Source organism: Corylus avellana, chromosome 10, assembly GCF_965113065.1.
Source record: "Corylus avellana chromosome 10, dhCorAvel1.hap1.2, whole genome shotgun sequence".
NCBI lineage: Eukaryota > Viridiplantae > Streptophyta > Magnoliopsida > Fagales > Betulaceae > Corylus > Corylus avellana.
Window position 1 is genome coordinate 15,717,151 of NC_142499.1, and position 71,313 is coordinate 15,788,463.

Here is a 71,313-nt window from a genome sequence, read left to right on the forward strand (position 1 = left end):
TCATTGCTGTATTCTTTAAGCTTATATAATAATATGTTTGAGGTAGGCTACGTAAGAGAATACGAGCCTCCTTTCTTTCTTTCTCCTTCTTCATGCAAACCTAACAACACTAACCATAAGCTTCTTCCTCTAAGTAGATACGTTTTCACCCAAGCTACCCAAAGCGAACCAGCATTGGCAAAAATGTTCCAAATATGTCTAAGAATTGATGTTTTATTCCAATCTTCAATCCTCTTCAAACCTAAGCCTCCTTCTCTTTTAGGATGACAAATAGCTTTCCAACAGACTTTAGCATAAGCTCTGTTCAAATCAGATCCTGACCATAGAAAACGATTAAATTTTTGCTCAAGCTTTATGATAATCATCTTTGGCAAGATAAAGATGAGGCATCAATACATTTGGATACTATATTGGACTAAACCATTTTGGTAGGGTTACTAGCAATTCCTCCAGTACAGTTAACCAGTAACTGATTAAGGGAATCGTCTCTTAACAATTCAGAGTAAATATAATCGGAAGGTGAAAATGTGAGATATGAGACATCTAAAAACCAAAAAGTATGCTAGTATTGTCATCATTCATAGACTTGGACCTTCTAACCAAAATAGTCATTCTAATCAAACCTGGAACTGTGAAACTATCTCCTGGCTTCTTCATCCTAGATAATCCTCTTAAAATAGACGACTTGACAAACCGCAAATACTGCATAAGTGTAAGACTTAGTAACAGTTGAGTATGAAATAAGCTCCCATTATAAAAGCAGAAGTAAACATATGTTTTTGCAATCATATTAGGTGATGTCACTGTCATTATACCATAAAAGTATAGTTTTGGTTTTTTATGAGTATAGGTGTAATCCCAACAACAATCACCCATAGGTTTTAATGCAGGAAAACTAGTGTTGTATTTAGGTCATAACTGTCTTATATAGTCTACCCAAGATATTACTTATTCTCAGTAGGGTTGGCACTATCCCGTGCGGCCTATAATACAATACTAGTGTCCCGGATATTGTATACTACCATCCATAACACTAGCAGTCCGACATCGGGTGGCTCATGCTACTAATGATATTGAATCTAAGGCCTGTATAAACATATATACACATTGACCATAGAATCAAGTCCATATAGTAAGTCCATGGCCATTATACCGCACGTACCGTGTACCATGCCATACGATGTATCTCATTAATCAATTATTAAAGCATTTACCCAATTACATGAAAAGTAAATATGCGTATAACATACTCATGCTCATTCAGCATGACTCTATGTAGTTGTCGTTATGTATTGTCTTTTGAAATGTTTATTTGCTCATGTAAGAGTGTGGATGGAAGTGTTCACATGATTGCCAATGATTTTATGTGTTTATTGCGTACTTTGGTGTTATTAGTTTGATATGATGTTGAATTAATTTTAAAGGAATGATTCACGTCAATATTTTTCCCATCTCATTTTACAAATTTAGTAGTGAATTCTTCTATTCACTATGAAGATGATTAAAAATAAAATGAATTCTATCATTTCTCTTAATTTTATGGGCACAATGACCCCGAACAAGCAATTGAACACAACCTGATCTTCGCAGCATGTTGAGGCCCTTACATAGCCTGATTCCATAGGCGATGACCTTCACTCCAAGGAGCTATTAGCAACGATGATTTATCGGCTTTTCTCCCTAATGAGGATCCGAAGTAGACAAACTACACCCCCTGGAGGTAGACACTATCAGTATATGTAACATATGGTTGCATTCTATTTTTATTAGTGAAAACATATTTTTCAAACTCTAACATTAATTTTCTTCTCTACATATACTGCAGGAAAGAAGAGAAAGTAGAGTGTTACCTGCATGGCATACATATGAAATTTATAGGATGATGAACAAGTAATCCTTGAATTTAATGAATTGGGTCAGCCAATTGGCAATCAGGGCGGGAAGTTCAATAGTTTCGCTTGCACACATGTCAACGATAAGAATAATATTTCTATAGATTTTGTGAATTAAGGAAAGTTCCTTGGAGACGTAAGGAGGACGCGTGGAACGTACTACTAGTACTAAACTTTCATTTTATGTTAATTTCTTTTATATATTTTATAATCATTTTTAAAATTGCAACAATAACATCGTTGTTGATGTTTTAATTTGATTACAAAAAAAGTTCTTAATACCAGAACACCAAGCAATGAAAATCAAAAAGTTGGCACTGCAAAACATGGCAAAGTAATTACGAGACCACAAGACTGAATTGAAGAGTACTTACTTCAGCAATTCTTTAACTGCAGCAGAAATAGTGGCGAGGGCTAACCCACTATTTTGGTTGATTAGGTCAATTTTGGTGGGATCAGCCTTCGCCACTACTTCAGTGGCAGTTAAAGAATTGTTGGAGTAAGTTCTCTTCAATTTAGTTTGGTAACCTCGTTATTGCTTTGCCATGTTTTGCACAAACCACTTTTTAATTTTCGCAGATTAGTATTCTCCTATCAATAACTTTATCTACAATCAACTTAAAACATCATCGATGTTATTGTTGCAATTTTAAAACTAATTACAAAATATATAGAAGATGTTAACATAAAACAAAAATTTAGTACTTGTAATACATTCCATGCGCCCTCCTTGTGTCTTCAAGGAACTTTCCTCCAATTCACAAAGTCTATAGGCATAATGTTCTTATCCCTAACAAGAGTGCATGTGAAACCACTAAATTTCCCACCCTAATCGCTAGTTGGTTGACTCAATTCATTAAATTCAAGAATAACATGTTCATCCTCTTGTAATTTCCATATGTATGCCATGCGAGTGCCTCCTTTATACTTAGAAAAGAAAATTAATGTTAGATTTAGGAAAATATATTTCGACTCCAAAAAAAAAAATGCAACAGTGTCTGTATGTGTAACATATGGTTGCATTCTATTTTTATGAGTCAAAATATATTTTTCAAACTCTAACATTAATTTTCTTTTCTACATATACTAGAGGCAAGAAGAGAAAGTTGGGTGTTACCCGCATGGCAGACATATGAAATTTATAGGAGGATGAACAAGTAATCATTAAATTTAATGAATTTGGTCAGCCAATTGGCGATCAAGGAGAAAATTTCAATAGTTTTGCTTGCACAACTGTTAGCAGTAAGAACAATATTTCTATAGATTTTGTGAATCTGAGGAAAGTTCCTTGGAGACGTAAGGAGGACGCGTGGAACGTACTACAAGTACTAAACTTTTGTTTTACGTGAACTTCTTCAATATATTTTGTAATTATTTTTAAAATTGCAACAATAATATCGTTGTTGATTTTTAATTTGATTGTAGAAAAAGTTCTTGATACCAGAACACCAAGTTGCGAAAATCAAAAGGACTGAATTAAAGTGTACTTACTTCAGCAATTCTTTAACTACAGCGAAAATAGTGGCAAAGGCTAACCCACTATTTTGGTTGATGAGGTCAATTTTGGTTGGATCTGCCATCACCACTACTTCAGTGGCAGTTAAAGAATTGCTAAAAAGGGTTTTCTTCAATTTAGTTTTATAACTCCGTAATTGCTTTGACATTATCAATAACAATAACTTTTTCTACAATCAACTTAAAACATTATCAATGTTATTTTTGCAATTTTAAAAGTAATTACAATACATACATATATATATATATATATAGAGAGAGAGAGAGAGAGAGAGAGAGAGAAGATGTTATCATAAAACGAAAGTTTAGAACCTGTAATACGTTCCATGCGTCCTCCTTGTGTCTTTTAGGAACTTTCCTCCAATTCACAAAATCTATAAGCCTAATGTTCTTATCCCTAACAAGAGTGCATGCAAAATCACTAAATTTTCCACCCTAATCGCAAGTTGGCGGACTCAATTCATTAAATTCAAGGATAACTTGTTCATCCTCCTGTAATTTCAATATGTATGTCATGCGATGCCTAAGGTATATTTAGAAAAGAAAATTAATGTTAGAGTTAGGAAAATATATTTCGACTCCAAAAAAAAGGGCAACGATAATTTAGGGCATTTTCTCCCTAATGAGGATCCTAAGTAAACAAGGTAAACACTATGGTTGTATTCTATTTTTGAGTCAAAATATATTTTTCAAACTCTAACATTAATTTTCTTTTCTACATATACCACAAGCAACAAGAGAAAGTTGGGTGTTACCTGCATAACAGACATATGAAATTTATAGTTGGATGGACAAGTAATCCTTAAATTTAATGAATTGGGCCAGCCAAGTGGCGATCAGGGTGGGAAGTTCAATAGTTTCGCTTGCACAGTTGTTAGCGATAAGAACATTATTTCTATAAATTTTGTGAATTGTAGGAAAGTTTCTGGGAGACGCAAGGAGGACACGTGGAATGTACTACAAGTACTAAACTTTCGTTTTACATTAACTTCTTCTATATATTTTGTAATTATTTTTAAAATTGCAATAATAACATCGTTGTTGATGTTTTTTATTTGATTGTAGGAAAAGTTCTTGATACCAGAACACCAAACTGCAAAAATCAAAAAGTTTAGTACTGCAAAACATGGCAAAGTAATTATGGGGCTACGAGACTGAATTGAAGAGTACTTACTTCAGCAATTCTTTAACTGTAGCGGAAATAGTGGGGAAGACTTAGTGGCTAAAGAATTGCTAAAGTAAGCTCTCTTCAATTTAGTTTGGTAACCTCGTAATTGCTTTGCCATGTTTTGCATTAACCACTTTTTAATTTTCGCGGCTTGGTCTTCTTGTATCTATAACTTTTTCTACAATCAACTTAAAATATGATCAATGTTATTGTTGCAATTTTAAAAGTAATTACAAAATATATCGAAGATGTTAACATAAAATGAAAGTTTAGTACCGGTAATACATTCCATGCATCCTCCTTGTGTCTTCTAGGAACTTTCCTTCAATTCACAAAATCTATATGCGTAATGTTCTTATCCCTAAGAAGGATATATTCGAAATCACTAAATTTCTCAGTTAACTTACTCAATTCATTAAATTCAAGGATAACTTGTTCATCCTCCTATAATTTCAATATGTATATGTAGAAAAGAAAATTAATGTTAGAGTTTGAAAATATATTTCGATTCAAATAAAAAAAAAAAAAAAAAAAATGCAACCATAGTGGCTTGGGGAGATTGTTTTCCCCAACATTTTAAAATACCCTTACAATTTTTTAAAAATTAGAATTTTACTCTCTCCTCCCCACTCTCCTCCTCCCCCAATTTTTTTTTTTTTGTCCCCCTATGACCGAAATTTTAGTTTCGGCCCATTTTCAGCATATAATTGACCCTAAGAAAAAAGGAGATATGCATTTGTATTCATGGGTGAAAATTTTAGATTTATGTATTCATTAAATATAAAGTGAAAACAAGGTCTAAAATCAAGCTATACTTCAAATATCAAATTCTATATTATCTTATTAAGTGCAAGGACAATGCCAGACTTTATTGTTTAAATGCATAGGAATTAATTTTTACTTTTTAAATTTAAACAAAAATTAATATTTTATAGACTTTTATCCCCAACATCAAATATTTATGGCCCATAATTTTATACGGTGGGGAGACGTCACATCAAAGTACACTATAAAATTATAATCTCCTAGTTCTTCTACAAATACAAACGTGTTATTCGAGAAAGGTACAAACGTTTTATAAGTTTAAACAATTGATTTAATTATTTTTAACACTTTATTTTGATTGCAAATTTAAATTCTCCTTTAATAGCCGGGTAAAACCTAACATATATAATATTTAATTAAAAATAAATGTGAGCGACGAAGACATGATTTGAACTTAGAATAACATATCGAATCATTACTTATTATAAAAGCTTATGTTAATAAAAATAGATGAACTTAATAATTTAATTTTTATTTTAATAATTATGAGCGATGACATATGTATGAAGATGACTATCCAAACAAAAAATTCACAACAAAACTCCTTACCAAACACACTTGAAATACAGTAATTGTTTTTTGGAAAAATAAAACATTATTTTTTCTAGATAATAAGGATATTATTTGTCTTAACCAATCATTTCGGAGCATGAAATTCAAAGTACAATATTGTACTATTTCTAGTAAATAATTTTATGCAACTAATTAATATAGTAAATATAAAAAATGCAGGAATAGAACAAGTTAACTAGCTTGGTATATATATAGTAAAGACAATTTTGTTGTTAACTTGGTTTGCTAGCCTTTTATCAACATATAGACATCACTCTTATGCGTATCAAAAATAGATGTGATTTTTAAAATTACCATTAGATTTGTGATAATATAGATTATTATTAGATCGCTTCAATTATTTGTTGGGCAATAAATTAATATAATGGAAGTCTCAATTTATAAATGGACAGGAATATGATGTTAAAGTGTTGTTCTACCGGAATGCCAAAATACTCAATCAATTATTGGATCAGTTATTGTAGAAAATAAGTAATGTTAGAAACCACATTTTTATCTCACAATCATCATACAATGATGACGTGATAGTTCTAATAGATCAATCTTTGTTAAAAATAAAAATAAAAGTTCAAAGATTGGATGAGATTCTACGTAAACATTTTGTAATAATTGTGGAATAAAAATATGGTATATAACATTTATGGTAGAAAGTCATCTCTTTTGAATTCTTTGACTATTTATCTTTCGACACCCCAAAAAGTTATTCATACATCGGATGAGTAGTACTGCTCATGAGTGACTAATATTTTTAAAGTAATAGTGAATAACTAGTGCATTTTTTGGGTTATAAATAATACCAAAATAACCTAATAATACCATGTGATGCTCTGCTAGCACTTTTGTGGGATATGTTACATGTCTATTTTAAATTTTTAATCAAAAGCTAATAATGAGAGAACCATTACACTAGGAGTGATGTTATATACTACATATTCATCTCATTGGATTGTTATGTTACATACCAGTCAAATGTCACACAAAACTAAAATGGCAATGTCTAATAACTACTGATTTTTTTTTTTTTTTTTTTAAATTGTTGATTCAATGGCTACAAGACCCTGCGAAGTCAGCTTAATAAAATATATTTGTGAGATGTTTGAGTAACATATAAATGCGGAAGACTTTGATTATATTTATGGATAATGTCGTGAGAAGGAATACGTACCGTTGTTGAGAATTGGCTTTGCACTTGCATGTACTTCATCTCTCTATTGCTAGAGATCATTCTTTTCAATCTCTTCTTGTGGTGGCCGGAGATCCTCCGCCGGAAGTCACTAGCTGATTTTTACCATTGCTCATTTTCTATACAAGTCAAATACTAAAAAATGATTTTGTTTAGTCAAAACATACAGAACTTTAGTTTACTATTAAATTAAAATATGTTATTAGAATGCATGATTTTCATATGTATTTTTAGTGGGATTAACATATTTATTTTTAGAACATTTGATTCTCAGTATTTTAAAATATGTATGAGAATTACGTGTTTTAAGAACAAATATCAATTTAATAAACTGAATTAGAGATATTTTCCTGAAGCCAATTTAAAGAAAAACTTTGTTACATCTTAAATGCCATGAAAGTCAACAGACAATGGATCAAGAAAAAAGGTATCGGAGGAGTATCCATTTGATTAAGAATGGAGAGTGACCAATTTTGAGAATACATTTTAGGGGAACTTTTTATTTTTTTAGCAAAAAAAAAAAAAAAAAAAAAAGAAGCAAAACCATTAACAAAATAACTCCAACATAAAATACTCACAAAGCACTCTTTTTTTTTTTCTTTTCTTTTTTTTTTTAATGAATGAATTATTTTCATTAATCACAACAAATAATACAACCACACTTTTAGCAAACGAGCTAGAACACCATTTATCAATTATTAGATCAGTTATTGTATAAAATAAATAAGTAAATTATTAAGTTCATGTATATTTAGTCAAAACTGATCGAGAGAAGATTTTAAAAAGTACCTATTTATTAAACTCTTTAATTATAATTTCTTGAAATTAATTCTTGTCATAATCTCTTTTCATATATATTTTATGTTAGGTTTTCTTTAACCATTCATTATTTTATTCCTTTTATTATTTTCTCTCTCTATATGTGAACTTGAAACTCTTTTTTTTTCTTTTTTCTGGTTAGTTTCAACCAACGAACAATTAATAAAAAAAATAATATTTAGTTAAAATAGAAAAATATTCAGAGAGCTTCATATTTATTGCTTGTCAAAAGTAGTTCGATAAAATAATAAAAGTAAATTTTTTATCTAAAATTTGACAAAACTTTAAAGAGGTCATCGATGATATATGCTCTCAATTAGCTCCCGGCTAATAAAGAAGGAAAGAGACTTTTAATTTGTCATATCTAAGAAATAAAAAATAAACTACAATAAGCACAAGAATAATTTAATCAAAGAAATCCCGACCAATATTCTGAAACAAGCAAATAAAATAAATGGAACAAAAAGAGAAAGAGGAAGATAAAGAAAAAAAGAAGAGAACCTTAATGAATCATGATAGCCATGTAAACCTGGGTTTCTCTCTCCTTATCGGTTGACATTTTCTCAGAGAGAGATCAACCAAATCACGCACAATCAAACCAAATGAGAGACAGAAAATTAGAAAAATAATACACAAAATTAGAACCGTAAATGGGAAGGGAAGGGGGTTTATATGGCTGTGGGTTTTTCTCAGTGGAAACTGAAGAGCACATAGAAATTATTCCATCTCTATATATACACATATATTGTTGGAGAAGATCAGAGCAAGATATTGAATTGATTTAGGAGTGTTGATTTGCTGAGATTTTTGAAAGTTTAGTTGAACTTGGTTTTCGGGATATACTGGTTTGCATAGATATTCAAAAAATAATTTTTTTTTTTTCTTTTTAACAACATAGATATTCAATTTGAAAATACCTTTCCGGATTTGGTGTAAAACCCATATTTTACAAATAAATTTAATTACATCAAATTAATCTGATTTGATTGCCATCAAATCTAATTATAGAAAATTACAATTAATTATAACAAATCTTAAAATCAAATCTTTTAATTTATTCTACCATTATCTTTGAAAAGTTCTAAACAATATATAGTTTATCTGAAATTATCCAATTTTCCCTCGAAGATAAATGAGAGTGAAAGTCTTTTAGGTTGTTATAGTTTCATTGAAATCGCTATCGAAAGACAGGTAAAAGAAAAGATATGATAGAGTCAGAAAGATCATATTGGCAGAGATCCAAACAAAATGTCAGTCATGTTTGGTACGTTCAATCGAAAGAGAATAAATACAGCAATTGGCATTATTAAAGAATCAGTATCATTAGGAAGAGAAAGGCTGGAGACCAAATTTTTTATTAAATATGTGTATTAAATTGATGTGAAATTTATTTTTGGTACTGATAATATTTTTCTTGATTAATTATTTTGATTCTCTATAAATACCAATTTATTTTTTTTAATAATATTTCTCCTGTCACCCTTTGGTTGCAAGAATAAAAGAAATTTAGAATAAATAGATTGTGTCTAATATTTAAAATTCTATATTTTCATATACAATTCATGAAATTATATATAGCATCATAACATCATAAAAATATTGATTTTAATATTATACATTATTAAGTAATAACATATAATATTGTGTGGACATATCAAAAAATTAATAATAACATATAATAAATATTTGAGAAAAATACACTTTTCAACCCCATGCTACCAGTCCTCTAACGCTTAGACCACCAAACATTAAAACATGACACTTACCCCCTCTAATTACGACTTCATTACAAAATCACACTCTCCATTAGCATTTGATATTAAAATAGATGAAAAATCCCTTGTGTAGTTTGACCATTTATAACCGAATGGATGGCTAAACCATTCCTCAGCCATCGGCGGTAGTAGTTGGTCACCCTTTTGATCGGGTTGGGGGTGGCCGAACCACTTAGCAACCCCTAAAAATGGAGGTGATCGAATCAATTTCATAGCTTGTGGGAATTGTTCAACCACTTTCACATAGAGGGCACATTGGGTTGGCTATCAGTTTACGGTGATGGAGATTTTACCTTGTTGGCAATATGTTGTGACAAGCTTTCCAAAGAAAAACCTGAACCACTTTGGGACCCCGGATTCGCCATATCTTCCCCCATAAAGCATCAGCCAGTGGACCTGTCGACCCAGAACTGCATCCTCGTTCCATGATTTCCTTACTTAAGTGATAGGCACTCCGAACAGAGAATATTCCGTTACGTGTCCCATTCCAAATAAGGGAGTCAAGTTGTCTTCCATTGCAGTGAATGATACTGCATATCTGAGCTACCTCCTCACTACTGAATAGTTCTTGGAGAAGTGGAATATTCCACCCGTGAGTCTCTGCATCAAACAGGCTGCTAACCTTTGCATCAAGAGGGAGTATTCGATTGGGGGAGTGAATGGCATAGGTAGTTGGTGATGGAATCCAACGATTCCCCCCCAAATGTTTATTGATTGGCCATCTCCCACCCTCCAAATGAGTCCCTCCTTCAATAACTCCTTTGCCTTAAAAGATACTCCTCCATGCATAGGATGGGTGTGAGCCCAAGTTGGCATCCATAAAACTGCCGTGGGGGTAGTATTTTGCCTTCAAAACCTGTGCCGTCAAAGAGGAAGGAAATTTGAGTAATCGCCAACCTTGCTTTGCTAACATTGCTTGGTTGAAGCACTCAATATCCCTAAATCCCATTCCACCCCTACCCTTTGCCAGCCCCAATCTCTTCTAGCCCATCCAAGGAATTCGGGATAAATTATCTTTATGGCCCCACCAAAACCGTGTCATCATGGAATTAATTTTTTTGCAAAGAGTCTTTGGTAAGAGAAAGACACTCATTGCATAAGTGGGGATAGCCTGAATGACAGCATTTAGTAAGACCTCTTTCCCTCATTGAGAGAGAAATTTTTTCTTCCACCCATTTAGCCGGTCCCAAATTCTCCCCTCAATACTCTTGAAAGAACGGATTCTAGACCGGCCAATCAAAGACGGAAGGCCTAGGTACTTCTCATAACATTGGGTGGAGTTGACCCCTACCACTGATTTGATAGCATCCCGAAGTTCCCAAGGGGTGTTTTTGCTAAAGAATAGAGACGTCTTCTCCATATTGAGTCTCTGTCCTGAAGCTTTCGCGTACACATCTAGAATCCCTTACATTCTTGACCATTCCTCCAGGGTTGCCCTGCAAAATAGCAAACTATCATCTGCCAAAAAGAGATGACTTAGTTTCACCCCGCTCCTTGTGATTGGAAACCCCGAAATCTCCTTATTAGCCTCAACCTTACTTAGTAGATTACTAAGCCCTTCAGCACACAATATGAATAAATAGGGTGACAGAGGATCTCCTTGACGGAGTCCCCTCGTGGGTTAAATATGCCCATGAGGTTGTCCATTAATCAAAACAAAGTATGAGACCGTACGCACACAAGTCATGACCATATCCACCTATCGTAGGGTGAAACCCCCCCTCTTAAATGGGAGTAATATTAGAGACCATCTTTTTATTTTATTTTTATCATTTTAAAGCTGATGTGGCTTTTAAAATCACTATTAAATTTTAGATGAATTATACTTAAATTTTGATCTAATGGTGATTTGAAAGTCACATCAATTTTAGAAAGATAAAAAGATGGTTCCTAACATTTCTCTTTAAAAAATAAAATAAAATAAAAACTTTGTTCTTGTGCGCATCTAGCCACGTCTGCATAATAGGGGGATGGCATACGTTTGACCTTCCGAGTTCTTTAGATACAAGAAATTCCGAAAGAATCTTATATACTTTTTTCCTTCTTGATTTTCAAATCACTCCCTTGTGCATTTGCAAAATTCTCGAATCTTCAAAAAAGATCGTCTTTCTTTTTCGAGTTCAACCCAAAACGCTTCCTTCACAGACAGTCCACATGGTTCAGACTTGAACTCCGAAAGGTATGCCCTCCTTCCCATCCTTCTCTTTATAGCCTTTAAATTTCTTTTATTTTTCTTATTTTATTTCCTTTTTTTATTGTCTCTTTGAATTATATTCTGCATAATTTGATGTGGGTTTCATTGTTTGTCGATGGAGATTTCGTGATTTTTTTTTTTTTTAATTTTTAATTGCATTTTTAATGCTATGAAGTTGTGGGTTCCTTTGGTTTTTGCTTGTACTAGGTCTATTGTCAGTTGGTATATCGAGCTTGTTTGTGATAGTTGATGAATATGCTTGTAGATATCCTATCGAATAGGGAAAAGTGAGCCACATAAAAATCTTATGCTCAATTGATGTGTATGTGTGTTGCTATCTTACCTTAATTAATAGATGATAGTAAGGCACGTTTATCTGTGCATTACCAATACAAGAAGTGAACATAATCTAATAATAGGTGAAAAGAATGCGCTCACAAAAACTTTTCCGAGTCTTTATTTGAAAATGTTGAAGTGGGATGTGGAAAGGACTGAAAAATTACGGGCTTTTCACTTTGTTTAGAGGTCTTTTAATTACCACTTAAGAAATTGTTTCTTGGATGTTGGAATTTTAGGAGTTAGTGATGGTAAACAATATAGGCTCGAGATGCATGATTGAAGGAAGATTTTGGCTAGCAAGAATGAACTTCTATTTTCTGCTTGCCCATCTGATGCGGGACAAACAATGATCACAACAATACATGGTGAAATTAGGGAAAAGTGAGGAGAAAGAAGCTAAAAGAAGAGAGAGAGAAGAAGCTAGAAAGAGAGAAGCCGGTAAGCCGGGAAAGAGAGAGAAGATAGAAGAAGCTAGGGCAAAGAGAGAAAGAAGAGGGCAAAGGGAGAAGAATCAACTCTTCATTTTTAATTCTATCAAATCTGCCTCCATTGGTGTACAAAGCATGCTTAAATTGACTCACGGCTAAACCCTAGGGCAATGCCAATTTATTGACTTACTCACGTCCTGTGTTCTTGGGTTGCGCCCCTCTGCGCTTTTTGGTATATACAACATTACTTATAAAAAAAAAGCATAGGCAACACCATTTATTGAATTACCTAAAATAATATCGGTCGACGCCCATTTATTGAATTGTCTTAATTTATATTTATTTTAATTTTCAAGAGTCAATGTATTAAGTGTTGCCCTAAATTATTTTGGATAATTTAATAATGGGTATTGCCAAGTTAGGTAAGTTAATAAATGGGCGTTTCCCTAGAGTTCAATCAAAGTCTATTTAAGCATGCATTGTACTCCAATGGAAGGGGACTGATAGAATAAAATTATGAGAAAATGATTTTCTCTCTCCTTCTCTTCTCTTCTCTTCTCCCCAACTTCTTCTCTCTTCTCTCTCTTTCCTTGCTTCTCTCTTTCTAGCTTCTTTCTTTTTTTTCTCTCTCTCCTCTCTTAGCTCCTTTCTTCTCACTTTGTTCTAAATTACTGTGTAAATTTTGTTATTATTTTGTTGCGCGTCACCATGACCATTGACAGGTTTTCTTCTCATTTCATGTGATAAGAATGTTTTAGTTGTCTTTCCAAATTCGAAAGTCTCTTTCCATTCAATAATGTCCTAAGTGATCAAACGAAGTGGGGAGCGATTTTAATAGAAATATCGTTGTCTTTCTCTTCAATTTTCACCCTAAAGTTTAACAATTGTCTATTCAACATGTTAAACTTGTTAAGATGCTCAAACATATCTATATCTTCCTCCATCAGTAAACTATATAATTGTTTTCTTATGTATAGATTTTTGTCATCTGTTCTTCAATTTTTGCCATATTTTCTTAGGTTTTTCTTTATCAATAATATGATGTATGTCTTCATCTGATAGGTTGAGATGAATTGCCCCAGTAGCTACCATCCATCTCCTTCTACTCATCATTGTTGATCTTCTGTCATATCTTTGCCTTTCTCAATAACATCTTATAGACTCTTTTAAACTCTTTGTTGAATAAGGATATTGAGAAAGAGAGAGAGAGAGAGAGAGAGAGAGAGAAGTTGTGTTTGCCATTGCACTTTTATACTTCAAATTTTGTACTCGCCATAATTACCTTAATTGTTGATCTAAACATTGAACCTTAGCTCTGATCACATATCGTGGGGAAATTCACACTTTTGAGAGAGAGAGAGAAGTTGTGTTTGCCATTGGACTTTTATATTTCAAATTTTGTACTCACCATAATTACCTTAATTGTTGATCTAAACATTGAACCTTAGCTCTAATTACATATCCTGGGGAAATTCACACTTTTGAGAGTTTTTTAATGAGACCATAAATATTGTACAGTGGGATAACTCAACCAAAAACTTAAATTTTATATGTTTGAGCCAATTTATATTATATTTAAGTGTAACGACACTGGAAAAAGCGCTAGCCATATCTGCGATATGAATCCAAAAGGACTAGTCAATTTGGACTTGCCGTAGAATTCATTATAAAGCCCAGTTTCACTTAGTAACTAGGCAATGTGAGACTTAACACTCATGATTATCTTTATAAACTATCTAGTCTATGTGGGCTACTCTTCATCTTCCTCCTATGGGATCGGAGTGTTACAACTATCAGTCTTGAATTTGACATCTAGAAGCTGCAAATTAGTTGGTTAGATATTCCTAGTTACAAGAATGAGCAAGCTCGAGGCAGATTTATATCTCATTGTGATATTTCAGGTCAATCTCCAGTTTTTGAACTTCTTTCACCTCACTGCATGACATGCTTGTCCCTTCTGGTCAATATCCAGTACAATGGATTTCTTTCTTGTAAGCTGATGAATTCTTTCTCCATCCTTTAACTTTTTGTGCAGTGTAGTGGTTTTGAAGGCAATGTTTGTTGAGACTTGAGTTTGGAGACAATGGAAACTAATGGTAGCAATTCTAGTTCCCATGAAAATCGACCTTCGGGAGGATCAAATAATTCTAGCACAGAGAAGCCCAGCGAGAAAGAGATATTTGTTAACCATGGTATGTCTATTAAGGGAAAGCTTGTCTTTGTTGTATATACCGTATAATCTGCTTTCAAGGACTGTGATAGTAGTTATCAGTCTACCACTAGAAAAGGTTCTTTTGGGACATCGTCGAACTTATACTAAAACTGACCTTTTCAATGTGCATGGTTAGGTGAAGACTTTAGCGGGGTGACCTGAATCATAGATAATAATCATAAAGTGATAAATTGTTGGAATTAGTATGCTAGAAATCCATTTCCATGTTCTTTTGTTCCTCTGTAATTATATTTAAGACTGGAGAACATGCTGATTGAAAGTCTATAATTATGTTCATGATGCTATTTGGTATATTGCAAAATTGACGAAGTAATCCTGAGTATGTTTGAACACTATTCAGCAGCAAGCATTTGACGGTGTTAAATACACACCAAGGGTCTGTTTGTTTTGACTGAATATGAACTTTGTATGATGGAACCACTGCATTTTAGGATGAGGTGAGAATAAAAGTTTGTGTGGGAGTGTTATGGGCTGTTAGTAATGGTGAGTATGAGATGACCGTAGCACTCTATATACGAACTTTCCCCAAGACTTGTAAGATGTCTATCTGGCTACTTATAGAACTTCTTGTTTGCTGGAGGTTTGCTGATGCACTTTCTTGTTACTACTTAATGCACTTAGTGCTGTTGAAAAGTCCCTTCTTCCCCCTCGTTAGAAGTTTTGAAGTAAAAGCCTTTGCTTCTGATGGGTGAACTTACTGTGCAGCTGAGATATCTTGGCATGAGAGAAGAAAAGAATGGGTTGGTGACCAGTCTAAAAAATCACGAAGAGCACGAAGAGAACCGATTATGAGGTATATACATCTTTTAAATTTTTTTCAAAATTTTACTGGATGTTGATGATTAAAACACTTTGGCAGGTGCCAGTTTTGTAGTCCACTGCCACAATTTACTTTCTCTGACCTGCTTGGTGATCTATGTCGATATACTTTTCGTTTCTTTCAATTATAGCAACATCAGGAAAATGTAGCACGCATATGCATGTGCACACGTCTACTTGCATAAAACCATTAAACTAACCATTAATTTTCATGTATATTTGCTTTCCCGGTTGTTGGGTTGGGGATTCATTATCCTCTCAAGTTCTGACGTGAACTTAATAGTTCTGCCAACCTTGGTTGGAACTTTACTTGTGAGTTCCCTTTGCAATTCTGAGATGAAGATGGATTTATATACATCCAAAAGCTGGAAGCCTTACTTTATTAACTTTTTAGAAAGGATAAAAAAGGTTACCACCATATCCTTGATCCATATAGTGAAGGAATTTGGAGTCAAAAAATTAGAAAGGATAAATCGGAGAACATATAAATTTTAACGAAATTTTATTACTTATCAAAAAATAATTGGGGAGAGAAATGGGACAAAAGCCATGCCGATGTTGAATGGAAAGTGCTTGAAATGAGATGTGTTCGTCAGTAGGGTACTCCATGGGTGGTCTAAAACGGAATGGCCTCTTGTGAAACATCAGAAACCCAACCATAAAATTTAATTTAATCAAAATCTGGCATGGGATGGGATTCATGCATCCTTGTTTCTATGTGCTTTGTGAGAAATAAATATGAAATCCCTGCTTAAATGTATGTGACAAAATAAATTATTGTACCATCATGACAAGAATTCTTTAAGATGTAACTTTTAGTACAAGGAAAATAATGCTCCCAACTTCTCACTCACATTTATCAGGCTTTGTTTGTACCTTTCTGTTCACCAAAGTTTTCCGTCAATCCTTGATTCTAGGTTTCTTTTAATGGAAAACTGGGTCTGGACTTTCTGACATGTTTAGTGTTTAAGAAAGGGGATCTTGAGAGAGAGATTTCTGCGCTTCTCAGTAGCATATTGATTGACTAACCTTTTGTTTTTCACCTTAAACATATGAAATCTATTAATATTTGAAGTAGGGTCAAAAGCCTTTTTTTCTTAGTTGCTTGAGAGGTGGGGTTTTTTGGGTAAAAGGGAGACACAAGAATCAGCATCATAATCGTGTATGTAGAATTTTATGAGGAGGTTCATATAGATAACCATGTAATGTTGTGTATGATCTTTTGCAGCTGGACCACTACTTACGAAGATTTGCTTTTATCTACTGAACCTTTTCAGCAGCCAATTCCCTTAGCGGTGAGTTCCGTAGATACTCTCGATCTTTTTCCTTCTTCGCATTCTCACTTTTGGAACAATGTTGATAAGGACATTATATTACTTCATGGATTCTTCAGGAGATGGTTGATTTTTTAGTTGACACCTGGAATGAAGAAGGCCTGTATGACTAGCTAATTGGAATTGTCTAGTGGTCCGAAGAATTTTGCACAGTTTTGTTTGTGCAGATTGATGATGAAGCAGCCATAGGTTATAAGAATTTAGAGTTTTCTTTGTAGAAGTCATTGCACAGGAAATTTGGGTTAAGAGTTCAGAGACATCTAGAGGACTGCTAATCTTATCCCCAGCTAAGCATTTGTGTATTTTAACTAACCAGTTTTAGAGTAAGGTTGCTTCAGATTTTGGGCAAATTTACTTCTTGCTCCATGTGAAATTCTGTCATGCAATTGTAATTGGAGGTGTCGAGATTATTCATTTATATAGTTAGTCTATTATTATTCTAAAAGTAGCAGCATGCATATAATTGCTATCTTCGATTGATCAGCTAAGGGCCAAAATCATAGGAGTTTCTAAAATATAATTCGAGTCAAAGTAGGGATTTAATCTTGTCGAGTGGAGTATTGAATGTTTGAATTCGATTCATCAAATACTTACACGGGGTTGAGCTCGAGTCGAGCTTGACTGACCTGCTCGTATGAAATTAATTAAGCTCAAACTCAGCTCAAGTAAGTTGAGTTTGATCACGAGTCCATTAGTTTATTTATAAAATAACTTCAATAGGGAGTTTGCATAAATTAGGTATTTTGTGCTCTTTAATAATAACTAGCCAAGTCACCTTATAGTACCAAAACTCACTAAGACAAAAACACTAGAAGCTCGTTTGGTTCGCGGAATGCGTAGTTCATTAGGAAATGGGGAATAGAAGAGGTTAGAATTGAATAATTATTCAAATTTTCTAGTTTGGTAGTAACACATATTTCGTAATTGGAATTGAACTAAAATTATTAAAAAGCCCATTTGATTTCTATTTTTTCCAAATCTCAAATTTAACAAAAAAAAAAAAAAGACAAAAATGGTTAAACATGTGGTGGCCAAGTCCCGACCACCCTCCCAATGGGCCTTCTGTGGGTGGCTGGCAGCCACATGATTATTATTATTATTTTTTAATATTATTATTATTATTATTTTAAGTTTGAAAAAAAAAAAAAAAAAAAAAAAAAAAAAAGGGTTTTTTTCGGAAAACCTTGTCATTCCCATAAAAAATAGCTATTTCTCTTATTTTTAATAGAAATAGCTATACTTGTGTAGATGAGATTAGTCATTTCCATAGGAATAACTATTTACTGGAATAGACTTCTATCAAACAAAAGAATGATTATTCCATGGGAATAGCAATTCCATTCTAGTGGTCTATTCCGCAAATCAAACGGGCCCTAAATGATTTCTTCTTATACCCATCTTTAGTGTAGTTGATTCTCTTGAAAAATTATCACAATAAAAATGGAGCCCTAATGATAGCAAAAACCATATAGTTTCACAATATTGCGATGCCTAATCTTCCCAAGAGTTGGAGCTTGTTTGTTTACCTGTTTTGGAAACAGTTTTCTGTTTCCAAAATAGCAAAACATGTTTCTTTTGTTCATTCTTAAAAACTTACATCATCACATTGAAAATTTACAAATAACACGTCTATGACTATAACATGTCCAAAAGGGACAAAATTATGAACAAAAAATTTTAATTAATACGTACGTGTCCATAACATATCCAATAAAGATAAAATAGCAGGTTACAAATTTATTAGAAAAAATAAAATAAAATAAAATGTCCATATGCTGGCCAACGTATTACACTACTACAGTCTAAAGAAACTGCTCCACTACATGAGGAATCCAGGCTAAAGCATATCATAGATAGTGCTCCATAGAATAAAAAGGCATGGTTTAATGATGAAAACACATGGGAGAAATTCTGTCAACATTAGCTTAAAAGATTTTAAGATTGGGATCCAGCTGCACCAGTTCCAATACATTTTATTTGGATAGTTCCTTTTAAATGAATGGTTTAGATTGTGACAATAAATTTTTTAATTTTTTTTAAAATGAATGGCTGTTGAGGTGGCCAAACCATTCCCTTAACTACAGGAGTGGTTCAACCACTTACAAAAGCCGATTGAGAGTGGTCGAACCACTCCCTTGACGGTTCGGCCACCTACATGTCATCCTAGATTGCTTCTTACCTTCCCACATAGAACTCTCTCTTTCTCTCTCTCTCATTTTCTGTTCTCATGTATATGCAATGATTGAACATATAACAGAAGTAGACATTATCAATGTGCTTACGTGCTCTAGTTATTATTTTATATAAGAAGGAAAATATCTAAATGAGAAGAAACAAATATGAATAATGTCATTTGACAATAAAAAATTATGGATATTGTTCTCATCATCATGTAGAAATATATAAAATGTGAGAGATCAAAAGCAAAAAAGAGAAATAGAGAGCACAAGAATCAGGGCTAAATCTTCATCAAACTCTTAACTAACTTAGGCATCGAAAGTATCTTTCGCAAGCTAACTTTGGTAAGCTTATAAGCCATTTGTTTCATTGATTTCATGTCCTCTTTGGTGTGGAATTGGCCATGAAAATTTAAGTCAGACGAGAGGTGAGGGTCGACTTTTCACCATAGTTTCTTGAATTCGCATGGAGCGAGCGTTTTACACGGATTTGAAGTTTGCCTGATAGGTGACAAGAGTGAATACACAAATGGTCATGCTTTAAAGAGGTTTCCTGTCATTAAAAATTAAAAAAAGAATAAATAAAGAAATAATCATGTGCTTATCTCTTATTGCTTGTTACTATATAAACATTATGTTTCAAGGGAGTTTGTAAATACAATATCCACGAATATAATAAGTTGACTAAGTTAATTGGATAGAGAATATGAAGAGGACTAACAAAAAAGGTGATTGATGTTGAAATGTTCCAAGTGAAGTGCTTATGTTTTCTTTACTTGTATTAATTCTTTTGTTGCTGCTTGGTGGGCAAAAGGAAGGGGACAACTAAGGCTGCTGGTCCAACTTAGACTTTCATTCAAATGGAAATGGAACAAGAATTCCTGAATTTTCTTCCTCTTTCATTGGAAGTTTCTTGAACCGTTAATGACGGAACAAATGGTAGTACCCCATACTCCTTGCTAACTTTGACAAACAAGAAAATACATTAAAAAAAACAAATTATCAATCCAACTGCGTTACGGATATTATAACTTTTACTAATTCATTTTCCTTTGCATAGTATTTTTGCATAAGTTTCTCAAAAGAAAGAAGAAAAAAAAAAAAGTCCAATAATACTTGTCAAAGAAGAAGAAAAAAAAAAAGAAAATTCCAACAACTAAAGTCTACTCCACATGGGTGTGTTGTTAGCAATAGAATTGAGGCTCTTTTAGGAAGTTTCAAAGAAATGGGCAATCACGAGTGACTCTTTTCATTTATAGCCTTAGTGATGATGGTTACAATGTGAAAAGCGGTATATGAATCTTTCTTCTAGAAAATTTTTAAGCTTAAGATTTAGATATTTTAAAATTTTAAAATTATATCAAAAGCATCATATTAAACCCAAAGAAGAGAAGTTTGAATTTTTTAAATTACAACTTTAAGAATAAGTCCACCTTAAAATCTCTTGCATATTACTCACAACCTCCAGAAATGCAAAAACTTTAAATGACTCTTTGGAGACCTCCTATTTGCTCATATTGAGCTCACCATCTTTTCAACTTGTGCACCATTTTAACTGCTCCTTAATCTTTAACAATGCTTTGTTTTTTTTTTGTTTTTTTAAAAAAAAAAAAAAAATTAGGTATCTCTCATTAGCATAATTATATAGCCAATAAAAAAAAGGTAATAAATATTTTTTAAAAACAAAAATGGTAATAAAGTTGTTAAAGAACAAGAATGACAGATTTTGTACTCCCATTTGCATTTGGACATAAATTTCCTTCAAACCGGTGTAGAGGAAATATCCTCAAACGGTCAAACCCATGTAAAATAGTGCTAAATGTTTATAAACATTTAGAAGGCACATTAAATTTAGTCTAAATTTGTAAACTGCTATTAATAAAGTTAAAAATTTAAAGTGTATTTTAAATGTTTATAGACACTTTGCATTATTTTACATCGGTTGAATAATATTTTCTCCATACCGGTTTGGAGGAAATTTCTATCATTTGCATTTTAACTGCTCCATCTTTAACAATACTTTGTTTTTCTGTTTTTGTTTTTTTTTTTTGTTTTTTTGTTTTTAATTAGATATCTCTCATTAGCATAATTATATAGCCAATAAAAAAAAGGTAATAAATACTTTTTTAAAGCAAAAATGGTAATAAAGTTGTCAAAGAACAAGAATGACATATTTTGTGCTTTCCATTTGTAAAACATGTGGAGTATATTCCGTTCCCTTTTTAATTAAAGAAGAAGAAATATATTCGGAAAATGAAAAATCATGGGAATAATTCCCGAATATTGCCATTGCCATTAGAATTTACGACACCATCGGGATCCAAGTTCCGTTTCAATTTTCAACTTGGCCGCGTGCGGAGCTTTTGTGTGAAATAAAGAGTAGAAGACGAAGAGAAACTACTTTCAGTTTCAGAGATAAAGAACCTGTGGCATCTAAACAACACGTAATGCAAAGTCCAAGACATCTGCCTCAGCAATTTGTTTCGATTCTGAGAAAACAACCAAGAACCCATTAGAAATATCTCATTCACTAGGCCTATTTATTCACAGCTTTCTCTTCCAAGCTTTACATCTAACTCAGTCCACTCAGAGGTGCGTGAAAAGTGAGTTTCACGTCATAGCTTGCCAGAAACTGCAACATCTCTTCGAGTTTTGAAGCCCCATTTGCCTAATTTTCCGACAGTTTTTTTGAATTTTTTTATGGATTTAGGAAGACCCATTTGCTTTTCTTTCCGAGAAACAGCAATATATGTTCAATTTGGAATACCCCATTTCCTTTACTTTCACGTTTGATGATTTTATACAAATTTGTGTGTCAGGGCACATGGAGATCGATAAGGCAATCAGAGAGAGTGGTGACCGGCGGCTCAAGACCAAGTACGAACACGCCATCTATGTTATTCAGAGAGCTCTGGCTTTGTACTCGTAAGTTCTTTCTTTTTCCCCTCTTTACTTTTTGGGTTTTGTTTCAAATTTTGTAATTTGCATTTTTTTTTTTTTTTGTGGTGCAAAACATTTGTTATGAATTGGTTTGTGGATTTTAGGCGTCAAGGTTTGGAGTTTACACTCCATTTGGTTGCTTAGAAAACTGGGAAAAGGAAAAAAAAAATGTTAACATTTTGAATCTTATACTTTATGCATGCTGATTGATATTATGAAGAATGCACTAATGCTTGTATTAGGGATGAAACAGTTGAACTTGAAACAAATATATTGAATACTGTTACATCTATGCTTTTGTTTCTTTAAATGTCCATCACAGCCAGTTTGGTTTGCCTTTTGTGCCCAGCATTTAATTGAATAGGGTATACTCAATCCATTGTCTCAGATTCACACTATTGGCGCATGCTTTTTACTGTCAAGATTTTATTAGTTTTTCTTACATTGTTGATTTGTATTCAGAAATGTTCTCATTGCGAAGTGATTCAACTCATAATATTATTGAAAAATAAAATTAGATATGTGGATTAATTGATGATTTAGTTATAATCTGCCAAATAGCTATTTTTATTTTACTTGTTTGGGACCAAGTCAATGGTGCTTATGTCAAGCTATTAGTTAAAGTTTCAGCTTAATGAGTGGAGGACATATTAAAATTTTAGATACGGATGTGTGGAAGTTTACCTATTAATGTGTATGCTTACTCAATCCAGAGGGTACTTCGGCCATTCTTTTCTTGAGTATTGTCTGGATGTTTGCTATCCCTTAATCTCTTTTAAGATATTCAAATGTTTTTTCATGCATGTGACTACTGTTTTGGGTGTTAATGATACTAAGTTCTTTATTATTTCCTTGACTATTTTTTGGGGAGTGGCGTTAGGGTAGATGCCACAAAGATTACTAGATTATTGCTGCTTGTCATTCCCCTACGAGGATCTCAGATGTTTTTGCCATTTGTCAATAGTGTTTTGGTTGTCGATGAGAAATTCGTGGTGGTCGGGATAGACGCGACAAATTCTCCTTCTGTGTTTTTGGGCACTTCAAAGATACGACAAATATTACTAGATCATTTCTGTCTTTTATTACGTTATGAGATTCTTCAGATGTTTACGCTGTACATCTATTGGACATTGATGAGACTAAGGTTTGGTTTTTTTTTTTTTTTTTTTTGTTCTTGTTGGGGATGAGAGGGGGGGCATTAGTATAAATACAACAAATGTTGCTGACTTGCTGCTTAATAGAAGAAATTTTGCTTTATATGAAAAATTTTCTTGCAGTTTGAGTAAGCACTGTTAAGGTTTTTGATTTTCTGGTCTCCATTTTTGGAACAGAATCTTCTTAGCTTATCAAATGGGTTAATTTGATGTTAGCATTATTGGGTACTTAATTGAATGATTAAAGTTAGTAATTTTAGATGACATAGTGGAAGGAAGAAAATTCTTCCTAAGTATGACTTATATTCCCATTTAGAAAGAATTATACTTCATTGCTCTGTGGAAATGTAGTCGCCTTCTATACACACTTGCCCCTCTCTTCACCCATACACTGACTTAAATGTATGCACGTGTTATACTTCATAACCCCACCTAATACCATCAGTGGAAGGAGCATATCACTTTCAATGTATTGTTTACATTGCATAAATCTGGACCATACATGTGCGTGGCTTCATGTGGGATCCAAGTGGGTCTCATATGTGTCTCACATAGACTCTATGTGATGGATGCTTCAGATAGTAAGTGTCCAGACAAACAATAGTGGGGACATGATCCATACTGGAGTCATGTCATATGAATTTATCATTATGATCTCCTAAGCATTCTTTTCTTTATGTTGCATAGCTACGATGTATAATTTGTATACCACTTTCTCTTGTTAGTTTGAAGGAATTAGAGATACGAATTTAGAAGGCTAGAGTATTATTCCTGGGGCCTCATTTCTTTTCCTTACTAAAACTCAAGGAATGATGAGCAAAGAGTTTTCATGTGGTGTATTTGGCTTTAATTTTCAAAATTTTCCCGTTTATGTATTCAATATGCATCTTTTTTCTTTTGTTCTTTTTTCTTCTGATGACTTGCCGCTTTTATAATCTTTATCTGTCATTATCCATTGGAAGCAAAAGCATGTAAGTTTGCTGATGTTTGCCACACCTGATATTTCTTTTTCTTAACAGCATTGAAGAGGTCGCCTTCAGCTTTAATGGAGGAAAGGACTCAACTGTATGTTTTCATGTGTTTTCCTTTAGTTATCCATCAGTTACCGTCTGTCCCATTGATAGTGACAATGAAACTGGATGTATAGGTTTTGCTGCACCTACTTAGGGCTGGCTATTTTTTGTATAAACGGGAGCAAAGCTGTTCTAACGAGGGTCTAAAAGATTTTCCAATTCGAACAATATATTTTGAGAGCCCCTCTGCTTTCCCTGAAATCAACTCATTTACCTATGATGCAGCCTCTATGTAAGAGACTCTCCTCTTATTTTCTTTTTTTGATCCTCACCCCCATCCCCGCCGCGCGCGCCCCCCCTCCTAACACCCACCCACACATTTTTACTTGAATGATTAATAAAGTTTATGTATACTCAAGATGATAATATTTTTTTACCTCTAGGCCCTGTAATATTGAAGGATCTAACTGCTTGGTTTATTCTTATTTGGCAGCTATGGTTTACAACTGGACATCATTCGCACTGATTTCAAGTCTGGTTTGGAAGCTTTATTAAAAGCTAAACCAATTAGAGCTATTTTCCTTGGTGTTCGAATTGGTGATCCTACTGCGGTATCTTTCATGCTCTACGTTGACAAGACATGATACATTTTATCTAATAATTTCCTGCTTGCTAGATTATGTTCCATAGTTCTTTGTGATTTCTATTTGAAAGCCGATATCATTGTTTTATTCTGGGTTTAACTGCTGTTGTCCACCTTAATTTATGGGGTCATCGTAATGTCCCTCCTAAATTACAAATTTTTGCAAATAACACCCTAATTCGAGATTAATTTGCCATGTACACACCATTGTCCAAATCAATGTCAAATTAACCGATTAATAGGGTGGATAATACAAAAGTGCACTAATTTGTTAATTTTGGCAGATTAGTGCATTTCAGCACTCCACCTATCTACTAATCTGTTAGTTTTGACACTAGTTTCGGATGTGTTAAAGTGTTGATTAAATGATTAAATTTACTTCTTTCTATCAACTTAAGTTTCTGGGATAAGTGATAGGTTAACATAGTATCAGAGCCAAAGCTCTTGAGTTCGAACCTTGACTTTATCAATTCATCCTCCATTTAAATTAAATATTCCACGTGTTGGGTCTCACCTATTAAAAGGAAATTTGAGCCTACACGTGAGGAGTGTTAAAGTATTGATTAAATGATTAAGAACATATTTGGGATTGTGTTTGAAAAATAGAGTTTTGTCAATTTTTAGAGTAAAAAAGTCAACGAAGTACTTTTAGAAATTTTTACCAAACATATTATCTTTTTGTTTGACACAGCTTTTTAGGTATTAAAAGTACTTTTTAAGCTCTATAACACAATCTCAAATAGGCTCTAAATTTATCTCTTTCTATTAGCTTAAGCTTTTAGGACAAGTGGTAATTGAACAGGATGGTAAGGTGAACATTGCAAATTAATCTTGAAATAAGTGTCTTTATTGCAAAAGAAAAAAAAAAATGCAATTTAGGGGCACATCACAAATAACCCCATAGTTCAGGCTGCATAGCTGCCTTTAATCCTTTACTTTTTTACCTTAATCTCACAGGTAGGCCAAGAACAGTTTTCTCCCAGTTCACCTGGATGGCCATCTTTCATGCGAGTGAACCCTATCTTGGATTGGTCTTACAGGTATCTCAATTACTATATGCCGTCTCCGCTAGCTACTTTCTCCTTCTCAAATGTCAAGTGCTGTTTGAGAGAAAACTTTCTTTGGTTGCCTTGGCAGCTCATGAAAATGGACTAAAAGTTTACATACGTAGCTACATACATTCATATATGTTTGTTTTTGTGTGTATCTGTTTTTGGTAGTCATTTCAGCAACATTAACAACATTGAGTAAAACTTAAATAAGATTGATCTGGCCCTATAATCTGGGACTATTGTGTCGTTATTATTTAGTTCCCTTCATGAATGTTTAAAGTGATGCTTAAGGATTTTGGAAATTTTTAATGTTCCACTTGAATTCAACTTTGGCTAAATTTGAGGGTTCTAACTGATGTTTCTTTGGCAGAGATGTTTGGGCCTTCATTTTGACTTGCAAGGTCCGATACTGTACTCTCTATGATAAAGGGTAATTCTTACTCTCTTACATCTTAAAATATTGGGCTTTTTGTTGATTTTTTCTTTAGAAGTTCCTTGCTTAACTATGGTGGTGCAGGCTATGCTTCTGACACTAACAGTGTGGTCCCTGATGCAAATATAAAAGAGACGTGCATGTGAATTGAAATAGGGTTTTTTTTTTATTTAATAATTTTGATTTGGATATTTTTTCTTTGAATTTCTCACAGTTACACTTCAGTCGGTAGCATATATGACACAGTTCCTAATGCATTATTGCGCATCACTGCTTCCTCCAATAATAAGGAAACATTTAGACCTGCATATCTGCTCTCCGATGGAAGATCAGAGAGAGCAGGGAGAGCAAAAAAGTTTTCTCCTTCAGTTTGTGGGAGTTTTTCTGCTGGTAGCAATGGTCCGGATAGTATTGATTTACGTAAAAACAGCATGCGCACAGCATCAGCTATTGCTGTGGGGGATGAGATTCTGTAAGTCCCTTGTTGATATTACATGTGTTTCAATGCAAATGGTCTCTGTTCTCTTGATTTCTTTGATCAGTTATTCTCTCTACTTGTAAGCATTTAAAGCTGTTGGATGGCCTCTCAAGAGATATGTTATTTTGTTCAACTGTTGAACTTCTTCAATTGTCAATTACTCTTCTTCTTTTTTTCTTCTTTTTTTCATGTGATATTTAGCCATGATTCATGAATCATCGCATTATGTCATGGGTTGTAAGTTGATCCTTCACCAGCCATTTTAAAATTATCTTGATATCATCATGGAAATTGCTAAGCACTAGAAGTCAGCTGCTTTGTTTTATGGATTTATGTTGCTTTTATGTCAACAAAGAAATTTTCGCATTTCACTCATGAAACAAGGACACAGACACATGCATCAGCGCAACATAGTTAAAGATGTTTGGCATGGCATTCTGATAGAAGGAAAGAACGTTTGTAATCCAAAATGTTTGAACTTTATCAAATGTCAGTGTGTGGAATAACCCTGGTAGTTTCTATTTGTCTTTCCTATTGACTGTTACTACTGAAGGAGGGCTTACAGAAGTCACAGCACCCGAAAGTGACAATAGGCAAATCAACATAAATACTGAAGTTTCTAGTATTCTTTTATCTGTTGCATAGCTCAGGTTTGGTACCATTGAGGATCAGTTAGGACCTTCGTTGTGTCGAAAGCTTCATTCAATTGGCTGGTCTGTATCACAAACGACTGTCGTTCGGAATGATGTAAGTTACTATTTGCTGAAATCATCTTGGCAAAACATAGTTGGCCTATGTACTTTCTTTTACCACATACCTGTTTGCATATCAAATGTGCAGGGTGGAACCATTGATAATAGTGATAGAGATATGCACATGAATAATAAGCATTGTGTTTCTTCATTGAACGATGAATGTGGAGTTACATATAGATTTGTAAATGTTGCAGTTATTTCTCATTTTTAATACAGTTTCATTTTCTCTGACATTCTTCTTGTACCAGGTAGATTCTGTGGCTGACGAAGTTGAACGACAAAAATCTACTAATGATATGGTAACCTGTTGCAAACTGTTAGAGAGTTGTTTTAGTGGCTAAATGAAATGATATAAAATGACTGACAGTTTTTCCTTCCTAAGTTCTTATTCTTCATGGGTACACTCTTGATATATATGGCCATACAGGTTTTTATATATGGTGGGGTAGGCCCATTGCATTCGGATGTGACATCATTAGGTGTTGCAAAGGCTTTTGGAGTTCGCCTGGTGCGTTGTTTAATTTCAAGTGAACTTTTTTCAATCCTAAGTTATTAATATCTTGCAACATGTGTCAGTTTTTTTTTTTTTTTTCCTTTTTGTGCCAGTTTCTATTCAAGCTCCTGCTAAGTCCATTCACTAGTGATTGTTTGTTTATGGGCATATCAAGAGATGTCATGGTTTCTGCAGGCTTTACAGTTTATTTGTTGCACTAACTCCATCTATGTTGGTCATTTATCCACAATTTAGGCTCCTGATGAGGAATTTGAAGAATATCTTCGGCATCTTTTAGGTGATCAATGCACTGGTGACAAGAACGAGGTATTTGATTTCAAGAGTTAATTACTTTTGGATTATGTCATAAGTTGAGAGCATCGCATATTTTGTTTGGGGTATAATTAGAGTGACTTGATGAATTATATGTTTTTAGAAAAGAAAGGAAAAAAGGAAAATTATGCCAGAATTGATGTGAAAGGATGACATAATTACTTGAATGCATTGTTATTAAACAGACTGGTACTCTCTTATTAGTATAATTTCCTGGTAGATTGCAACTGAGAGGAAAATCCATTAAGTGGGAAAATTAAACCAATGGCGCTGACATGCTAAATTTATCTATATATTTGAACTTATTACCACATTGCGTAAAATGTTAAGACGTAGATTATGGTGCTAGAGTATTTGACACAGAATTTGAGCTCATCCTTGCATGTTTCATTTTAGATGGCTCTGTTGCCTGAAGGTATCACTGAACTGTTGCATCATGAGAAGCTGGATGTGCCCTTGGTATGTTTCTAAAAGCTCTCATAGTTCTTGATATGTAACTTCAGCTAGAACCTCACCATATTGAATCATCAACAAATGAACTTATCAAGTGTTAGTTTGAACTAATTAGTATCAGGTGATTGTTTATTTGTAGATAAAGTGTCAAAATGTGATCATTCTTACTGCAACAAATGTTATGGAGCTGGACAAGGAGTGGGAATGTTTGATTGAATTAACAGGGTCTAGTGGCCTGCTAGTGTTAATGGAGCCATACATATTAAAGTGCTTGACAACACAGCTTTCAGATGTATGTGTTAAGAGTCTACTATTTTTCTGCTGTCAATAATTTAATATTTTAACTATTGATTGCGTTAGCCATTGCAATTGTTGCTAGAGTTCAAGATTTTTCTGTTCAAGTACATACTTCTGACCTGACATTACCTGTTCTTAATTATATGTTCAGTACATGTGGAGCAGCCTTTGTTTCTTTTTTTTTTCTTTCTCGGTTGTGTCTCTGTTGATTAGCTGCTCATCAAGTAAAGAAATGTTTTGATTTCTTTCTTACTTCTGCTTTTTGCTTTAGCTGTCGTCTGGCTGCATATGCACTAGGCCTGTTACATCTAAAACATTGTATACTATTAAGTGGACAGAATTGTAGGTACTTACAGACATGAGAATCTCTTTCACTGTTAATCACATTTTAGTTATGTTAAACTGAATACACTTGGCCTATTTGACAATACTACTGGCCATCCTTGGCTGACCATTGGTATCTGGGTAGGGGGTTGTCTTTAAATTGGGGATGAATGTTGAGAAGAAAAATTGGGATGAATTTGCAGATTCAGTGGAGAAGTTATATGTAAAGTATGTGTTTGTGAATTAGGGAAGAAATAAATTCACCCACTCTTTCACTAGCATGCATTGTCAATTTTTCTAGAAAGAGAACCTAGAATTCCTGTACTTGAAAATGTCCAGAATGATTATTTTAAGATTGAGATGCTCACCAAAGTTGTTTTTTTTCTTTTTAACTTGTTGAAGGAAAACATATTGCTTGAGCAATTTCATTGAGGCATATCTTAGAATTCTGGCAATCTTTTTATGGTTTATTTAATTGTAGTACTATCATATAGTTTAATTTAATAAGCATGTACTTCCGATATTCTACTGTTTTGGTGGTATCATCTCATTGTTATCTTTCTTTGATAAAATTCAGCTAGAAACTGCTCAACCTCTATCAAAACTTTGTCTTGAATTCCCAGACCTGTACATTGGTAAGAGTCTTTTTACCTAGTGCGGATTTTTAGGCGTATATGATCATCTTCTTTATCTCATTCTAATTGTGATTTCCTCTGCAAAATCAAGGGTGTTACCGCAAATCGAGATATGGACCTCTGGTAATTAGTTTCAAAGGCGAGGTATGATAATTCTTCACAAGGGTTTTCAAGCTTTGCTATTAGAACACTTGCAACAGATGCCCTATATGTCATTCTCTTTCTTATGTTTAAGAAAAATTTCAAAAAAATTACAAAAACCTACTCACATCAGATTCCTTACATTTAACCAACCCTTAGGGGTTGCTACAATATTTCTCAATGTGTAGGGAACCAAAAGTGGTTCATTATATATATTTTAATATAAACATTTATCGTTCATCTTTTTGTCTTTAATTGGGGATTGTGTTGGGATCTTGTGAAAAAAGTGAGGATAGGTAGAGAACTTGTATTTTGTAAATAAATAATATTTTAATGGTATTGAGAAAGGTAAGGGAAGCTACTGTGAAATATATTTTTATAGGAAAGTAAAAAGTAGTTTGATGCCCTAAACTTAGGGAAAAGCAAAGGGAAGCTGCTGCTAGTGCTCTTAAAGTTTGACAAGAAGTTATTTCAATAATGTCTAAGCTTTCAAAAAATTTGGTTGCAGGATCAAGCACGGATTGAATCAGCCATAGAAGCATTGAGTAAGAAGTTCCATCTAGGGGCTTTCTCTGAAATTAACTAAGTTGATCATTGCACCTGTGTTGTAGGTATTGCCTCCCAAGCTTTAGCATTTAGGATCCTGGGAGCTTACTTGATGAGGACATTCTTGGAATAAGAAATGGAAGGGGAATGAGAAGGGAGAGAAGTAAAATTTACAAAAATATAAATGCTCTGTAACTGGGCAATGCCCTTGTAATTAATTAAGAAAAGAAAATGTTCAGAGGGGTCATATGGACAAACTAGCTATGGAGCAAGTAGGAACAAATCTCAGAACTCTAATTTCTTTTTACAATTCCAATGCTCATTTATTTAATTATCTGCCTTGTATTTCTTGATATGTAGGAGTCTTTACAGGTCATGTTTTGTATTTTGTTAGCAACTGTATGATCACCATGTCATCACTGATGCATCTAACTATCTAAGCAGCCTATCAACTATATATATATATATATACACACACAACTACACACAACAGTGTAAATATGTATTAACCTATATAACATACATGTGACCAAAGAGTGTGGCCTCGCATACACAAGACTCAATTTAAAATAGGCATGTGAATCCTAGTTAGAATGGAACTTGGAAAGCAAAATCTTACCTCAACACCAATTCACATGACCACTTGGAGTACTCTTCCTTGTGCAATTAGGTCAAGCCCAAAAGGGCAGCTTGAGAGTGGACCTAAAAGAAAAATAAAACTAGATCAAATGGGCCTAGAACACTTGTCAACTTGTTAGAGGTTACCATTAACTACAACTTATTCCGCTAAAAAATTTTAGTTGCACTTTAGTATTTATTCTAATTAATCAAGTGCTCACTTAACTTCTAATGACCCATTCATGAAATATCCACATTGAAATTAAAAATCAAAGTAAATTTATTGTCATTGTAGATTACTATCTCTTAGTTTCTGAGTCACCGATTTAATTTCTTGAGTATTGTCATACTTTTTAAATCATATTTTATTGAGTACATTTAATTTTAGTAACACCTTATTAAATACTCATGCCTGACATATAGAATAATCAATTCTCATTAAATTTATCTCAAAGAAATATTTAGGCTCAATTTAGTTTGCAGAATAGACCTTTGGAATGGACTAACTAATCCTATGTATAGCCATTCATGTGTTTGGTAACACACTATTCTTGGGAATAGCTTATTTTATTCCTATGGAACTACTAATACCATACACACAGGATTAGGAAAGCCACTCCTAATTCTTAAGGAATAGATTACATTTTTCAAAAATACCTATATATACGTTTTTTTTTTTTTTTTAAACTTAAAATAAAATAAAAAATAAGAAAAATAAAGTGGGTGGCTTGACCAACCATTGGGGTGGTCAGCTACCCACAAAAGAGGTCGAGGGTGGTGTGACCACCCCTATCGCATTTTGGGGTGGCTGTGATTTGCTTCAGGGGTGGCCGCGGCCACCATTAGAGCTCCTCTAGGTTGGTCGCGGCCACCCTAGTCACTTCTATGGGTGGCCGATCACCCCAATGCATGGTCGGCCATTTTATTTCAGGTTTTTTTTTTTTTTAATATGAGTTTGAAAATATATATATATATATAGGGTTTTTTGTAATTTTGATTCAATTCCAAGTTTTACATGTATGTTGTTACCAAACTAAGGAATATGAATAGCTATTATATTCTACATTCTTCAATTCCTAGTAGTAGTTATTCTTTTTTCAATTGACTAGACATTCCGCGAACCAAACGAGGCATAATCTTTGATTTCAATCAAAATGAATATGGATATTGAAAATATATATATATATATATATATATATATATATATATGGATTCCATTTTGAGTAGTATTCCTATAATACTACATTGAGATTTTGACCACAAATGATCTTACACCTAAATGTATCTAAGTGACTTACACTTCACATTTGAGTTTACACTCCTTTTAAAATTGTGAGTTAATGCTATAAACAGTCATAAATTCAAGTTATTCAATTAACAGTAGTTTATAGAATAACAACTCACATGGTTGAGTTTAGTGTATTGTAGCCTTTTTTTTTTAATTTATTTTTTTTTATATATATATTCAAATTAGGAAAATATTTCCATGATTAAGATAGACAATCATGATTAATATGATATAGTCTTATCAGATGGAATGCTCAATCCCATTATCGGCTATGAACTAGGGTTTATAAGTCACAAAGTGTTATGGCTTAGATCTTACATGTGATAATCTTATTAACACACCTAAACCATATTTAATATAAGTTAAGGACTAAATATACATAAATGTCACACACTTCTATATAAAGATATCCCAATGTTTTAATTTATTTTAGAATATAAACAACTTTATTATTAAACCAAAAATGTCATACAAAACAAATTGAGTTTTAGGGCACAATCCCTAGCAATCTCCCACTTGCCCTCAAATTCAATTTGGCATACATCTGGCATTCATTTTCTCTAAGTGAGACTCAAAAGTCTCCCGAAACAAGGTATTTGAGAAAGGGTCTGCTAGACTCTTTGTCGAAACTATCATTGCCACAACCCCATCTCTATGGGTTACAATTTCTCTAATGAGATGATATGTGCGCTTAATGTGTTTCCTTTTCTTGTGGTTTATCGATTCATTGGATTATGCAAGTGCTCCACTATTGTCATAGAATAATGTGATAAGAGACTACTCTATCCTCATTATACCAAGATCCATCAATAATTTTCCGAGCCAAACTTCTATTGTCATTTCACAAACTGCAACATATTCAATTTCCATAGTTGAGTAAGCAATGCAAAGTTGTCTGGAACTCCTCCAACTAATGTTGAAAGTATATATTCAAGTTGAAAATGTTGAAAGTGAGTAAAGTTGTATAATTATTAATAATAAATTAATAAAATTTGTTATTTTTGTTTATTATTATTATTTTCTTACAATTGGAAATTGAAAAAATTACAATCGAACTCGATTGGAAACTTTGCTCAAGTCCCTAACTGAGTTCAAGCTGGCTCGGGTGCTGGTGAGCTGAGTTTGATCAATATTAGAAAACTTGACTCGAGTTCGAGTCGAATTTGAGCAAACGAACAATATCGTTGACCCAAGTCCGAACAACCAACATGATTTTTCAAATTAGCCCAACTTGTTCGCCAAACATTGGTGAAGCTTTGGCAGCCCATCTAGCTATGTCTCTAGCTTCTTTTCTCAACATTGGAAAAATTATTTTAGAACGTGAATTGCTCGTTGTCAAGTTGGCTCTTCTTTAACCCTGCTTCTCTCAAGATTGATGTATCTCTTCCATTATATCTGAGACTCTCAACTCTATCACAGCTTCCTCCTCTTGAAGAGCTAGGAAAGTCAATAAAAGTGTAAACTTAGGTGTCCACTCTATCGTACATTGGGTCGTAGCCAAATTTTTTTTTGGCCGCATTCCCATGCTCCACCTCCCTCGGTTCCTATTGTTAGTGGGAAGGACCCTCCTTCTTTGGACCTGGTTTGTTGATTTTAAGCTTATTTAGTTTTTGGGAAAAATATAAAAAAAAGTCTCCCAAACTAACTGCCGTTTTTGAAAGAATTCCACGATATTCAAAAAGTGCTAAAGTAGTCTATCAAACTACCAAAGTGTGTCAAAAATAGCACATATTTTTTTATATTCCAATTATATCCTTATTCTTTTAAAAACTAAAATTAAAAATTAATATAATAAAAACTAAAAATTAAAATTTTAAAAAAAAAAAAAAAAAAAGAAAAAAGAAAAAAAGGAAAGGGGCGGTTTTCCTTTTTTTTTTTTTTTTTATATAGTTTAATATATATATATATATATATATATATATATTTATTTATTTATTAAGAATGACACGTGTCACCATTTTTATAGGTGTTGACGTCATATTTAACAGAATTCGTCATATTTTTTAACGGAATTTGACTCTAGTGACTAAGTTGTTTTTTTGGAATATCTCGTGAACTTTAAATTTTACTTTCATACGACATGAAGCGATTTATAATTTAGGCAAACTATAGTGACTAATTATTTATTTATTTTCAAAAACCCTTTTTTTTTTTGTATTTATTCGCCCTTTTTTTTTAAAAAAAAAATTGTTCTATTATTTTATTTTTTAAAAGAATAGAGATATTATAGAAATATAAAAAAATAAGTGGCGGTTTTGATACATTTTGGTAGTTTGATAGGCTACTTTAGTACCTTTTAAATAGTGTTTGGCTCTATTACAAACGACTATTAGTTTGGAGGCTTTTTTATATTTTTTTCCTTAGTTTTTCGGCTTCTTATTGTTAGTTTAATGTACTTAAAAATAATAATAAATAAATAAATAAAACGCTTAACTTGGGTCACAATTACAGCCCAATTCGAGTCCGACTGTAAGTAGTTGGAATCAATCCAAATCAATCCAAAGAGAGGCCGTCTATACCTACTAGTAGGAGGCAAGGAAAGCAAGTTGCAAGTGTAGGAATGAAAACGGCAAGCCTTTGACAAATACGGCAAGACATTTTAATACAACTACAAGTCGTCTAATTGGCACTTATTCCTAATACCAAAGGTCCAAAACCCCCCTCAAGGCTCAAACGACTCGCTGCTAATTCTAGAGCTCCGCAAACCAAAGGATATGGAAGGTGGAGCTGGTATGAGTGGCAGTGAAGACAGCACAAAGAAAGGGTTGGGTGGCACAGGTTTGGATCTCCCACTGAATCGCCACGGAAACTTGAAAAGTGCTTCCGGCGATCAAAGCCTTACGAACATTCTTCTGGAGATTAAGTCTTCCAAAACCCCTGTAAGCACCCATTACCAGCTTATTTTTCAATTTTTACTTTTTTTGTTGTCTTGGGATCCTTCAGGCTTCTTTGATTTTTCTTTCTTATGGGTCTGAGAATTTGACAAATGGGTTATTCTTTATCCGCCATTTTGCTTCTCTGAAGCTAAAGAAATGAAAATGAATTTCTAGGAGATTTTGGGTTGTGGGAAGGAGGCACACCAAGAAAAATCTTTCTTTTCTCGGCAATCAGACAGGGAAAAGATATGGATGAATTGAATTCATTTATTTCCTGAGGCCGATATATATATATATATATATATATATGGTGTAGTTTCATGTGTGTAGATTGGTTTTAATCCTTTGAATGGCGTCAGTTTCATGATTCTTTCCTTCTATTGAAATCCTTGCAGGCAGTTATCAACTACGGTGCATCTTGGTACGTAACAAGTTCTTCAAAAGCCTTTTTCCTGATCTCTCGTTTTAATTATCAAAATCATATGCACAAACCCATTCACAAAAAGGCAGTATTTGTGAGCTTCTTGTATGAACACAAAATGTTTGATGTAATGATGATTTACACGGTGAGTTGCATATGTAAGGGGTAAGACTTAAGAGGCATTTTTGCCAGGAAACTGGTTCTTGTTTCATACAAGTTGTGGGATACATGGAGTTTGGGCGTGTCCTTTGATGTGAGGGAAAAATTGAACTATGGTAATTGCTCAAGTCAGTCTTCTTATAAGGATCTGGATCCCAGCAATTTGCTGTCCGGATTGCTATCATTTCGGACAGTAAATGTGAGAAAGCTTTTATGAAGACCACCTACTCGAGCAAATGAATGGGTTGCCCTAGATTTGCTTAGATAAGTAGGCTCTATAAAAACTCTCTAATAATTCGGGCAATGAAATTGCTGAGGATCTCTATCTGACTAGAGGGTCAGACATGAAGTTCTTGACACAATCAACAATATGGAATAATATTTGGTTTGTTATCATTTTTCAGGTGCCGTGTTTGTAGCCAGATCCTCCCTAAATTCTGTCAGTTGAGTAACAATTTCCCAAAGCTTTCTTTCATATATGCAGATATTGATGAATGTCCAGAAACGACTCAGCACATCCGCTATACACCAACATTTCAGTTTTACCGAGACGGTGAAAAGGTAGATGAGATGTTTGGTGCTGGAGAAGAGCGGTTGCATGATCGTTTGTGGTTACACTCCTGAAGACATTATCTCAGGATTAACAAATAATATTGTTTAGCTGTTGAAACAATTTGCTGTATTTGTTAAGCTTAGCACGTGTACATGGGTCACAAGCTATCGCTGAAGTCCTTTCGTAATGAATTCTTTCTATTCTTGTTCTGCTTCTCCCCCTCCCCCAAGCCTTCTCTTGTTCTGCTTGTAAGAGTCACATGGGTGGCAGAACTGCCAGAACCTACCTCATCTACTGCCACCACGGCTACCGTCAGATGGTGCTGGCCATCCACGGATTGAATCTGGTGAAATTGAGCGACTACAAGCTCTTGTTGGAACAACCATTTGGGCATGCAGATGTTTGACGGCGGGTACGTGCACCGCGGGCTGTTGAAGCCTGCGATTTGGTGATTTGGGTGTGGGGCTCTGGTGCAAACTTGGAGTGGAAGAGAAAGGAGAAAGCAAAGAGAAGACTAAAAAAATAGATAGGCAAGGGAGAGAGAGATTTTGTGAATAAGGGAAAGGTTTTGGGAATGTGTAAGAAAACTGTAGGATTGTAATTTAGGGAATGTGTAAGAAAACTGTAGGATTGTAATTTAGGGAATGTGTAAGAAAACTGTTGGAGAAGGGTTTTGGGAAGTTTTATCTAAATGAAGCAAAGAAAGTTTAAGAAAGCTGCTGCCTGCTGGGAGTGCTCAGTATGAATTGCAAATTATATATGTCAAGGTTAAATCGACAAATTGATAGATTATCATCTTATTTGCAGTTTAGCTACTCAGATGATCAATTTGTTCACCATGGCTTTCTTAGAAGAAACAATATAATAAATTGAAAATAGATCAATTCGAATAAATGACATCAGGTTGGTTGCAGAAACAATACATGAAGAATGGATAAAGGGAAAAACTGAAAAAATACAAATGACAGCACCAAATGGTAAAGGTTCCTAGATTTGCTAAAGCTCAACCTGAAGCACGCATCTCTTCACACATACAATGAATGTTCTTTATTTTATCTTCAAGTAGTAATGATGGGCTAAGATAATAACCATTTGCAAAACTCAAGCCTTGGGCTTGAGAGGCTTTACAGTCTCCCATGTGAAATCTGGATCATCACGGCCAAAATGACCATAAGCAGCAGTCTTCTGGTACCTGAAGTTGCCTCCTCTCTTAAGATCTAGATTGATGGCAATCATTCCTGGCCTAAAGTCGAAATTCTCCTTAATCAGAGCCAATATGTCCTTGTCTGGAATCGTCCCTGTTTTGTATGTGTCCACAAACACCGACAGCGGTTCCGGCACACCAATTGCATAAGAAACCTGCACAATACAGCGGCGAGCAAGCCTTGAAGCCACCACACTCTTTGCTGCCTGCCTAACAATATATGCACCACTCCGGTCCACCTTGGTCGGGTCCTTTCCGGAGAAGGCACCTCCACCATGAGCACCCCACCCACCGTATGTATCGATAATTATCTTCCGGCCGGTAAGTCCTGCATCTCCATGAGGTCCACCGATGACAAACCGACCTGAAGGGTTGAGGTGGAAAATGGTGTTGTCATCAAGATACTGAGAGGGGACAACAGGTTTAATCACATGCTCTTTCAAATCCTTGGCAATCTGCTCATTTGTCACAGTCTCATCATGTTGAGTTGAGATAAGGATGGTGTGCACCCGGAGAGGTACCATTGCTCCATCCTCATTCTTATACTCAACAGTCACTTGAGTCTTTCCATCCGGCCGGAGCCATGGGCATGTTTTGTTCTTCCTGACATCAGTTAGCCTGGCACCAAGCTTGGTAGCAAGCACATGAGTTAGTGGCATGAGCTCAGGCGTTTCATCTGTAGCATAGCCAAACATGTGGCCTTGGTCACCAGCTCCAATTTCCTCAGGCTTCTTGGTGAGGTGACCATGAACTCCTTGAGCAATGTCGGGGCTCTGTTGCTCAATATTAACAAGGACCTTGCAGTTGTCGGCATCAAGACCAACATCTGGTGACACAAACCCAATGCCTCTGCAAGTGTCTCGAACTATTTTCTCATAGTTTACTTTAGCCTTGGTTGTGATCTCACCAAAGACCATCACCATGTTAGTCTTTGTGCAGGTCTCGCATGCAACTTTGCTCTCTGTGTCTTGTTCTAGGCAAGCATCAAGGATGGCATCTGAGACTTGGTCGCAGAGCTTGTCAGGGTGGCCCTCATTGACAGATTCAGAGGTGAAGAGAAATGTATCCATCTCTGGACCGGGGAAAAGGATAAGATGTGTTAGTGATCCTCTACTTAACAACAAAGGATTGAAATCTCAAGGTTTAAGTTGCAATCAACAATGTATTGCCTATCATTACATGGCAAACATGGATAGAGATTCATAGCAATTTTGTTGCTCAGAAATTTGAAGTGTTCAGAAAAAAATAATAAAAAAGAAGAAAGAAAAAGAAAAGGCACTTTGCATAAAATTTTCTCAAATATATATAGAGGAGCCAATAAATTTATCCATCATTGGCATTAATAGACAGATCATCATCATCATCATCATCTTCTTCATTAAATGGTAAAGGAAGAGCTTGTACTGGGGATATAGGTATCTATTCTATAATTTTGGGAAAGTTTGTTACAAACACAAATCCAATTTTTTATGAGTACCCAATTCAATTAGCCAATTGTCCAGAGCATCTCAAACTAATTAACACAATATATATAAAAACATAACTGATCCTTAATTTGTAGATCTAGTGGCTAATGTTTTAGATATGGCTAATCACTAAACAGCTAAAAGCAATGACCACAAAAAGATGCAAGCAACAAGGTAGATTGCTATGGCATATCAGATAAAGACATCAGCAAAAGAGAACGAAATGTCAGATGTAAAATAATTACCCTTTCTTGCAACCTCATCATATCATTAGTACCAATCTAGATCCCACAACATAAGTTCTGTAATTTTTTCAATGCCCAGATTTAATTTCACTCTCTTTCTTTCTCATAAATTCTCATAAAACAATTTATGAGAAAGAAATGCAGATCACACTTAATAACATCACATTGGAGGATGAGACCCAAGTATGGTTTTGAAAAGGTTGATGCTAGGGAGTGAGTACAAATGTAAAAACCAAATCATAAATGCAGAACATCAGTACAAACAGAAACATCCCACATAGATCCAGCCGAATACCAAAGCAAACAACAAAACAACCACATCAAACACCATACACAAAGACAGAAAGGAACATAAACAGACAAGGCAACCCATTGGTGAACAAACAAAGTACCCGATCTCCTTACCTAAAGTAGACAAAAACACATGAAAACAGAGCGCAACGGAACTAAACAAACGAGGAACTCGAAATAACTAACTGCATGACCGAATGAACGTAATGTGACAACATTAACAATTGCAGAGACATATATAGAACAATGTTGAAGCTTTTTTTTTTTTTTTTGTGATTGAAAAGAAACAGAAAACGGGAAAAGTTGCAGAGAAAATGCATAGATAGATTGATAGACAGACCTGGAGTTGTATGTATGTTTACAATAAATCGGAGGCAGAGGCTGAGGAAGTGAAAGAGGAGAGGAGAGGAGAGGACACAAGAGAGAGCGTAAGAAGGGGTGGGGTTTTATAGAGTGGAGAGGAGGTGGTTTCATCTGACTGGCTCTGTTCTCTCTCTCTCTCTTTTCTGTTTTTTCTGCCAAATTACATTTACCTCCTGTCAATGAAGCCCATTGGAATATAGTTTTTTTTTTTTTTAAATGACAAGACATTTAAAAGTGGTTCAAGGCGGAGAGAGGTGGTTTGACCATCCAGGATAATCAAATCACCCGATCAGAGCTAAAGAGGTGGTTTGGTCATCCCTAAAGCTTACATCCTCAACACCTTTAATTTTTTGTGCTGAGAGAGTGGTTTGACCATCCAGGATAATCAAACCACCCGTTCAGAACTAAAGAGGTGGTTCGGTCATCCCTAAAACTTACCTCCTCAACACCTTTTGTTTTTTTTGCTGAGAGGTTGGCTGAGCTGAGTAATCACTCAACTCCTCTATTTTTTATTTTTTTTATTTTCTATGATTGAAGGTTGATTTGGATTGTTCACTTCAAAAGACTAAGTATAATTTTTCCTTTTTTTTTTTTTTTTTTTTTAATTTTTTATTGGGTTTGCTTGTGGTGTGTTGTTAGTAAGTATGCTGTGGGTTTTGATCAGTTTCTTGCCTACTCTATCTCGCTGGCTTAATTCCTTTTGGGGTTGTGGCTTTACAGTTGGTTTCAATTAGCTATCATTTCTATTTTCGTGGTTGGTTTGTGGATCCCACACCCACCTACAAATTGAATTGATGGCTGTGAGCAATCCTGGCCAATCTCAGATCTATTCTTTTAATATTCAACGGTTGAAAACCTGTCTCCCTTCTCCATGCGGTTGCCTTCTGTTGAAGGCTGTTTTCAAAGGCTAGCTCCAACCGAACTACAATATGTGGCCAAAGTTTCATTAAAAAACAGAGGTTACAAGATCTCCATCAACAATCTTTATATTTTATTAGATTTACTGTACATATCGTTTTTTGTTGGGCCCATAGTCTACCTAAGAATGCGGCTCAAAGTCGAGCTCCAACCCATAATTCATTTTCTTCATACAGGCTATTTCAACAACCATACGGTAATGAGTTAGCACTTATGATAAATGACTCATATATGTTAAAGCAAAGTTGCAAGGACGAGCTTACATGGCCCGTATATACGGTGTAGCACTTGCATAAGAAAAATGCAAAAAGAAAATAAAATAAATAATATAAGAGTATAGTTATATATTATATTTTTATCTAACAACTATTCTATAATGCTGACATGACAGTCTCAACCAACCTTTAATTTCCTTAAAGCTAGCTTATCCATGGGTTGATTAAAGACTATACCATGTCAGAATTGGGTTGGTTAAAGACTACCATGTCAGAATTGCGAAATAATTGTGAGATAAAAATGAGGTTTCTAATATTACTTATAATATAATGAAAATGTAGAAAAATTATGGTGTAATAGATGAAGCATGGGGGCTCATAGTACCTAAACACCTAGGCAAAGTGGAACGTCACAATCACCCCTTCTTGGGACCTAACATCCTCGCTGACAACCATCATGGGCCTATGCGCGTTTCCCCCCATCTCAGGCTAAACTATGGCTCTGGTACCATATGTAACACCCCACCCTAAATTGTATGAGATATTATATCATTTAGGGTGAAGCATTACATATGGTATCAAAGCCATAGCCCAGCCTGAGATGGGAGAGCGTACACAAGTTCATGGGAGTCGCCAGCGAGAACGCTGGATCCCAAGAGAGGGTGATTCTGACATTCTACATCAACTAGATATGGAGATTGAGATGTACTTATATGTATACTTACATCCTTTATGACAACAACACGTTTTAAAGCCATGATGGTCATGAACCCATCAGAACTCCGCAGCTAAGCATGCTTTTATGCGAATAGTACCAGGGTGGGTGACCTCCTGAGAAATCTGATTTGGTAAAAAGCATAATTTTGTACCAAAAGCAGACAATATTGTGTGTCATTGAGGTAGGGCGTTACACGTAGTTTTCTTCTTCTTTTTTTACCAATAGAATAACAAATTTGGACAAAAAGTACTTATAAATTAAGATATGTTCAGTGTCATTTGAGCGAGATTGGAGCTCATTCGAACGAGAAGGAATCTTCATGTGGCAGAGCTATGTGCGGGCATGTGAGAACGAACTACTGAGATTTAAAATTGGAAAAATGCATTTGAACGAGAATGGCATCTCCACTTGGAGCGATAGGTGAATATGGTCGGCCGAGATTCAATCTGCCAGGAAAAAATGAAGGAAAGCTTATTTCCCTTAATTTCTTAGTCCAAAGTGGAGAGAGAGGCCAGAGAGAGGGGTGACAAGAAATAGAGAAAGGGAGAACAAAGAGAAAGCTTAGAGGGAGAGAGAGGAGCTCAAGGAGGAGACCAAACGGGTGCTGCAAGAGGTAAAACATTATATTCTCTATGATTTTGGTATTCTGAGTTTATGGGTTGGTTTGTTGATGTTTGTTAGAGTTTTAGATGGTACGGTGGTTGTTGTTTTGGGGTTATGACGTGAAGTTTTGTAGAGAATTTGATTATTGTTATGTTTTAATGTTTAATAGTGTTGGTGTTTGTTATATATATATATATAATAAATATAGGTTTTCATGTGATTTTCACGTTCATATGACAGCAAGTTCTGAGTCAAACAAAATGGTATGCCGTTCAAACAGGCTAACACAAATAGCCTAGTTCGAACTCTTGATCATACACTACCCAAAAAAAAGGGGGGGGGGGGGGGGGGGGGGGGTGTGCAATTAGTGACGTTTGGGATATTGACGTTTTGAAAAACGTCACTAAAATATGGGGGTGACTCGCGGGAGCCACCCGCCGACTGTCTCTAGGGTGGCTCGCGGGCCACCCTTGAGGTGGGGGTGGCCTTCCAGCCCCCAGGGGTGGCTTCTAACTTCTTTTTTAAAATAAAAAAATCAAAAATCAAAAATCAAAAAAATATAATAGAATAATTTGAATTTGTTTTATTTTTTTAAATAATTTAATTTAATTTTTTTTTGTTTTATTATTTTTTTCTTTTTTTGGTAGTATAAATATTTTGTTGGTAAATATTTTTTTATTTTTTATTTTTTATAAAATAGTAGAACAGTGCGCGTCGCCTTTTGGCCCTAAGAGTTACCTTGTAATGTCATTTTCACTGCACAAACGTCACCACTTTTAAATCCAGTCACTATGTTTAGAGTCTTGCCAAATGTCACTATTGTGCATACACTTATGAGGGTTGTGTCCCACATTGAAGAAATATAAAGAACAATAGTACTTAATATACATAAATAGACGCAAGCCCATTAGCTTAAGCTTTTAGGCTAGAAGTGGTGTCCTAATATATATATATTAATTTACTCTTGTGTCACTACATTAACTATAACTAGCAAAAACATTTTCCAAGAGAAAGAAGGATTTTGGGTTTGAGTTGAGGTAGGTTTTTAAGAAGAGTTCAGAGAAGATTAAATATAAAGTAGAACTTAAATATAATTCCAAAATTTTTACAAAATAGAGCGAGTAAATTAAATCTGAACGGTTAAAAAAATTATACATTAACTATATATATATATATATATATATATATATATAAAATGAATTAGTAACTAAGGCCAAGTTGAAGCCCTAGGGCAGCGTGCACAAGAAAGAGTGACATTATCCCGCTACCCAAGATACCATGAAGGTTTCTTAACCCAGGATTATTCTGCGTGATTAAAGTGAAAAAGATAAATTAATTAGAGAATAAAAAGCAGAGGAAAATAAACAAACAAATTAAAGAATCAATAATAAGAGAGTTTTCACAAATTATAGTCACCTCAAAAAGTGCAGGTAATATGGTTTGTATGGTCAAGAGAGAAAGGCCAATGATGCCTGTTATAGCATGAGGACTGCAAACAAATATATTAATTAAGTTAATTCTCCCTAAATAACATAAAGATTACTTATTCAAACTCAGAATGATGCCCTCATATTTAGTGGTTTTTTTTTAATATATGACATGGAAAACATCTTCAAGGCGGAGTCCCTTTGTAACCCAGTTGGGCACCTGATTGGGGCCATGGTCCCTGAGCCTCACCTTTTTTGAAAAAAAAAAAAAAAAATGCTAAAAACCCTTTTGTAATCTTTACATTTGTTTTTGAAAAAAAGTTTTTTTTTCTTTTTTGGCCTATGAAAATCTTTTTAATGATGTCCAACTCTTTTAAAATTGAATTCTAGTTCCGCTTCTGCAATTGGGTAAACCCTGAATATACGACCATTTGAGTTGATTCTTGTAATTTTTAGTTGACCATGAGTAGAAAAAGAAAAAAGAAACATAATTGTTAAAGAAGTACCTCTCAAAGATGGGTTTGTCTGAAGTGAGGAGAGCCATAATTCCACCAGTTGCTCCAAGAGCAAAGAAGAAAAACATCCCACCTAGAAGCTTGGGGTGCAAGTCTTTGGCCATAGCCTTCTCTTCCTGAACAATTGATCAAACCAATATAATCATAAAACTAACAATATTAATAAATTCATCAATATATTTTTAGCCTCAATTAACACATATTAATGTAATGTATTTCTTACCCCATCATCAGAAAAACGTATACGGAATCCTAGATATGTTCCATAGCCACCCATTGCTAAGAGCACAACCGCCTACAAGATTAAAGGATCAATATATATATATTTGCAATAATTATGTGGTAGATTTATGTAAAGCTATGGTGGAGGAAAACATATACAAGGAATTTTTTTTTTTTTTTTTTCTAAAAATGGTAGGCCGGGGAAACCAATTGTGGCTATCCTACTTGGGCGTGACCATAGTAGCACCTACCCGCTGGGAGCCGCACAGGAGGGACCTAAACGGTGAAAACCGCATGTACTCCCTCAAGTCCAACTGAGTCATAGTCTGGCCCAACTCCATTAGGAAATCAATAGAAATCCAAGACGGCTAATACTAAACAGGCATATATAGAGATTTTTTATTACAGAGATTCAAACCCATGCCCTAGTATATGCCCTAACGGGCCTAACCATATAAAAGGAATTATATATACATATATACCATGTTCCCGGGATGACCCCAATGTACAAGCCAGTCGGGGAGATTCCATGACTTAATAAGCTCAACAAAAGGTGCGAACACAGATCTCACAGCTCCAGCTGCAATTCAGTATCATATTCAAATTTCTTAAAAGAATATTTCTTCATTTTACAAGTTCAGAAAGCGTTCAAATATCAGAATTATGTACCTCCAGGAAGAGCAGCCACAAAGAGCAAAGGCAAAGGAGTGAAGGAGTACAATAGGGTCTCACTGGGCTCCTCCATTTCTTCTTCTTCTTCTTCTCCTTCTTCTTCATCTTCTTTGTTAGTCATATCAATGGCTATGCCAGTCTCCTTCTTCATTGCAGAAGTAGGACTGATAAGGAGTGTTCTTCTTGCAGGAGCCCATGGGCCAGTGTAAAGTTTGGACAAAGTTGGTGAGAAAGGAAGCAGAGGAGGAGGATGAATGCTGATAGGAAGAAGAGCAGCAGAGACATTGAGCATCGCCATTTGCAGACACAAAAGGATAGGAAGCAGGAAGACAAGAGTGTGGTTTGTTTATAAGATTTGGTGTCTGGTAGAAGAATATGAAGATAGACAAACGAGGAAGTAGGAAAGGCGAGGAAAGAGACACGCCTACAGGCACAATTCATAGTACTACACTTTCCACGTGGTCTGAGTCCCTAGCCTACAATCTTTCATTATTTTTTTTTATTATTCTTTTTTTCAATTTTTATTAATGGCAATTCATGTTTTCCGCCATGCCGCATTATCACGTCGATACATAGATATAAAATTATATATGTTCGCAATTCTTTCTTTTTGTAAAAGAGTCTTAATTTTCCAATTAACCAAACAGGTAAATAAGAGATTTGACCTCAATTGAGGAATAGAAGATTTGACGAACACTTTTTATCTTCTCGCCTATTCCCAACAACTGTTTAGGAGATTGGAGGATTCGAACAAATTCTACTTTCATTTACTTTTCTTTGACTTTAGCAGTAGCTACTCACTCCTTGATCAATGATTCACCAAAGCTCTTGTTATAAAAGGGTGTTCTAATGAGCGAAATGGCATAACTATAACCCAATTCATTTGATTAAACAAGTCAGATCCTTCAATCATAATCTACTAATTTCGTGTTGAATTTGCGTCAAATTCACACATACCTCTTCCTACCCTACTACCTTTCATACTTCTTTTTTTGAAGCCAGTAACTAAAGGTGATAATTCGTGTTCAGGTGTCGAATTCATGTCATGTCAATATACATGGATATAAGACTATATAGGCCAACCATAACCCGACTTATTTAATTAAACAAGTTACATCCGTCAACTTTAATTAGCTAATTTCGTGTTAGATTTGTGTCGAATTCGCGAATCGTGTTAAAAATTGTAAACCCCGCCGGTAACCATTACCATTTAGTAAAATGCTTTCCTTCCTGCAACTAGTATATTACCAATCAATTTTGCACAGCAGCCTGCTGCTATAAAGACCCTTGCAAGCCTCATTCCATTTCTTCTTACCTGCGCGGCAAGCTTGATCATTTCTGATCCAAATCATAATTACTTTCTGTACACACTAATCAGTACCACAACGTAATTAGTATGCTCAAATGTGGGTTTTTGTGGTATGACTACTATTAACCATCTACAGATTCTTTAATTTTACAAAAATCAAGACAAACAACCAGCAAGATCAGCAACTACCCAAAAATTTAATTAGCATTTTGGATCAAATGAAATCTAAAATTGGAATATGATGACTCTGCTCAAAACCATGTAGAAGATACCATATACACACTTCATATTGAAACTCAGCCAATGCCAACCTTGCCACAATTGGAAGATATTAAACCAAAATATTTCATAGCTATTTTTGAGAGAAAAATTAGTTGAAAACGAGAAGTAAAATATCTACAAATTCATGAAAACCCAACCCTACTTGTGACCGTCTAGTGATAGGACATATATGAATTTACAAGTTGATAAGCATACAGTAATGATGCTTCGGATAGCAAAGGTGTGAGACAGTGATGAAGGATTACATTCACATGGAGTATGATACGCCCGACATCCGTGTTCCGTGTTCTAAGATTTTGAACCAATACCCTTATTGGTGATAAGTAAGAAAATTTACCACATGGGTAGATAGATAGCAAGAAAGTCCTCCCAGACAAAACTGTTTCATTTTTCAACTCGGAGAATATTGTTACTTATGGTACCCCTGGTAACTGACTCCCTTTGAGGATCAATCCTCCAGCGGCCATCTACAATGAATTTTATCTGCAATAAACAGAATGTCAATCCTAGGGAATAAGTTTTGAATCCATTAACAGAACAATTAATTCTGTTCGCATATGCATATAAGCAATTGCAACAGCAGTTGGGCGGTAGATGTTCGCACCTCATATATCCCAGGATAAAGCAACAACATTGTTGACCAAATTCTGGATTTCCTGGAAGAACATGTTATGACAGTAAGATCATCATTTAATTTATTAAACTTTGAACCACAAATATAATATATAGCTGTTGAGAAAAGATGCATGAACACACATCATGATACTGCACAAAGAGTTTAAGAGAAAGGTCATTTGACTAGAACAGCAGACAGAATATGTAACAGTGAAGATTTCTTCAGCGCTTGAGGGAATCACACAGCAAACATTTAATATGTACTAGATGTCAAAATCATTGTATCAGAAACCCAACTCTCAGTTATTATCTTGCAATAGATTCCACATTGAATCAGATTATTATTAACACACCTAATAGAATCTTGGCTGTCAGCCTCATAAGTTTGCTCAAATTCTCTCACTGATGCATCTAGTGTGCTAATTGGGAAACAGATTCAAACCCAATTAAACAATATGGGAAAATTATAGTTTACCCCCTCAAAGTTGATAGCATTTTTCAATTCGAACACCAAATTTTCAATTTTTGCAATCTACCCCCCAAAGTTCCAAATTTTTGCAATTTAACTAATTTTATCCAAAACTTCTCATATTGCCCCTAATTTTTATTTTTTTATTTTTTATAAAAAAAAATTTAAAAAATTCGGGGTGGCTACTTTGGTTATCTGGTCATTTTTGCACCCCCAAATTTGTTTTCATTTTCATAAAAAATAAAAAAATAAAAAAAAAAATCAGGGGCAATATGGGAATTTTGGAATGATATTGGTCGAATTGAAAAAAATTGAAACATTGTGGGGGTAGATTGCAAAGATTGAAACTTTGAAGTTCGAATTGAAAAACGCTGTCAACTTTGGGGGGGTAAACTGTAATTTTTCCAAACAATATTGAGCCAGAAGCGAGGCATCTACCGTGCTAATTCGAAGAGCAATGGAATGTGATCCTCAAAAAGACATGTTTATTGATTCAAATGCTATTTTTCCATTTCAGTGTTGTTAATTTTACACCTAAAAGCAAAATATTGATTCATCTACCGTGCTACTTATCAAAAAAAATATTACACCTAAAAGCATCAGTTTTTTTTTTTTTCAAGGTTGGCTGGTTGGGCATCAGTCAAGTAGGCAGATACCACAGAATATGATTCCTCTGTTTTAAACAGGCACTTAAGATCACTTTTCTACCACCTGATTGTCCATATGTATAATGCAAATAACAAAGTGACTTGGCACAATATTCTTGCCTCAAGAGACAAACTCTCCAATGGCCAGAGCTCTATCAGAATAACAAAAGAGCTCATGACCAGCCAGACTTTAGGCTGTAAGAGAATGAGGGGGCTCCAACAGAAATGGAAGTAAACTGACAACATACCACACAGTTTCAAAGAGTGAAGAAAATACAGGAAAACAGTTGTTCTTCTCCCTTTCCTTTTTTTTTTTCCCTAATAATTTTGTAAACCAAGTTTTACCTACTTTGATAAAACAAGTTGAACATCTGAAACCCAGATAGGCAAAACTCATTACGGAAAAAGAAGAAAATAAAACATCTTAACAGTGATGCTTGATTGTAAAGAGAGAATTTGCCAAGACCTTGATTCCATGGGGTCTATGATAGTTGATGATGGCTGGGGATCCATATTAATGCGATGATGCCAACCGTCGAAGCTACCTAACACCTCCACGATTTCACCATCCCCAAAGTACTGAATTTGAACCTAAAAAGATCAAGGAATCAATCCCAGTCAGAAGGCATAACTGATAGTCTCAGCCAAAGTCCAAACAGACTTATGTTGCTGACACAGTGTCAGTAAAATGGTAATACCAACAATAATTGGACAGAACAGTTCTGGTATGAAAAGGTAACATAATATCACTACTTAGTTTCTTGCTTCTACTATGCCTATATAATATCTATGTTTTGAACAACTACGGTCATTTTCCACTAAGAAGATATACTGATCGACTGTGATTGATGCATATCACCATGCCAACAACTGTCCAAGTTTTAAGGAAGCATTGGATCCTTGAATGAGTCATGCCACATAAAGTTATTCTTTCCACCGGACTTCCTTTCAATTTTTCCGTCAAGATTTGTTGGATGCATTAATTGCGGATTCCAGAAATTTGAACAATTGGTGGGTTCTAATCATGTTTGCTAAAGAAATTGCAAGAGTATCGTACGACAAAGTATCCTTCCATTCCGGCAAGTAAGCATAAACATTGAATTTGACTACCTGTCAACAGACTGTGACTATGTATTACACAAATACATGAAAATGGTCCAAGCCAAAGGCATATGCAGTACCTCTTCTAACCCTGAAAGGCTTTCTTCAGCAGCATGTAATTCTTCATCTCTTTCTGAGATAAGCTTTTGGGCCTTCCTGATTTCAGTTTCAGCCTTGGTTTGCAAATCAGACAATGCAAGCTGAAGGCAGAAGTTAAATGTATAATAAAAATGGGTTGTTGCTGCCAATAAGTGCACTAGTAAGAATTAAGATTTCATGTCTCTTAGAATTGTGAATATAAACTAAAAGAATTTTACTTGAAAATATATTAATGTCATGTAGTAATAATATAAAAAAAAAAAAATATATATATATATATATATATATATATATATATATATGTATGTATTTTTTCAGTTTATATATTCCAATAATTCCATGCAATCCATAGAGATTATGCGTTGACACCGGAGAGTTCAATCATTCTTTTTGAAATTTTTTGCAGCAGTAGTTTTTTCACTTCGGTTTTCCAGCAGAGCCTTTTTAATTAGATCTTGCAGGGTTGAATGACCCCTTGAGCTTATGTGTGCGTTAGGCGTGCAACATCTTTTCTTAGAGTTGTTATTAGCAAGGTCGAACTCCAGTTCTTATAATAAATCACAAAATTTAAGTTGCATGAACAAAGGGTTGAGAAAATATTCCATAATGCCTGGCACTCTACTAGTCCAATCTGGCGATTTTTATGTGGTGAATATTGAGAAAGACAGAAATGCAACCCCTTGGCAAGATCTCACTATAACACGAGGATCTCGAATTGCTCGTATACCTTTTCCTTCTCAATCTGTTCTTTCAACCGTGAAAATTCCAACTCCTTCTGAAGCTTATCATAACAAAAAGTAAAATAAATAATCTATCAGTTATTTTCATAAGTCCATATAACAGAACTCCATATGGGTAACAAAAGTAGAAAATATGACTACCAGCATGAACTTGAGATGATTAATCTCAGCTTGCTCCTCCCTTTTGCTACTCTGTATCAAAGAAAACACCAAAGTCAAGGAATAATTTCAAACATGCAGCCAATGGAATGATTTCCTCTAAATAATATACAATATGACCTCCTCTGTGTCCAAATCCTTGTCCAACTGAGTAGTCATTAGTCGTTCAGATGACAAAAGACCATCCCTATAAATAGTTTAAACACCAAAAGAAATACTGTTAAAGTAAACATCAGAACCCATAGCCCGCCAAAAAGAAACACAAAGTGACAAGAAAATTTACTGAAGTTTAATATAACATAACATCCAATTTTTAACTGAAACATCCGATTTGAGGCTTAGTTGCCATATAAATAAAGCAATCAAAAGACAGAAACAGAACTGTTTGGAATACAATCAAATGGCCAAGTCTCCCAAGCTTCTTTTTCCTTTTCAGGGGGAAGAGGGAGTTTGAATAAAAACCCATCTATCCAATTCTCACAAAGGATATGGCATTTTATTACATAAAACAAGCTTGGGGGATATAACTTTGAGTTCCACATTCAAGAATAAATGCATGGATTAACATAATCCATGAATAAATCCATTATGGCTCAAATAATGGAGCAACTAATTAGAAATTGGAAATCGCATGCCTAACTGTTCATGAATTTACGAAACTAGTTGAAATAGTTACAAGAATTTCAAAAGAGAAATAAATAAAAGCTGCTTTAACTTACTAACCTAAGAGGGTGTCTGACTATTGCAGCAGGAGCAACTTGCTTAGATGTCAGTGTACTGTCATTTAATGTTGTAGCAGAGTTACCCCCATTAAGCACATTTTCAGAGTGCTCTTCAATACGGGGCAGTACCATATTCTGTGGTTGGATAAATTCATTGCTTTCTTCATCAACACTTTCATTTAATAGGCCAGAGGCATTATCTGAGCATCAAGCAGCTCCACATACTCAACTTCAATATTCAAAAGAACCAGATAAATAAAAGTTAACAAATTCAATCTTAAAGTAGAAACCTTTCTGCAAAGACACATACAAATGGAATATTGACAAATACTATGACTGAAAGATATGCATAAGCAATTTACAAGAAAAAAAAAAAGGCAACATTATTAAGATAACCAAGATGATGTTCAACATTTTAGAATACATATCATAACTTTAGGGTGGAGCATTCTTGGTCGTCTTTTCTATGTTCACTTGTCTTGTCTCTAACATGAAGTCTCATGGTAGGAGGAAATTTTTTTGATCGGTGGTACAAGGAAATTATTTTATAGGTATCGAAAGGAAATGAAGAAATTTGTTTTTGTTCCCTATCCTTTCATTTTGATTAAACCTTATTATAATTTTTTTTCTTCCTAAAACAACAAACAGGCCCTTTATCTGAACTTCATCAACTATGAAAGTACAATATGAAAGATAAAAATGCACCGCAGTACTGCCTTCAGCTGTTCCTGTAAAACTCAAGTTTTACTGCCAAGTCATGATAAAGATAATGAGAAGGTGCTGCCTGTCCATTCATCATGTATGCTTCATTCAAATAAGTACAATTTGCAGAACCAACAGAATGACGGGTCTTTTCTACTATAATGCAAAACCATGGGATCTAAGACCCAAAGCTTGGCAACTGCAATACTGCAGTAATGGTAATCAAATCACATAATTGTGGAGCATAGTGCCCAGAACTCTGTGTCTAGACCATCAAAACATGGTTCACAAAGAATACCACCAGTCTAATTTCCTGGATCATGTGAAGTAACAAGTATTAAGTTGGAACAACTTAATAATTTGGGTACTCCTCAAACTCATTAACTTCCAAACATTCACCTTACTCATACCATCAAATCCATTTACATCATATCATCTTTGACTCACAGAAAATAGGATCAAAATTACCTCACCCAATACATAATCCTCAATAATTCAAATAAGGAAATGGAGAGAAACATACTAAAAAGATATTGGAAAGACATGAAAGTATAAGGCAGATGAGACGACATCTATAATACAGCCACTGCGGAGCACAAAACATCAGTAACATTTTTAGCATATTTATCCAAGGAATCTCATACACAGGGCAACATACATGTAAAGACGCTCTAAATATTGACTGATGAAGTAAACATTAAAAAATGGTTTATCTTACCATCGATCATATCCAAACATCCATTTTGAATAAACTTTGCCACCTTTTCCTCGAATGATGAGTTGGCTGATAATACTGTAGGCATGCAACTATCATCATCAGAGTTGAGAGCTTGATCAATATTCTTAATCTTCTCATGCTGATCTCTCAAACTGTATGGGGGCCTTTCTTCGAAGGATACAATGGCTGAACATTCTGTAGGCATGCTTTTAAGGTTATTGAGACTCAAATCAGGAATTGAACTCCAAGAATAATTTTCCGTTCCTTCAATTGAAAAGGGCATATCTTCAACAATATTGTTCACCTTCTCATCCGGAACTTGTAACTTAGATGAAGCCTTTTCTGCCAGAGATGAATTGATCAGAACTTCTACAGGCATGCAGCTGTGGTCATCAGTGTTGAGACATGGATTGATGCTAGAACTGCTTTCCATGGTGGTAACTTCAGTTGACAAGGAAACATCTTCAGCCACAGTGTTTACCTTCTCATTGTGACCCTTCATTTTACATGATGCATTTTCCTCTAAGAATGAATTGGCTGAAGATTCTACAGATACGCATCTAAATTCAACAGAGTTGAGATCTGAATCACAACATGAACTACCAGAATAGTTCCCCAACGTGGAGACTTCAGTAGATGAGGAGATGTCTTCAACCACATTGTTCACCTTATTGTCCTGACCTTTTAAAATATATAAGGCTATATCAATAACAGGCAGAGGAACATTACAATGAGAATTCAAGCATGATTAAAAGAAACAGATATTGACCTGTTAAAATGTCTTCATGATCACCGACTGCATCTTGGTTTGCATCAAAACTTTTTTTCTGATCAAGCCCATCGATATCAGATTTTATTGAGTTGGCAAGAAGCTCTCTAATCAGTTTATATCCTCTCCGTCTAACAATGTTTGCAAGGTCTTTCCTATAAAAGATTAACACAAATATCACTCTCTGTCTCAAAAAAATGATGTGGTTCGAAAATTTAACAAAAATATGAAAATATAGTGATATTTTGCAACTGTCCTTTATTATAAGAATCTTATTTTCTTTTCAAAAAAGGCAAGGCTAATAAAAGAAAGTGAAAACGTATGAATTTTGACTTTTGGAGAGTTTCATATTTTTGGGACACAATGCCGCTCTAAAAATAGGCCCACCGGGTGCATTGTCGAGATCTATAAAAGACTTGATTTTGTCTCCCTTAACACCAATTGGTTTTAGGTAGAATGACAGCTCACGGTCCAACAAATGGTATCAAAGGCAGAAAGTCATGGAATCAAGTCATAGGAGCCTCATCGTGAGGGAAAGATTGTTGGGGCACAATGCTGCACCCTGCGACCGCTCTAAAAACAGGCCCACAGGGCACTATGGAGAGGTCTATATAAAACTTGAGTTCGTCTCCCTTAACACCAACTGGTTTTACTTAGAATGACAGGTCAGGTCCGACTCATATATTTTGAAATCCCAAAAGGAAAAGGTAGCATCTATTTTAGAGGAATTAGCACTTTTCAACTCAAAATAGAAATACAAACATACAAATATAACCTTCTTCTTGTGGAAAGATTATTTCATGGCACACATTTGCATTTTTAATTTGTATAGATTTAAAGAGTCGATTGCATAATCATTTCCATAAATTTGTTCCACTCAGTACCAGCAGTACAAATTCATCTTGGCATTTCAAACTAGCTACACCTGGGCTACTAAGAAAAAATCACAATTCTCAGTTAATGTCCGCTAGTGAAGATTTGTTTCCATGACATAAAACATGGAAAATAAAGAAGGTAACAATAATACATCAATCTATTACTATTTGTTAGAATGTTAATTAAATGATTAAATTGACATTTCATATGAGCCCAACTCCTAAATTTTGTTAGAACCCAACTCCTAAATTTACCTCTCTATTAAATCACTACTTATCCCAAAAGCTTAAGCCCATAAAAAATTATACATTTAATTATTTAATTTATGTTCTAACCCTCCCAACCAACTTAGAAGCAAAAAATTGATAGTAAGAATTCAAGAACCTTCCATGCTGCAAAAGCTCCTTCAACGATGGTACGTGATCCTCTGGAAGCCCAAACGCAGTAACAAATTCCCGTATGTCATTGCACAGCTCTGCACTGCTCTTTACCTTTCTACTACCCCTAAACCATCCATAAATGAATATGAATAACCAAGAAAATAGAAACCCATAAAAAGATGTATTATGAGGATTACAGAAATAAAGAAACACAGAGCATAGGAACTCAAACCTGGGTTTTTTATTTGAACAAGCACATACTGTAAAACGTTTCTGAGGTGGGTGTTCCTGGGTCACCCAGATTAGCTTGTACTGTTCTTGTTGTGAAGCCAACAAGAGCTTACGAGAAGAGAGTGAGAGGAAGGTCGGGAAGTGAAAGAGGGTCGCCATGAGAGAGCAGAAGTATGGGATTTTGCAGCATTGAGAGGTCAAGACTCAAGAGGATTGAGATGGCTCGAGATGATGATACTTTCGGGTTGAAATGATTTCGTGGGTCGAATCGTAAAAAAGCTGGTTTGCTGAAAAAAATGAACTCCTTTTCCTGAGAAATGATGAGAGCTGGACTGGGGAATGACGATTTGAGCTCTATCAGTTGCCTAAACACTTATCCAGTACAGAAAAACAAATCATTAGATAGAGATTTTTTGTAGAAAGCTATGAACAGAAAGAAAAAAAATAATAATAGAATAAAAAAATTCGAAAAGAGATTTTAGAGTGCATTGGGATTTGGGGCCGATTAAGATTGCGTTTGACAAGTTTAAAATTATTTTTTATATTCAAAAAGTCTATTTAAAAAATATATATATATATTCATTTAATAAAAAAAAAATTAAAAACACTTTTAAGAGTCCAAAAAGCTTAAAAATAATTAAAAAATACTTTTGAAATTAAGTTTTTGCCCAAAAACTCTTTTTAACTTAAAAGCTCTATTTTTCAAACGCAATTCCAAACAGATTCCTCGTAGAAGAAAAAATATGTTATTTTAAACCAAATTTTAGAAAATAAATCGTCTGAAATTGTGATTTGAAAATACTACCAAAAAAAAAAAAAATTTTTTGAAAACACATCATTTAAAGGCTAAACTGTTATTGTAATTTTGTAAAAGTTAAACTGCGATTTTGCCAAACATTAAATTACGTTTTTAAATCACACTTTTTAAAATTATAAACTCTAACGGGGCATAAGTAATGATTCTCTTTGATCCATTTATCACTTTCATTTTATACTGGCTCATGTTACGTATTTTAAATAATTGACATAGAAAATCATTAAGTGTGAAAAGTACCATTACGAATGAGTTAAAATGGATGATAAGGTAAAATAACTATAAGCTTGGTTTGTAAAACTATTCACTTTCTCATTTTTACATTTTGTTTTCAAAACATTAATAAATAATTCGAATGTAATCCAGGCTATCTAGGAAACCGATATTTACTTCCATCATCAACCGATATTTGCTTCCATTTTTTTCTTTTTTTCTTTTTTTCCTTTTTTTTTTTAAAGAAATCGAGTGAATCTTTTATTAGTAAATCAACTTAACCACAACCTTCTACCTAGATGATATCAAAAATACAATAGAAAACTTCTTTAATAAGACATTGTATTCACACTAAAAGTTAGGAATAAGATTTCTCCAGTCCATATTAGATTGAAAAATATCTACTTAATGATCAGAATCTCTCTCTAAGGGCATAAATAAAACATTTGTCTAATTAATAAAAATAATAATAAAATATTATATATATTTTAAAAATAATTATAAAATAAAATTATAAAAAAACTAAGGGGTGGCTGGACCACCCCCAAGGGCCATGGAGCCACCCCAGATCGGCCGTCTGGGGTGACCGAAGCCACCCCCATGCCCAATGGAGGTAGTCCCGCCACCCCCAAGAGCCATAGAGCCACCCCAGATCGGCCGTCTAGGGTGACCGAAGCCACCCCATGCCTAATTGAGGTGGTCCCGCCACCCCAAGGGCCAAACGAAAAAATAAAATAAAAAAATTGTTTGGCCCTTGGGAGCAACCCCTTAGTTTTTTAAAATTTTATTTTTTAATTATTTTTAAAATATATATAATATTTTATTATTAATTTGACAGATGTTCCATTTATGTCCTCATAACTAAAAAAATCATAAGTATTAACTGGATATTCTCTAGTTCAATATAAACTTGAGAGGATCATATTCCTAAAAGTTAAGGCTTCCTTCACTTTACGATGAGTTCCACCATTTAAATATCGTCTGACATAATTAATATTCCATTTTATGCTTCCATTTTAGTTAAATGAGCCGCAAGGTCCCTTTAACACGAGTAATTCAAACCTACTTAGAGTGGAACTTGGAACGAACAATTATATGCAGCTTTACAATCTGTTTTAACCTAATAAATATTGAAATTAAAAAATAAAAAAATTCATGAAATACAAAATTGTATATTTTTGCAGGATAATATTTTGGTAAAACAATTACACAAATTTATTAAGAAAATTGATTGGGCTAATATGGTTCATAAGTTTCCGTGGACCGATTTACATGAAAATAGCCTGCACCCACTTATAAGGGCTGGACTACTTAAAAGGCCCAGGTATTATTGGGCTATACTTTCTCCCAAACCCAATTATTTTCGTAATACGAATTAGGTTAACCCCTAATACCTCGTATTTTTTGGTGAAAAAAAAAAGTTGTCAACTATAAAACATTATAAATTCTACAAGTTATATTGTATATTTTACTCTTTACTTTATCCATAACTTACATTTTCATATGGTAGAAAATGACTTTTCACTAATTTATAAGAGTTTCATAATAAAAATTAATGGTTAATCATCATCATATATAAGATAATTGTGTGGAGAAACTTAATATTTTTTAAAAAATTAATAATATCTTAAGCTATAATATTACTATTGGGATTAACCTTGCAAAATTAATATAATTTGAAAATTCTGATTTTGTGTTACACAATAAATGTGTAGCAAAATGGATTCAACAATATCTGTCCTTTTTTTTTTTTTTTTTGTCTACTTCTCAAGAAATTATACTAATCTATGTTTTGAGATACCTTTTACAAGAATTTTATATTATATATATGTCTCCGAATATTGCAGTCTAGTGTTATAATAATTACATTCAAGGTTTTTATATTACATATCATAATATAATTTATGATTGATGTCATTTTTCATCAGAAAGTTATTAATATATAGTTTTTTTTTTTTTTTATATTAGAGATATCATAATATTTTCTAAATATTTTCTTAAAAAAATGTGAGAATAATATATAAATTTAAAGAAGTAAAAAGCTTTTATTGTTAAAAAGTTTCATATTTTGAGATTAAAAACCAGTAATCATCTATTTATATAAAATAAAAAATAATTAACTTTGAAAAATTAAATAATAAAAATATAAGCACTACCCGTTCCTGAGAAAAAAAGAAAACAATCAAATTCATTGATTGCCAGTATGATATAGTGAGGCCAAAGCTAACATCTGACCTAGAATTTAGTATGCATAATTGAATTTAGCGCGCATAATTTGAGCCTATTGGCAGTATTTTATACACAATTTTGTAGATTACATTACATAAAAGCTAATAAGTCTATAATCCATAACCGTAGTCGCCTCTGTTTTTTAAGGGATGAGTACAATGTTTGAATCATTTATAGGGAAGGAACCCAAGCTTTTGTGGTTTCTAACAAGTTTTTATCAACGATAGTGGTAAGGGTAACAATTCGTATTCATGTATCAGGTTCGAATTGTGCCAAAACATGAGTATAAGACTACATATGTCAACTTTAACTCGAACCATTAATTAAACGGGTCAAACCTCTCAATCTTAGCCTGTTAACTTCATGTTGGATTCTCAAATCGTGTCAAAAATTATCAGCTTAAATATCATGTGTCGAGTTCGGGTCGTGTTTATGCATGAGCATAAGGTTATATAAGTTAACTCTAACCTGATCAATTTAATTAAATAAATCAAACCATTAATTTACTAATTTGGGAAAACTTTACTTAACCCATCCGAATTGTTATCACTTTTACAATGTCTCCCATAAATTTCAATTTCTCTTAATTTAGCGTATTCACCTTTCAATTGTTTGCAATCTCACCCTACTGTTAAATTTTTCTTTAACTTTTCCTAAAATACCCCAATTTATTTTAGAAAAAAAAAATTACAAATATTAAGACGTTGGCCTTATTTTAATAGAATTTGCAAAAATACCCTTACCTTACTTTTTGCAAAATAATTTAAATATTTTTTCTAAAAAAATAGGGGGGTATTTAGGAAATTTTGTTGGGATTTAACGAAAAATCCTAACAAATGGAGAACATTAAAAAAAAAAAAAAAAAAAAAAGTTAAATACACTAAATTAAAAAGTTTCAAACTTTAAAATAACATTATAAAATGGGTGACAATTTAAGAGATAATTTTATGTTGATTTTATATTAAGTTTGCGAGAATTGTTGAAAAGAATTTGTCAATTTATAAATAGTGGTCTCTCACGTGCTAGACTGTTTTTGTAAAATGCGCGTGCATTAGACTCAACGCTGATGAGCGTGGTGCTACAACTTCTCACCAACAAAGAGAAGACCAAATCAAGGTACATGACATGTCATGACATGATTGATTGATTAAATTATTCAGCCAAACAAAGCACAGATCCTAATGCGCAACAGAGTTTCGGACAATCAAATTGATTTACTGAGCTCGGCTCAAGCCCCAACACTTGTGGGTCCCTTTGACCCAACCATAGATCCACCACACCCATCTAACCAGCTTTTCGCTCAAGCTTTCGTCGTAGGTCAGCTCACACGCGCCTACTTTCGCTTTCATGAAACTGGCTGCATTTATAGGAGAATTGACAACTTTTTACACGATAGGTTAATTTAACGTAAATTTAAGAAAAGGTTAGTAGATTAATATTAAAGAGTTTAATTTATTTAATTAAATTGAATGAATTATAATTGACTTATATAATTTTATATTTATACTTCAACGTCTTGAATGCAACATGCAAAGAAAAAATATCTAACCATTTTGCCTCTTTCCATGAAGCATATGCTGTGGACTCTAACATGAAGTCAAAAAGCATGTTTGCCCATGAAGAAATTGATGCGGATGTAGAAATTTGTGGATGTAGAAGAGCTAAGAATGACATCCGTGATGGGCCGTGGATGGGTCGGTTGGAGGAAGTGGTTGGCTCTATCGCGAATCTGATATGACTGACAATATATATATATATATATTCAACACAAACTCAAGAAGAAATCAAGAACATGACAATAATTGAAATCAAAATAAAAAATTGGAAAAAGAGAAAGACGCAGAGATTAAGGTGGTTTGGCCTATGGCTTTCACCTACACGTTAAAGTCTTATAAAATAAATTACATACTTCCTTAATATATGATTCAAAATATTTCAAATACAAACATATTTCTTAAATTAGGGTTAACAAATATCATTTAAATCTATTGATTTAGAGAATATAAATCAATATTTATCACAAAGGATTTATATCCTTAACACGACATAAGAACTTGCTATTTTTGATATGATTTGCAAACTCGACATAAACCCAACATAAAATTATCCGATTATGATTAAAGATTATGACATATTTAACTAAATGAGTCGAATTACAATTAACTTATATAGTCTTTATAGGTATATCTTGGACAAAAATTTCTTCCACCCACTTTAATAAATGACAAGTATCCTGTAATATGTAAGATGAATATGTTTTATTTAACATTCTTAAGAGTCATTTGTTATCTTTTTACTAACATATGAACCCAAACATGTTAAAAAAACACTTCATATTTATTGGCGTATTTTGAAAAGAAAAAAAATTTCTTCTAAATCTGATTTGAAGAAACTTTGTCTCCTTTAGAACCCCAAACCTCTTTTGTCCATCTCGTAGCTAAATAGTCATCTTGTCTTTTGAGGAAAAAACATCATTAGCCACTGCCCCCCACCTATCCTTCTATCGCATTCATGTTTGTATAATCTCACACGCATGTATGCAATGATGCCTTCCGATGGGTGATGGCGAATAATTTGGATCATGTCAGTTTGAATGTTTAAACGTGCATGTTTATATCATAGAATAATATATTTTTTTACCAGGTTAAGTGTTTGGAATAAAAAAGTAAATTAATATTTTTTTATTAGGTTTTGTTATGATATTTTATATGTTGACCCTCATTTGCAATGCATATATAATAAAAAGTTTTTAAAATATTAAAAAATATTATTTTTAGTAATTTAAAATTTTAAAATAATTAATGGTCTAACATTAAAAAAAATATCCTTTAGTAATTTTCTTTTATATAAAATTATTCTAGATGCTTTCTGCTAAGATCCTTATTGTCCCATACAAATTAGGCGGCTGTTTAAGGCTTTTTTAATAAGAGCATTCACATTGGCCTCAACAAATTAGTTTTTTTTTTTACTATTTTAACTAGTAGTATAATAAAAAAATGCTTCACATTCGGCTCAATAAAATAACTAAGGATTTGTTAAGCTGTTACAGTGATCAGCAAATTTGCTGAGCACTATAGCTTAACAAATCTTATTTATATTAATAATAAAAATAATCTTGTTCTCTCTTCCTTGGAAATAGGAAAATAAATAATATTTTAAATAGAAAAGTGAAAGTAAATAGCTAAAATGTTGAACATAATGTTGGTGATTTGAAAAAGTTGATAGTTAAAATAGAAAAATGTGTTTTTTAGCTAAATTTTAATTAAATATTTGTTTGAGTCGGATCTGATTGCTCTTAGATCTCAAATAGTAATAGTATAATTTATTATTTTTTTTATTAAAAAACTATTAAGATCTCAATTATTATAAAGACATTAGTCAATGCATTTTAATTATGGTTCTAATCATGATAAAGAAAAATATCTAAAAGTAATTGAATCCTATAATATTGATTTATTATTTTTTTTAAAAAAAAAGGACCACACAAGAGGGGAGAGTGATAATTCAAACTAGTGACCTCTGTTGCATGAGGTGTGATCCTCAGTCGATTGAGCTACCCCTTAGGGAACCTATAATATTGAAACTTAAAAGTGGTAGAAAAAGATAAATGAAAAGTCACATTAATGGCATCCATAAAGCAATAACTAAAAATTGCTAATTTTGCATGGACTTCAAACTAACATGTAGACTGAGTTTGTTCATTAAAATAATATTTAAAATAAATTAAGTATCATTTTGCATAAACTAAATTCTACATAAAAAGGACATAAATTCCTCCAAACTGGCTTGGAGAAAATTTTCTTCAACCTACTCTAGTAAGTGACAAATATTATCTGTCACATGTTTTCTTTAATATTTTAACAGTCATTTATTATTATTCCACTAATCTAGAAACACAAACATTAATTATTTAGAAACCCAAAAATGTTGAATGAAACTTGTCACTTATTAGAGTAGGTTGAAGAAAATTTCCTCCAAAATAGTTTGAAGGAAATTTATGTGCTAAAAAGAATGATATGTAACTCAACATAAAATAGGTCATCCATTGAAACATCCATAATGTCTTGCGGCAGAGATAAATTTTACATGTCGTTTAAGAAGAAGAAAAAAAAAAGGGAGCATAAAGCAGAAAAAGAAAAAAAAATGATTTTAAAATCAAAAATAATAATTTTTTTTATTAAGCTACAAATTGGTTTGTAGCTTAATTCATACAAGTCAATCTAATAAAGTGACACATGTTCCTTACCATATGAGAATCGTATGTTATTTTTAATAGTAGATGCTTCTCAAATGTTTTTTTAATAGCATTAATAAGAAAACATTTATTTCTCACATGCTTTAGAAATACATGTCACTTCATGTTACTTTATTAAACTGGTTTGTGCTGTCCAAATTGGTAACATGTTACCAATGTGAGTTTAGTATATTTTCATCAGGTTAACTTTATATGTTGTACAAAAGCTTTGAGCCAAAAATTGTCTTTTAATTCACCAAAGAAGAAGCGTTTCTTCAAAAGTGAATAAACAAGTCTTTTTGGGAAGAATTCTTTTTTAGCTGCCTTAGCAACAAACATGCCATATTTTTAATAGGTATACTTTCATTTTGTTCTTGCTTTCTATGTTGTAAAAAAAACTTTGAACAAAACGCTATCTTTCGGTTCACTAAAAAAAACGTTTCTTCAAAAATGAAGAACTTTTCGAGAAGAATTCTTTTCTAGATGCCTCAATAATATGCCATCTTTTTAATAGATAGCATTTTTCTAGCTGTTCGATACAAAGAATTACCTTAATTTTATAATTTTAGAATCTATAATTTTTTTTTTCTTTCTTAAAATTGTAAAGAATCTTGATACTCGTTAGCTACAAACTTTATGAACAATCATTAAGATTGAAGATATGAAGCGTGCCTTGTTGTACTTGGTTTTGAAAACTCAATTAGGTGGCCAAACAAACCTATCACTAATTATCATATCTTTTCAAATCATTAAAAAAAAAAAAGATTAAAATATTTGTAACGTTCGGGAATCTTCATCTTAAATGTATTCACATATCTCACACAAAAGTCAATGCAAGTTGAGACGCTTGTCGTTTTACAAGCTTTTAGGTAGTGTTTGGCCAATTAGATATTTACATGCTATGCACGCAAAAAGCATGCATCAGATATTTCCTTTAGCCCAGCCAAGTAAATAAAATAATGATTTAATCAAAAGTGTCGTTATCATCTTTATTTATTTTTCCGTATTTTAGTTTTGAGTAGTCAAGGCATATTTAATTTGTCAACCAGCATTATTGAAGTTTTTTTCTGACCATTGGATGGGCCCATCCTACGGTAGGATGTAAGATGCAGAGAAGTCTAAATACGGTGGTCAGTGAATCTAGATTGGTCAGTAAATCTATTTTGAACTTCTTATATGGCCCCCCATCTTACCTAAATAATAGAAGTCACGGACTATTTGACAAATTTTCTTCACTAATTATTGATCACATAATTCAAGCATATATTTTTTTATTTCAAATTGGATTAGAAGCAAAATAAATATGGAGTAGCATCCTCTACAATTTTAGCCATTTTTTGGCATCAAAACGCTTAAAAAATGCCACCTATTAAAAATGTGGTATGTTACAATTGATGATCAGTATATTTTCGTGATCAAGTTCTCGTTCTCTTATGATGTAAAAAAGTTTTAGGCAAAAAATTGGTTTTTGATTTTATGAATAAGAAACGTCTTTATAAAAGTGAAAAGAAAGCCTTTTAAAAGGAAAATTCTTTTTGGTTACCTCAATTAACACGCCACATTTTTAATAGCTAGCATTTTTCAAGTGTTTCGATGCTTAAAAATGTCATAAATTACATAATTTGAGAATCCAGAATTTTAAAGAAATTGTAGGGAATCCTGATATAGTGGCAATTTGTGTTCAAGTGTTGGGTTTGGATTGTGTCGAGATATGTGTATAAAACTATATAAGTTAATCATAACCCGAATCATTTAATTAAACGGGTCAAATCTGTAAACCCTAACCATCTAATTTTGTATTAGGTAAGAGTTGGGTTCATGGGTCATGTCAAAAGTTATTCGCCATTATATTGCGTGTCAGGTTCGGGTCATGTCAAAGCATGAATATAAGATTATATAAGTCAATCATAATCCGGCCAATTTATTTAAATATGTCAAACTTCTCAATCCTAACTCTTTAATTTCGTGTTGAATTTGTGTCAGTTTGTAAATTGTGTCAAAAGTTACAACTATGATATGCTGAAGATCTCTATCATGAGAATGGTGTTTTCGTAGTAGCACTAGTACTTTTAGACTTGTATTGTTCGTGGTTTTAGACTTGTATTGTTCTATCTTATCCTTTATGTTATCTTTTAATCAATAATTGTCTTTCATCTTAATTAATTTCACTAGAATAAGTAGGTAGCTTGGACCCAATGGACAAAATAAATGAGGAGTTATATTTCTACAATTATTTGCTAGACCGAGATACTCTTGTTCGAGATGAGATTTTTCTTTTTGAATTGTGACTCTCTTCTTTTCGACGGTAATCAGACTCTACCAAATTTCATTGTCGGCCAGTAAAACTCTGAAAACTTTGGCCGTGTTTTCAAAATCCATTAAACAAAGGATTCAAGCAACAAAAAGTGAGTTTGATTTATACCTAACTTCGCCAACTTTAATGAGGATTTCTGATTTCTTAACCTTTTGTTTACGACTCAATTGCTCTTTCTCTTCTGTATAAATAATGCACTTTATACTACTTTTCTAGAACTTGAGGGTGCTTGATTTTATGCTGCTCGCCCACTTGGGTACATCTGTAAAGTGTATTTTTTTTTAAACTCAAGAAATGCTTTTGTTTAGTACTTTATTACATTCAAAGCAAAAATAATTACTCCATAATTAAAAATGCATTATGCACAAATTATAAAGCATATCCACATTTTATAATAGGATGGTAAGTACGTGGTAACTTCCTTGATAGAATCAAGGCCAATTTTTCATCAAGATTTGCATAAGACGTCAATTATATATATATATAAAATCAATTGGTCAAATTTTTTGAATTTCACTTCGTGAGATTTATCACTTTTGGTTGAAATTATCTGCCTAAGAGCCTGATTTTCAAAAAGAAGGTCACATTTAGGGAAAAAAAAAAAATCGTTTTTTGCAGCATTATAGCTTAACCAATCTGATCAACCTCTTGCATGGCAATGATGCCATGCACAGTCACAAGCATGCATGCTGTTTGATGCTGCATGCATTTATATGTCTACAACATCGACTCCCATGCATATATATCAAAGGGGTCTTCCAGTTTTTAAACACACAATTTTAAAAATTAAATTATTTTTTTTAAAATCGCGTTTTTAAATCCTTATCTTTAAAACACATCCTTAAACGGACCCTTAATCATAGTGTACTTCAAAAAATGTTTTACTTTTAAACCGAAAAGATGTTCTAGAAGTATCCCATGCATGTTTAAAATTAAAAAGATTTGACATAAGACCATAGATATCGTATGGGAGGTAAAAAATTAAACATTTGACAAGGCCTTAGTATAAAAAGTAATAATTTTATGGAAATTTTAAATATTTTTGGTATTCCCAAAGCCCCCAATGATTAATCTAAGTTCGCCCCTATATAGATTGAATGATTGGTCAAGACTGCTACAACATATATTCGCTGAAACAAGTAATCTCTTGGACAATAATATACATGTTAAGAAAAATATTATATCTATCTCAATTTTATCCATCAAAGCTGATGTTGTTGGGTGAAAATAAGTTTAGATTGAGAAATCACGTCACGTCAATTTTAGTGAATGAAATAAAATATTTTCCATTATATATCATTTCTCGTATGTTAAGCCAGCAGTTTTGTAAACTTTTTAAATTATCTTAAAGTCAAAACGGACGACTTCAGGTTAAAGAGAAGTGGACAAAGTGGTAGACAAAGTCCTCGTATGTTTTAACAATATTTTCAAAAATACCTGTTTTCTAAAATAAGCTTGTTTGGGAACAATCACTAAACTCAACCTTTTTTTTTTGGCACCTACTTTTTCAACTTAATTCAAAATTTTTTAACTCAACTCAAAATTGTTTGACCAAACTAAAATATATATATATATATATATATAATGGTGGTGGCTCAGCCACCCTTAAGCGTTTTTCGGGGGTGAATCAATGACGTAGACTAGAGTGCAAAGGAGTTTATGAAGAAGACCAGAGCAGATGTGAGTGTGAAGGGTCTTTAGGGGACCGTGCCAGCTAAGGGCATTAGGATAAGATCACAAGCTCGTGCGGACAAACTGATAAAACAGTCACAAAAGCCTATGTTCGATAGCCCGTGCAAACGTGCTAGCAAACAGAGCATCCCTGGGAAATTACAATAGTAATTCCTGAGGCGTCTGCTCGCTATACTGTTCGAACGTGCTAGTGAATGGCGCATCTCGGGAAATAGTAGTAATTCTCGAGACGTCCGTTCGCTATGCCGTTCGAACGTGCTAGCAAACGACGCATTCTAGAGACTTCCATTCGCTAGTTTGTCAGAACGGCTTGCGAACGTAGAATAAAAACATGTTTTATTTAGTTTTGTTTTATTTCCATCCGAACAGGGAAACGCCCCATTCGAACGGCCAACGTGGATTTATTAAACCAACTTATTTCCTTTTACTACTAGGAGCATATAAATACATGTTTATAGCCCCTAGAACGTAGCTTTGATATAATTTATTAGTTTTTCAATAAGAAAGGTTAGAGTTTTAGTTTCTTCTATCTTTTGTCCTCAACTCCTAAATAGACTCTTGTGTTTTGAGAAGAATTCCTTAAATCCTTGATAGATTCAAGGTTTTTTAAAATGATTGTTTCTTTCTTGTTGTTTATCTTTATGACCCATGACGTCACGGTCACCCCAAACATCTGTTAGGGGTGGCTCGGCCATCCCCATCAATTTTGGGGGTGATTCAAAAATTTTTAATCATATTTTATATTTTTAAAACCATCCAAACATAATTTTAATTTTTTTTTTGGATATTCACAATTTTTTTTTTTTTAAAAAAAAAGTAGAGAAAAAAAAAATCCATATACATGAAACCGAATTACTTTTAACATAAATATAATTATTTTCTTTGAGAAAGCGAAATGGTTCTATTTTGACCAATTGAACACAAGATTGGTTGTTCAAAAAAAAAAAAAAAACAAGATTCGTTGGAAGCGATCAACAGACACCCATTTCTAACGGAAAGTAGAAAATTTGACCCTAAGACACAGAGGTCAAAACATCCAGCTGCGTTTGGGGATCCAAGGCGTGACGTAAGCAACTTAAGAACCATTCACATTTCCCAAAAACAAATTATATTAACGTTATTGAGAAATTTATGAATGCGACCCACCTTTTTTCTTTTTCTTTTTTTTTTTTTTTTTAAAAAAATAAAAATTTATAAACTATTTCATTGGTCCAACTGAAATATCATCTTTGGACCACAACCAAATTTATTACAAATCTATAAAAAGTTTAAAAATTTTTAACTTCACAAACTCCCCCGAACTTTCAATTGTGTGAATGTTAACTCCAAAAATTTAAAAAACTCTTAAGAAAAGATATTAAGCTTTTAATATCTTTCAATTATCCTATTATTTTAGAATTTTCTGTTAAATCATTAATCATTTATAAAATACACTTTTTTTTAATAAAAATAAAAAATATTACAAAGATGTTGCAAAAATAATTTTTTTTTATATAAAAAAATAAACGTCTGAATCTTTATAATTTTTATTTTATTTTTTATGATAAAAAACAAATTTATTTTAAAAATTTTGACAAGATTTAATGAAAAATCATAACGGAATAAGGTAATTGAAAAAAATTGAAAGTACGATACTTTTAATTGAAAGTTTTGAACTTTAGTGAGATAATTTTAAAACGATTGCAAGTTTATGGGGGTTTTTTAATCATCACCGTACATCTATTTTATAAATTAACCATTAAATTTGTTTGATTCGAGTTCGGTGATGACAGCAAAATGATTAAATAGCATATCTTAAAAAAAAATATATGAAAAAAGAAAAAAGAAAAAAAGAAATCTCTATATATGGACAGAAATATGCGAATCCCAAGTGAATCCTTTATGGTCAGCGATGATAATTTTGTTATGTCAAATAAGTATTTTCAAGTGGGGCCCTGAGTTATATAATATATAGTCTTGCTTTTGTCCATCAAAAAGCTAGTCTTTGGAGATGAAAATGGTGCAATGCATTGAGTCCAATACAGATAACATTTAAGTACGTTATCACATGATTTCCAGTGTCACAATCAACAACGACAGTATATACAACCTGGACTTTTTTTGGCACCATACATAATATATACGACTAGCTTAGGTTGTCTACAAAATTTTAACTCGTTTTGGTCCCCTCCCTACCTCATATTTGAGGCCTTTTGTGGAGTTCTTTTAGCCCCATTCAAAATGTTAGATTTAAATATGGGCCACAAAAAAATATTGTCCTTAATGTTATTTGTCGTCGAAAATTAAGATTATTTTGGATGTTCTTAGTTGCACTCACAACATCCAATATGGTCCGTTGTATTCAGCTCTATTGACAATTTCTCTGCTTGCTTCCTCTATCAACCCAGATTCCTCTGGTATGTGTTATTATATATATATATATATATATATATATATGTGTGTTAGGTAGATATGATTAAGGTCCCCCTTTAGATCAGTGCCACTCCACATTAATTTTGTTTTATTTGAAAATTGAGTACAAAGGAAAAATTCAATAACCATACACTTCAATCATTTAGAACCATGAACCAACACTTGTTACACTCAGGTACATTGAAATATTATTTTGTTACAAAAACTTCCATTTGCTAGTCAAAGTCATTTAATAAAAAAAAAAGTCAAATGACGGAAATACCCTAAGTTTAGAAATAAAATTTACATAAAATACCCTTAACATTAAACAAACAAATAATTTTAAAATTCCAAATAAAAAAATAAATAATATGAGGCTGCCTAAATGATGCTGTGTGACGTCATGGTTCGCAAAGATAAACAACGAGAAATTATATTTCAGCTAGAAGATAGCTGTGTGGCTGTTTTGATAATGACCTCTTCACTTTTTTTAACTTTAGCTTAATTAGATAATAATGGCGCCTCTTTTTCTTGGAGTCCATTTTTCACTTTGCACTACTTTTTACTGGACAAGGATTTAATATTATTGAAATCCATATTTACTGAGTAGCATTATGTGAAGTACCATAAGATACGTCGAAAATGGCTTCACTCTATTTTACTTAAAATTGGGAGGATTCTATTCCTTTTCAATTGGCTACAACTGAAACTTTATCTGTGAAAAATAGAACGCTCAACTAATTTGAATAGATTAGTTAACCATTTTAGATATGTTCAAGAGAAGTAACAAATTAACTTGGTTTATTTTTATCATTTTAGATATGTTCTTCTGCTACCTTGTCTGTGTTTGTCCTAAGAGCTTTTACAATGGACTCCTAAAATAAAAGTTAAATTTAAGAAAATAATTTTACTTTTTTAAATTTAAAGAGACACTTTCAAAATAAACCAAATAACAAACTCTTTATATATTTTTCAACTTGTTAATTTTTTTTTTTTTTTTATTATTAGTTTTAGAGTGTATTGCAAGATCTAGAGTTGGTAGAAAAAGTGTGTTGCATTAATGTAGAGAGAGTAAAAAAAAAATTAAATTAAATTAAATTATTAAAGAAAAGAAAAAAAGAAGAAGTAGGGAGTGCATTTTGGCTCTTCAAATGTGCATGGGGAGGTTCATGGACAAAACTAAATATAGGGAGGAGAGTAGGAAGTTTGTTGTAGCATGTTTTTCTTGTAAATCAGTCAAAATATGACTGAAAAGGGGTATTTAGGGAGCCTATTGTAAATGCTTGATGTCTTTAAAGTGAAGTTGAGGAACGAGGATCCCCTTAAATTAATTTCACTCATTGTGGCCAAAATCACAAACACCGACTTATAGGAAAAACCAGCTTTAATTTTGCATAAAAATATTTCCTAAATCAAAGACCAAATTTTCATTTTATTTTAGAGAATTATTTCACTAACCCCTGATAATGTGTCATGGTATTTACAATGTTTACCTCGAATTATCAAAATGAATGGTCAAAATTGGGCACGTCAAATAATTGTCTTCCCTAATTGGTAAGGATGATCAACAACTTGATAAATGACAGAAATTAATCTGGCTGGAAATTGGGTATCAATGTGTTGTATGCTAATTGTTTTGATATAGAAGCTCCTTTAAGCCAGAAAAATGGTCTTTACTGATCAAATATTTAGCGGCGACTTTAGGGTGATTAGCGGTGACTCTGGGGTCGCTGTTATTGAGGACTGAATAGCGGAGACATTAAGTCGCCGCTAATGACCTTTTAAGAAACTTCTTTATTTATTTATTTATATTTTTTTTAATTTTTTCCTTCTCAATAGCGGTGACAATGGTGTCGCCATTGTCGCCGC

At 33.4% G+C, this 71,313-nt stretch overlaps 6 protein-coding genes across 15 annotated transcripts; 3 read left to right on the plus strand and 3 right to left on the minus strand.

Moving 5' to 3' along the window:
- The first annotated feature begins 11,720 nt into the window (after positions 1-11,720).
- LOC132192127 (zinc finger protein) lies at positions 11,721-17,515 on the plus strand. Of its 4 annotated transcripts, none has more exons than XM_059607357.2 (6): positions 11,721-11,929; positions 13,774-14,612; positions 14,747-14,903; positions 15,650-15,737; positions 16,992-17,058; positions 17,157-17,515. In XM_059607357.2, the coding sequence occupies exons 3-6, from the start codon at positions 14,795-14,797 to the stop codon at positions 17,208-17,210; spliced, it is 318 nt and encodes a 105-aa protein (XP_059463340.1). In that variant the 5' UTR covers positions 11,721-11,929; positions 13,774-14,612; positions 14,747-14,794; the 3' UTR covers positions 17,211-17,515. The 4 variants fall into 4 exon arrangements, with proteins under 4 accessions (XP_059463340.1, XP_088367304.1, XP_059463341.1 ...); XM_088511178.1 differs by having other exon boundaries at positions 14,752-14,903; XM_059607358.2 differs by lacking the exon at positions 13,774-14,612 and having other exon boundaries at positions 14,752-14,903.
- Positions 17,516-21,528: 4,013 nt separating this feature from the next.
- Positions 21,529-31,317, plus strand: LOC132162104 (phosphoadenosine phosphosulfate (PAPS) reductase family protein). 4 transcript variants are annotated; one of them, XM_059572357.2, is made up of 17 exons: positions 21,529-21,877; positions 22,094-22,199; positions 24,388-24,433; positions 24,516-24,673; positions 24,875-24,992; positions 25,982-26,064; positions 26,447-26,506; positions 26,724-26,981; positions 27,638-27,734; positions 27,991-28,041; positions 28,170-28,250; positions 28,491-28,562; positions 28,965-29,027; positions 29,161-29,313; positions 30,220-30,277; positions 30,369-30,421; positions 30,927-31,317. In XM_059572357.2, exons 2-17 carry the CDS (start codon positions 22,099-22,101, stop codon positions 31,002-31,004), a joined length of 1,530 nt encoding a protein of 509 aa, XP_059428340.2. In that variant the 5' UTR covers positions 21,529-21,877; positions 22,094-22,098; the 3' UTR covers positions 31,005-31,317. The 4 variants fall into 4 exon arrangements, with proteins under 4 accessions (XP_059428340.2, XP_059428341.2, XP_059428342.2 ...); XM_059572358.2 differs by having other exon boundaries at positions 21,529-21,866; XM_059572359.2 differs by having other exon boundaries at positions 21,529-21,718.
- Positions 31,318-35,537: 4,220 nt separating this feature from the next.
- Positions 35,538-37,084, plus strand: LOC132191852 (Thioredoxin superfamily protein). Its single transcript, XM_059606965.2, has 3 exons — positions 35,538-35,749; positions 36,142-36,167; positions 36,731-37,084. The coding sequence occupies exons 1-3, from the start codon at positions 35,585-35,587 to the stop codon at positions 36,948-36,950; spliced, it is 411 nt and encodes a 136-aa protein (XP_059462948.2). The 5' UTR covers positions 35,538-35,584; the 3' UTR covers positions 36,951-37,084.
- Positions 37,085-37,741: 657 nt separating this feature from the next.
- MAT3 (methionine adenosyltransferase 3) lies at positions 37,742-40,572 on the minus strand. The gene is made up of 2 exons (XM_059606964.2): positions 40,426-40,572; positions 37,742-39,155 (listed from the first exon to the last, which is right to left on the minus strand). The coding sequence occupies exon 2, from the start codon at positions 39,151-39,153 to the stop codon at positions 37,981-37,983; it is 1,173 nt and encodes a 390-aa protein (XP_059462947.2). The 5' UTR covers positions 39,154-39,155; positions 40,426-40,572; the 3' UTR covers positions 37,742-37,980.
- A 3,425-nt stretch (positions 40,573-43,997) lies between these two features.
- Positions 43,998-46,211, minus strand: LOC132191494 (translation initiation factor). Its single transcript, XM_059606533.2, has 6 exons — positions 45,736-46,211; positions 45,549-45,646; positions 45,068-45,139; positions 44,836-44,960; positions 44,319-44,391; positions 43,998-44,207 (listed from the first exon to the last, which is right to left on the minus strand). The coding sequence occupies exons 1-6, from the start codon at positions 46,034-46,036 to the stop codon at positions 44,103-44,105; spliced, it is 774 nt and encodes a 257-aa protein (XP_059462516.2). The 5' UTR covers positions 46,037-46,211; the 3' UTR covers positions 43,998-44,102.
- Positions 46,212-46,963: 752 nt separating this feature from the next.
- Positions 46,964-55,940, minus strand: LOC132191493 (5'-AMP-activated protein kinase-like protein). Of its 4 annotated transcripts, none has more exons than XM_059606531.2 (13): positions 55,559-55,940; positions 55,331-55,450; positions 54,071-54,225; positions 53,302-53,982; positions 51,883-52,081; positions 51,280-51,346; positions 51,142-51,192; positions 50,988-51,041; positions 50,242-50,361; positions 49,527-49,651; positions 47,934-47,985; positions 47,667-47,812; positions 46,964-47,053 (listed from the first exon to the last, which is right to left on the minus strand). In XM_059606531.2, the coding sequence occupies exons 1-12, from the start codon at positions 55,714-55,716 to the stop codon at positions 47,714-47,716; spliced, it is 1,881 nt and encodes a 626-aa protein (XP_059462514.2). In that variant the 5' UTR covers positions 55,717-55,940; the 3' UTR covers positions 46,964-47,053; positions 47,667-47,713. The 4 variants fall into 4 exon arrangements, with proteins under 4 accessions (XP_059462514.2, XP_059462513.2, XP_059462515.2 ...); XM_059606530.2 differs by having other exon boundaries at positions 46,985-47,076; XM_059606532.2 differs by lacking the exon at positions 46,964-47,053 and having other exon boundaries at positions 47,337-47,812; positions 50,988-51,035.
- Positions 55,941-71,313: the final 15,373 nt, after the last annotated feature.

Coding starts and splice junctions, on each gene's coding strand:
- LOC132162104 (XM_059572356.2), top strand. CDS start 22,024: ATGTTCAATTTGGAATACCCCATTTCCTTTACTTTCACGTTTGATGAT. Junction 24,434..24,515: donor ATGGAGGAAAGGACTCAACT/GTATGTTTTCAT, acceptor CTGGATGTATAG/GTTTTGCTGCACCTACTTAG. Junction 28,042..28,169: donor AAAAATCTACTAATGATATG/GTAACCTGTTGC, acceptor ATGGCCATACAG/GTTTTTATATATGGTGGGGT.
- LOC132191852 (XM_059606965.2), top strand. CDS start 35,585: ATGGAAGGTGGAGCTGGTATGAGTGGCAGTGAAGACAGCACAAAGAAA. Junction 35,750..36,141: donor TTAAGTCTTCCAAAACCCCT/GTAAGCACCCAT, acceptor AAATCCTTGCAG/GCAGTTATCAACTACGGTGC. Junction 36,168..36,730: donor ATCAACTACGGTGCATCTTG/GTACGTAACAAG, acceptor ATCATTTTTCAG/GTGCCGTGTTTGTAGCCAGA.
- LOC132192127 (XM_059607357.2), top strand. CDS start 14,795: ATGGAAACTAATGGTAGCAATTCTAGTTCCCATGAAAATCGACCTTCG. Junction 14,904..15,649: donor AGAGATATTTGTTAACCATG/GTATGTCTATTA, acceptor CTTACTGTGCAG/CTGAGATATCTTGGCATGAG. Junction 17,059..17,156: donor AGCAGCCAATTCCCTTAGCG/GTGAGTTCCGTA, acceptor TGGATTCTTCAG/GAGATGGTTGATTTTTTAGT.
- LOC132191493 (XM_059606531.2), bottom strand. CDS start 55,716: ATGGCGACCCTCTTTCACTTCCCGACCTTCCTCTCACTCTCTTCTCGT. Junction 54,226..55,330: donor GAGCTTTTGCAGCATGGAAG/GTTCTTGAATTC, acceptor AATCTTTTATAG/GAAAGACCTTGCAAACATTG. Junction 53,983..54,070: donor TCATGAAGACATTTTAACAG/GTCAATATCTGT, acceptor ATATTTTAAAAG/GTCAGGACAATAAGGTGAAC.
- MAT3 (XM_059606964.2), bottom strand. CDS start 39,153: ATGGATACATTTCTCTTCACCTCTGAATCTGTCAATGAGGGCCACCCT.
- LOC132191494 (XM_059606533.2), bottom strand. CDS start 46,036: ATGGCGATGCTCAATGTCTCTGCTGCTCTTCTTCCTATCAGCATTCAT. Junction 45,647..45,735: donor TGTGGCTGCTCTTCCTGGAG/GTACATAATTCT, acceptor ACTGAATTGCAG/CTGGAGCTGTGAGATCTGTG. Junction 44,208..44,318: donor TATTACCTGCACTTTTTGAG/GTGACTATAATT, acceptor TTAATCACGCAG/AATAATCCTGGGTTAAGAAA.